A 72,089-nucleotide genomic window follows, 5' to 3' on the forward strand; every position below is an offset into this window, starting at 1 on the left:
TGAAATACATATATACGTAAAGTTTTTTTGCCGTTTATTATCCTTCGCAGTCCAGTTACACTTATGGCAAACTTATAATCCGAGTTCAGCTAATGTCATAGCTCGCAACATGTTTGAGCTCCTGCTACAACTTTTTCTTTACTTTCTTCCCTCACATCTATCAATACAATCCCAGAAGCATAGGACTACGACAATTCTTTTATTATGACTCTCTTGCAACGCAAGTATACTTATCTTCGATTTCCTTGTATCAGCGATCGTTTCGTCAGTCATTAGTCCTTGTTGGCTTTCCGGTATGGCCTTCTTACAATTGTAGTTGGTCATAGCTTCACGTTGACGGTTCATATAATTCCATAGCATACGCTCTTATGTTCAGTATAATTAGTGGCCCACGAACTATTTTCTAATATCCGATGAACTCTTTTATTTCCATTCATAGGAGCAGTGTTCTTTCTTTCCTTCAAAAATTTCCAAACTACCAATCGTTGTTCTATTTATTACAATTGTCATTGTCATCCCAAGCGTTCTTTGGGTTCGTCATCCTCTCTAACACCCTTTGTAAATTTAGCTTGGTGACCTTTCTTGCTCTTTTCATTACCATTTAGGGCATGTCACTGCATACTTAGGTAGGCGCAATTTTTGCCCGATACGAGGGATTCAAATGATGGTCTAAAAATATCGTAGTTTATCTTGGCGTAAAGTGCTCTCTCGAGTTATCTTCCATACTTTCTCCCTATGTCTGCCTTTTGGTACACTTATTGTCAATTCATTTCTACTTCGTTTCGTTACCTTCCCGATATGCCAATACGCCTCGAACTCTGGCCCTAAGCTAATAAATCTCCTTTTATGGAGCTTGAAACGTCATAGTTCCTTTCAAGTCCAGTATGTTCTTCCCCCCTTATTAAGGAGGTCCTTATATTCCCATAGCCTTCGAGTAACCATCGTCTTCGATAATTATCTGCCGCCCTTCACAGTCTTCTTAGGGCCGGGGTTCCGTCATCGTATGGTCTGACTTGTCGATCTTTTTGCTAGTTACCGTCTTGTATCCAATTGGAATACTTATCAGGGTTAGATCCAATTACGATGCCTTCTTTCCATTTTTTTTACACCTCTGTCTTTTATGACTAACGGTTTTCCGGACCCGCAAGGTAATGGGGACATCAAGATTTACCACATCCTTTATGAAGTCTTCGGTTATACTTTACTCCTTATTTTTCTTCCCGACTTTGCTTATAACATATCTAAAACTTCTTTCCTTGAGTTCTTCTTCCATTTATGTCGACATCATCATTTTCTTTCAACATTTCCATACCCTTCCATCCACTACTAGTCCTTTCGCCCGCTTAGCTCACTTACTCATAATCCTTCTTAACTACGTGTTTGTGTTGCAGCTGTGCATCCAATTTTTTCCGAGTCCCCTATCATGGTTATGCTCAGAAATTGATAGGATGGCTTGGTGATGTGACTCTTCAGCATGTTCCTAGGAGGGAAAATAAGAAAGCTGATGCTTTAGCTGCTCTAGCTTCAACACTAACTCTGCCAGATCAAACTCAAGTGACTATCTGCCAAAAATGGGTAGTACCTCCACCAAATGAGGACGAAGGCGCGGAAAGTGAGCTTGAGCATCTCGTAGCTGTTTCTGAAGCTGCAAACGAAGACTGGCGACAACCCATCATTGATTACCTAAATTATGGGATACTGCCATAAGACTCAAAAAGAAGAACTGAGATTCGTCGTCGTGCACCTCGATTCCTTTACTACAAGGATACCTAATATAGAAGATCTTTTGAGGGGATACTCTTGCGATGTTTGGGGGAGGATGAAGCAGTCCAAGCTTTGCAGGAAGCACATTCAAGAGTATGTGGATCACATCAATCTGGACCAAAGCTCCACTTCCACATAAAAAGGATGGGATATTATTGGCCAACGATGGTGAAAGATTGCTTGGACTATGCTCGAAGATGCAAGGCTTGTCAGTTTCATGCGAATTTTATACATCAGCCGCCCGAAGCATTACACCCGACCGTCGCATCTTGGCCATTTGACGCTTGGGGGTTGGATGTCGTTGGTCCGTTGCCGAAATCTTCTAGTGGACACTTGTACATCTTGGCTGCAGCTGATTACTTCTCAAAATGGGCCGAAGCTGTCGCTCTTAAAGAAGTGAAGAAAGAGAATGTTGCGAACTTCAGCCGAGTAAACATCATCTACCGCTTCGGCATTCTTCGTTACATAATAACGGACAATGGCAAGCCATTTGATAACAAATTAATGAACAAGATTTGTGATCTCTTCGGCTTCAAGTAGCGTAAATCTTCTATGTATCATGCTACCGCTAATGGTCTAGCTGAAGCGTTCAATAAGACTTTGTGTAACTTGTTGAAGAAGGTTGTCTCCAAGTCCAAAAGGGATTGGCATGAACAAATGGAAGAAGCCTTGTGGGCATATAGGACAACTTACCGCACACCAATGCAAGCAACCCCATACTCGCTTGCTTATGGAGTTGAAGCAGTCCTACCACTTGAGCGCCAAATACCTTCTTTACGACTTGCTATTCAGGAAGGGCTCACCGAAGAGGAAAATGCTCGATTGCGTCTTGCAGAGTTAGAAGCACTTGATGAGAAAAGGCTGGAGGCTCAACAAAATCTTGAATGTTATCAAGCCCGTCTATCTCGTGCTTTCAACAAAATGGTTCGCTTGAGGTCCTTCCAAGTGGGAGATCAAGTCCTTGCAGTAAGAAGACCCATCATCGTTTCCCATAAGTCTGGGGGCAAATTCACCTCAAAATGGGATGGACCATATGTCATGCAAGAAGCATATTCAAGTGGCGCTTACAAACTTGTTGATGCGGATGGCTTGAGGATCGGTCCTATCAATGCGAAGTTCTTGAAAAAATACTATCCTTGAAGCAAGATGACGCTCCTTAAGGCACGAGCATAAACTGCATGCAACTCCTGGCCCGCAAGAGTATAAACTGTGCACGGCCCCAAAAAAAAAAATGTCCACTAGGTTGAAAATCTCACAAGAGGCGGCCTAGGCAAAAGTTAGGACACCAAAAAAACAAAAGAAAACAAAACTCATTTTTCTGAACTACGGTATGACTTGATCCTCTTCACCGAGGTACGTAGGCGCTTAGAGTTTTATTCTAAGTTCAGTCGCATGAGTTAAAAAAAAACGCATCCCCCTATGCGTTGTTCAAAATGAAGTTCGCCTGACTAGGTGCATGGAGATCGTACATACAAGCATCCTTTTGCTTCAATTTGGACTTTCACTAAATATTAGTGGTCCAACGAAGGCAAATCTCCATGATAAATGGGTTTCCCCAATGGAATGACTGTAATCTCTTAGCAAGTGGTTAAATCAAGGAGTTAAAGTCAGCAAGACCATTGGTCTCCAAATTGAAGGCCTCAAATCCGGCAACTCTTTGAGTTGAAGTCCAAAGCCATCGCAACTCCAAGGCGAAGCCTTCAAATATGTTAGTCTTCAAGCTAAAGTTTTAAATTCACCACGTCTGCAAGTTGAAGTCTTAAAATCCAGCAAGCCTTCAAGTTCAATCCTTCAAATCCGTCAAGTTTTCAAGTTGGGATAAAAAAATCTAAGGTGGATATCCCGAATTTATCTGGGATGGTCCAAAGGGTTTCCAACTTTGATTTTTGGATACATATTATATTAGTAAGTCTAGTTTCCTAATAATTTGGCGGCTCATGATTTTGATGTTCCTACATCGAGATATGAATTTTCTCGATGAAACTGCACAAATCTGAAACTATCGACGTTTTAGCATGTATTGTCAACTTCTTGAATTTATCTGGAACTATTCAGATTGTTGTTGGCTTTGATTTTTTTATACATGCTATATTTATGAGTCTAGTGTCTTGGGAATTTTTCGGCTTGTGATTTCAACGCTCCTACGTCGAGATATGAATTTTTTAGCGAGACTGCTCGAATCTGAGAAGTATTGGTGTTTCAGCATGTAGAGCCAAATTCTTGGATTTATCTGGGATGATATATATGTTTGTTGACATTGATTTTTGAATTCCTTCTAGATTTATGAGTCTAGTTTCTTGGGAATTTTGCGGCTCATGATTTCAACGCCCCTACGTCGAGATATGAATTTTTTGGCGAGACTGCTCGAATCTGAGAAATATTGGCGTTTCAGCATGTAGAACAAAATTCTTGGATTTATCTGGGATGATCGATATGTTTGTTGACATTAATTTTTGGATACATGCTATATTTATGAGTCTAGTTTCTTGGGAATTTTGCGGCTCCTGATTTCAACGCCCCTACGTCGAGATATGAATTTTGTTGGCGAGACTGCTTGAATCTGAGAAATATTGGCGTTTCAGCATGTAGAACCAAATTTTTGGATTTATTTGGGATGATCTATATGGGATTATACGACGAGCTAAGTATGGTAGCGCGGACGCAATATTGGCATGACAATGGTTTGGTGCTTGGAGTGACCACATCTTGGATGATCGATTAGAATTTTGGGTTTTCTCCGATGTCCAATATGCCATGTGAAGCGGATTCCTCAAAGAAGGCCACAGACTCGCATATCGCCAGCTAGTATGATATGAATCAAGAATCTAGTTTGGTCCGCGCCATCTTCAGTCTCAACTACGAGATACCTTAGTTTGGTTGATGGGGAAGTGTAGTGTCTGAAGTAAACCATCTTTTCAAGTTGCAAAGGACAAGAGAAGTTATTAGTAGCAGACTTGGACGTATATCCATAGGTACAAAGACCTTGACAAATGAACTCCCTAAATTCTTAAGGCGGGGACGAGTGTCCATCCCTTTGCGCCGTAAGATTACCTTACCATTCTTAGGGCGGGGACGAGTGTCCATCCCTTTGCGCCGTAAGATTACCTTACCGTTCTTAGGGCGGGGACGAGTATCCATCCCTTTGCGCCGTAAGATTACCTTACCGTTCTTAGGGAGCAACCGTAAGATTACCTTACCGTTCTTAGGGCGGGGACGAGTATCCATCCCTTTGCGCCGTAAGATTACCTTACTGTTCTTAGGGCGGGGACGAGTAACCATCCCTTTGCGCCGTAAGATTATCTTACCGTTCTTAAGGCGGGGACGAGAATCCATCCCTTTGCGCCTCAATATTACCTTCTTCATGCATGGGTCATTCTCTTGAACAAGAACTCATCATTGTCGTTTGGACAAAAAAAAAGGGGAGAAACAATGCAATAAAAGGAAACGCTGAAAAAAATATACTACCTGTCGGACGACGCAATTGAAGCAAAATAATGGAGAACATGCTCTTATTTATAGATGGGCAACGTCGGTCACTGTAGTACCACTCCTAATCCAATATTAATTGGATATGGAGTCCTAGTTGGTTGGAAAGACAATACTTTATTTCAATTAAGGAAAGGAAAGGGGTTACGTCGGTGCTGCACCAGACGTCAAATATTTTCCATAAAAAATCGGATCTTTCTTTAATTAAAGGAAAGTGGAACCCTTGGTCTAATACGGGGTTCGTATGCCAAGAATTGCATATGTACGTGGTTTACAATTGTTAGACCTAGCATATGTACAAAAATTCATTGGCATTAAATTCTCAAACAGTCTGATGGACCTTCTCTTGACCCGAATTTTGAATTACGCTTCAATAATACTTCAAGACTGATCTTTTGAGGGTCAGCACGTCTATATCTCGATAAGTCTTGAAGTAGGGGGCATTTGTAGACAACGGAATTTAAATTCGTAGGAAATTTGGATTATATTAAATTCAAGATATATTAGTCAAAATAAATTATGGGCTAATGTAATTGGATTAATTGTTTAAGTCCAATAAATATGGATTTAATTAAAAAGGTCCACATGCATTGGGCTATCCAATTAATTGGGCTGTAAATGATGAGCCCACTTTGCTAAGCCCAAGATGTCATCTTCCATGAGGCCCACTTTGGTGCCACGTGTCAAATGATGTGGCACGTCAAGTCAAATAAAGAAGCCTGTAGGGTCATGACACGTGTCAAAATGATGCAGCATGCCTAGACAAGTCAAAAGCCAATGAAGATGTGCTACGTGTACAAGTGACATGTTCCGGCCAATCATATATCGGCATGTCAGCTTAAATCTGATTGGTCGAAAGAAGTTTGTCCTTATCACAACTCCTCCGTCCTACAACTATAAATAGGGGTCTCATAATTCAGAAAAAGGGACAGAAATTCTAACAAGAAGCAAGAGAGAGCTCGCGGATCAAACGCTGCAGATTTCTCTACAAGCTAAAAGCATTCAAGCATTCAAGTATTTCTCTAGAAGTTCTAGAGATCCAGACGAAGATTCAAGATCAAGCTTCAAGCCCTTGAATCCAAGTACAAGTTCAAGATCAAGACCACCAGATTCAAGATCAAGCTCAAAAGCCCTTGAATTCAAGTACAAGTCAAGATCAAATCCATCAAGTTCAAGATCAAGCTCAAAAGCCCTTGAATTTATTGTTGAAAAGACGAATCAGAGGAATCATAGAGATTGTAACACTCATATTCTGAAATCAAATACAAAGATTGTTGCAATATTTCCCTGTCTTGATTATTATTTTCTCGGCACGAATTTTATTGTCTACAGGGATAACACAAAATCTTAAAGTTGGACAAGTCAACAACACATGTCACTTTTTAAAATAATTCTAGGAAATTGACAAAAATGACCTTGTGAGCACTACAAAAACTCCTCATTCTTGCTTATATATTGTAGTAATATTAAGGTTTGGATGTGACCCTCATTGAAGATACGTCAAAGGAACATGAAACACAAGTGGGAAATCAAGAGAATAAGAAAAAAAATTGTATGTGGTGGAAGTTGGATTAATGTGTTGTGTCTCCAGCATGACTGAAAGCCCCACGCGAAAAAATGCAAAAACCATTGTTTGGGAATTGCGCCCCATGTCGTATGTAATAGGCCAGATTATGCTTGTAGCCTAGGGGTGTTCATGATTTGGTTAAAAATCGATCCAAATCGAGAATTGAATAAAAATTGATTAAATAAATCGATTTTTTTTTGGGTTTGGTTGGTTTGATTTTAAAATTTTAAAAACCAATAATATTTGGTTTGATTTTGATTTTATTAAAAAATATCAAAGAAAAATCCGAACCAAACTGACAAATTATATGCTGATGAGAAATAAGCTAGGAGGCATGAGCTATGTTACATATAGAGTTTTGATGATTAACAGACATAACAAACATTATGCAAGAACTAGATGCTAAACATGGCTCAAATAAGGACTGGTAGTGTTTATGACAAAGAATTACAAAAGAACCAGTTCCTTAACATGTCTACTGTAAGAGCTGATTATAAAAGTGTCATACCCCAAATGTGGGGAGGCCACGTGCCTTACTTGTCCCCTAGCATACCACTCTGCAACCAAAAATTCTTAAGGTAATCCTCAACTTAGGCCGACAAGACCTACCTGCAAGCAGACAATACAACTCTAGGCCAATAAGGTCGTATTCTAAATCATCTGTGAATGACATCTATCTTATCTGAAGGGTAGACACACCCAAAACATATATACATAACTGTGCAGGCCGATGAGGCCGCCATGAACGTCTAGAAACAGTAATACAAAAATGAATGTATACAAGGGCCGGCAAAGCCGCTACATTGACATACAGGACTCGTCTACAAGCCTCTAAAGATAATAGAATTGTACTGTGGTCGGGACAACACCACGGCATACCTATCAAGGCTAAATGCATAAAAGAACTCCCAAAAGCTGGACCTGGTAACTCTGGATAAAATGGAGCTTACTAATCAAGCTGATCCTCAACTCTGTCTACTGGGGAGGTCTATCTAACTGTCTATCAGAACCTGCAGGCATGAAATGCAGCAACCCCGGCAAAAGGGACATTAGTACAAAATAATGTACCAAGTATGTAAGGCAACTGAATAACTGTAAGCTGAAACGAAACTACGATACATAATATACTGAAAGTCAAGGATACTCTGTGACGCACTTACCTGTTCTGACACAACACATAAGGACATAAATATAATATAGCTAGACAGCCACATATAAGGCTCAGTGTATCTCTCACCGGCTAATAAGTCGGGCATCAATATCTCTCACTAGCCAGTAGGCCGTGCATCAATATCTCTCACTAGCCATTAAGCCGGACATCAATATCTCTCACCAGCCATATCAGACATATAATGTCTCTGTATAGCTCTGTATCTCATGTATATCATGTATATAGTAAAAATGTACAATAGTATACATATGGTCTCTCCATCCCTCTATCAACATGGAATAGGTATAAAGAAAGTATGAACTCTCTCAACAAGACTAAATAGAACACACATGAAGTGAGACAGTTATGAACATAAGGACTTTACGATATACACTTCTCTTATACGATTGTTCTACTCGCTCTCGTTATGGATTCATGCCAATGAAAAAAAGGGGATAGCCTTTACATACCTCTTGTCATCTATTCAAATACAATAACAAACTCGAATTGCAGCTCGTCAATCTACAACAAAATACCAATAGAGTCCTAATCAACATAAAGAAAACTAGAAGATGGTATATCGAGCGACAAGCTCATTTCTGTAATGATTCAGGCAGCATTTTCCTATCTCTTGGGTATCCCGAAACTCAATCAACGAAGGAAACAACAGCAAACACAACATAATCAAACCATCCCTCATGATTTTCCAGCCACACAACTACTCAAAATAAGTACCAAAATACTTCAAGGAACTAGTTCTTATTTATAAAAGAACTCAATCCTAATTAGAAGGAACTAAGAAAGGAAATTGAAGGAGAAGAAAGATTTGTTCTGTAGAGAATAATGAAAGAATGTGGACCTTACACATCTCACTGAAGAGATATTTTTTAAAAGAGCATACAGGAGAATTTTCTTGAAGAAGACATAATGAACTTGATTAGGTTCTACAAACCTAATCGACTATAGGGTTGCAAAGAGTGTGTTACACCTTGGAAATTTCATGTCGTCGCGTAGTGAATGAACCAATGCAAGCTTAAGGGTAACAGGAAGTTCTTAAGACTATAAGAGGGATATTTAGTAGTCCTAGAATGCATACGTTAAGATTTTGAAGCCATATGAATTGATGAAATAAGGAATGATAAGGACAAGTGGAGTATAAGTGGGGTTTAGGAAAGGTTTCGTAAATTATTGCGTTAAGAATTGTTTGGTAAGGCCTTGAGAGCGAGTTATAGGGATGTTTAGATCATTGATGAAGTACTAAACAAGTGTTAAGAAGGTTGTGTAAGGATTGGAGATCAAAAGAAACGATGAGGACACCTTCGAAAAAACTATGAGTTACACGACCACCTTATACGGACCGTGGAACTTTATACGGAACGTATAAGGGTCCATATAACCCAACAACAAGAATGTTTTCCAAGGTGGTGAACCACGGACACTTATACGGGCCGTACAATGTTATACAGACCGTATAAGTGGTCCGTATAATGCCCGACGGACTGATTAAGTTGCAACTATAAATACATGTTCCCACTTTTATTTTCTCATTCTTTCCACTTCTCCACTTCTCTCTGAACTTCTAGACTATTCCATACACTTCTTCAACAAAAAATCAAGGGGAACCAAATATCAAACACTAATATTCAAGGGGAATCAAGCATATGGAAGCTTGCTAGGGTTATGGAAGTTAGAAATTTCCTTTGGAATTGAAGCAAGGGTTTTCTCCAAGTGAAGCAACCCCAACCAAAACCCGTTCCTACACATTCAAAGGTGAGTTTTATGATTATTCCATGTTGTTTAAGGTATTGAAAAGTTGAAACACTTGGATTATGGAAGAAGATGGAAAATGGGTTACAAAATATGAGATTAGTGGCAATTGTGAGTAGTAGATTAATATGAATCATGATTCTTGATACGTTGTGATTGTAATTACGTTATGAATGATGTTAGGAGCTTGAGAGAAACATTAGATGAGAATGAATGTAACGTTGTATTATGATTATGATTATGGATGACCTTGAGAGGAAATTATGGGGATTGGATAATGATGAATTTGACTAAAGTCATTGATGATGATATTATGAATATTATTATTGACGTTTGCGAGTTGATATATGATATGGAGAAAGTAGTAGAAACAAGGGAGATGCTGCTCAATTTTCTATAGCTTTAGTTCAAACACGCTTATGTTATCAATTATCTAATATGGGTATGAACTCTCTTGGAGGTAGAAATGTGAATATTGGAGAGGAACGTTCAAGCGATAGAGTAGCTAAACGAAAAGGTATGTCAGGCTAGTCCCTTCTTTCTAAGGCATGATTCTTATGACACGATATTCCCTATCTCTTCATGACTTTCCTACAACCCGAAAATTATGAGTCAATCTTAGTAAAGAGCTTCACATGAGATAAGATAAGAGATATGTTACGAGCATGATAATGATGATGATGAGTCTATGTCTAAAGAGTCTAAGGACATGATATTATGTTTCTACAAGTTAATGATTCTTATTATGATCCATTGATGTTGTGCATCGTATACACTCACCTTATATGCTAATTCCTTCAAGGTGAAGCAGAATGCTTATGAATACTCCATAATGAAATCGGGGGTTCACGACCTTACGTCACCCCGATTGATGTATAGTCTGTCTTAAGTTTTATGCATGATTCATGATAAGTATATAATGATGATATTACACCGTGCCTACATGGCCGGGCAGACACCGCTAAGGCAGGCAACGTATTACACCATGTCTAGATGGCATGGGCAGACACCACTAGTGGGCGACATGAGATGGTGCCCCAGACGCGGGAGGCCTGGACGCGGGCTAATGATTATCACACCGTACCTATATGATCGAGTAGCTTATACATATATGCATACATGATATGATGATGATTATGAAGTAAGTTAGCATGCATTATTTCAGTTTTAAGTGACAGTCAATTACAGATCGCTCTTCACCCGATGTCTCCGTATTTCATTGATATATCATTATTATTTATGCCTTACATACTCAGTACAATATTCGTACTGACGTCTTTTGTTCTTGGACGCTGTGTTCATGCCCACAGGTAGACAGGGAGACGGTGCAGATCCATAGGAGCTACCAGCAGATTTACAGGAGCACTCTATTATTCCGGAGGTGCTATTTGATTATTTATTTTCTGTACATATTTGGGCACGGCGGGGTCCTGTCCCATCCCTATGTGTAGCACTCTAGTAAAGGCTCGTAGATACGTATGTGTAGGTAGTATGGTCTCAAGATATCTTTATTATATATATATATATATATATATATATATATATATATATATATATATATATTATTTTGATAGCCGAAGGGCTTATGTATTTAAAAGTAATTATGTTTCCAAATGAAATAAATGGTTGACCTATGATTATGAGCACACGAATAGGAACGAAGTGTATAATAAGTATAATGAGTAACAGAATGAGTGGTGCTCGGTGGATAGCCCCGGGTACCCGTCACGGCCCTTAGTCGGGTCGTGATAGAGTGGAAGGTAAGTCCCTAAGCAAGATTAAGCAGGCTATCAAAACTTGCTTAGTCGTGCATGTAACACCTCATGCCGTCGGGCTAAGGTTTGACTCGTAAAATGATGATACAATAGAAATAAGTTGGGAAGTGTAGAAAGTGTTTTGAAAACTAATCAAGTTTGTTACATCCCGTATCTTAGAAAAAAGATTAGACTTGTATCATTTGAGTTTAGCGGAGAATTCTCAAGTTTGTACGTTTTGCGAAAATGGTCGACAGGCCTACTTCGGGCCCCCGTAACCCCTTGAGTCTTTGAGAATTTGAGAAAACTTAAAACATGAAAGTTGAAACCCTTTGAAATATATTTTCAACGATATCTTATGGAGCTCAAAAGGAGCTCTGTGATAAGAGTTATGCCTCTTTTACTAATGCAGGTCGGAGTAGAATTTTCAGATTTTGGGTTACGTTTTGAGCCTTTTCCTACTCGAATTGGGTCTGCTTATTTTATTATTTTATGAAGTAAAAAACGTCCCTAAAACTGTTCTAATCACTAAGAGACTATTTATTCTCTCTCTCCCTTTATCTCTATAGAACCTATGCACTCCAATCCTTCAAGAACCGCAAGAAACTAATTCTTGCAATCAAAGAAAAATTAAGAAACCGGCAAGAGCTTGGTTTGGCGATCTAGTTTCCTAAGGTTTCCTCAAAGGTAAATATTTTAATCAAGAACCTTTGTATTCTACAAGATTACATCGTTTCTAAACACTTGAATAAATTCATCCACCCCGGCACCCTATAAAATAAAGAGTCATGAAGAGTTAGAGAAAACCCTAGTATTTTATGTAGACTTTTACTCCGACCAATCATATTCAATTGGTGTTTCCTGGTAATCTAAACGTTGGATTGGGTCTAAATTTTACCTGAGTATTCATAGCATATAAGTCTTAAATATGAACGGTGAAGTTTTGATTTGGAGGTCTGGAGCAGTGCCCTTTGAGCTATGAACAGTAGCTACTAAAATCTGTAATCCTTCTCAATTGATTAAAGCTAGAGTGTTGGGAGTTCTTCGTCAAAAAAGAAAACTAGTTCATTGGATTGAAGCGTTTACAGGTTTGTAGGGCTTCTATCTACGTGTGAAAACATATTTGTTCTTCCCCTCGCCAGGTTCTTCCATGATTATACGAAAGTTCACCAAAAATTAAGGTTTTAGACACGTTCATGATAACCCTAAGTTCATGTACCATGATTTACCATGTTCCTAATCTTCCATTTTGGTTATTGGTAATCTGTCTGTAATCCATGAAAAACCCATACTTTGCATTCCATGTGTTCTTACATGCAAGCTATGAAATATTATGTTTATTTTCATGGAAATCCTACATGTCCTCATGTTTTCATGCAAGTTATATTATGTAATTATATTCATGTTATATTATACTTACAATTTATGCATACAAGTCATGCTTATGAAAAATCATGGGCTCAGATGCCACCTATGTTCATGTTCATATTTTTGGGAGTTGCACAGATTACCGAGAAGGCTCAGATATCCTGAAACTATGTTTGCCACAATAGGCTAAGGATTGCTCCTCCCTGTTAGGACGATTCCTTCATGTTTTCCCCATTGAGGGATTTTTGATCCATTTAGGTCATGTTCATGTCTTGTACCCCGGCAAGGTACAAGATGGCTTAGCTGATCGGGCAGAGATCGGACGCCACGTGTTAACATGGTGGTTACATGTCGGTTATACTAATGCTCTCCCACAAATATTTTTCTCATGTTATATATATATATATATATATATATATATATATATATATATATATATGTTCATGTCAGATACTCATGTTCATGACCAGGTTTCAGTCTCAGTTTTAGCTTTTATCATTGTTATTTCATGTGCCATGCTTATTCTTTCAGTAGCTTTACATACCAGTACAATTCGCATGTGCTGACGTCCCCTTTCTATTGCTCGAGAGCCTGCATTTCACGATGCAGGTACGGATGTACAGGACGATGGATCTGCTCATTAGGACAACATTCGTATCAGCTTTTGGTGAGCCCCATCTTATTTTTGGTGTTATCTATATTTTACTTTCATGTCATGCTAGTTATGCAGTTAAGGTATGCCGGGGCCCTTGTCCCGGTGAACAGTTTAGCAGTCAGATTCATGTCAGAAGTTTCATAGACTAATTAGAACGTCATGTCAGATAATCAGAGTCGTATAGCCATCTTTGCCTCAGTAGTTATGATATTCCGCATTCATGATTTTAAAAAGTATTTTTTTTATTAATATTATGATATCCCATGTTTATCCAGATTTTATCATGTTTTAAGTTATATTCCGCTCATGTTCATGCCCCATGATGATTCAGCAAGCCATGTGATTTGCTCGGTCACATGCAGTCAGGCATCGAGTGTCGTGTTAGGCCCAGTCCATGGTTCGGGGAGTGAAAAAGCTTGGTATCAGAGACTAGGTTTATGTTTCTTAGGGAGTCTATGAAGTCGTGTCCAGTGGGGTCGCTTTTATATGTATGTGCACACTACACATATAAATAGTTGACTACCAAGACACCTAGTATTGTCTCACTTCTTTCTACTCTAGATCATGCCATGATGCTTAGAGCAATAAGTAATCTTCTTTTCCTATCGAATTTTGTATGTAGCAAATACATAAGAGACGAGTAAGGAGTTCAAGGTCCGCGTGAGGATGATTACCCATTGGGCTATGGTTGTGAAGTGTGTGATGGTAACAAATGAGACTTGAGATGATATTAAGAGTGAGATAAAATGCATAGTTACTACATACTAGAGAATAGCCCTTATCAGAATTCAAAAGCAGTTATTATAGTTTTTTGCCATTAGTTTATCTCAGGTATCAGTTATGCAAGCCTTTAGTTAGCAGAGTTATGGTTGTTAAGCTCGTCAGTACTCAATTATTTAGTAACTAGATTTCCAATTTTCAGTGTATCCAGATTCTTGTGACTTGTGAGTATACAATGATACCTATGGGTGCTAAAAGAAAGTGTAAGTAATGATTACTATAGCAAGATCTTCGTATGTTCTAAGTTTGAGTTAGGACCCAAGACTTGCCGAATGGCGCGGTTAGTGATTTATCAGACGATAGTATACTCTGAAGTACAAGTTTGTGCATGATAGTATATCCATATGTGCTTTACATTGCATAATAAATTTTTTATTTCATTTTTGAGAATGGAGCCGTATGTAGGATGATGATAGCTCATGTCAGACCCCACAGTGTAACAGGTTAAGAATTTAGCCGCAATGAGTATAGAATCAATCATATAATTCTAAACAGAAAAGAGCCTATGGGAAAAATACCTAGGAGTCAGAAAAGTTAGACATAACCAAAGATGTGTTTTTCCGTACGACTCATGCACATGACTAAGAAGATATGATATTCAGAGTGAGAACCAGGAGCAAACAATTTTAAATTTCTAGAAATGGTTTTAGTTTATTTAAGTTTAGTTATATCAGAACTAGAGATTACGACATTAGTAAAGTTACTATAAGAAGTAGATATTATTATGAGATAAGAAGAGGGGACAGTTCCCTTTTAGATTATGTGAGTAAGTGTTTACCCGTGATGTGGATAGTCGTATATGATTCTGAAGTGTATAGAAATTTCGAGGTTAGGTATTCCAATTTAATTTAAGACAGATGAAATTTCCCTATGTGTGACCCATGTCTACAGTTCAAAAAAGATAGTATGCGACTGTAGAGAAGGTAGGTAAGGGAATGAAAAGGTAAGTCTCACTGCGATAGTCTTAGAGTAAGAACCAGAAGAATGATCATGATAGCGACTTATTGCTAGACTTAAAGAATCCTCAGGCTTACAATGTCTGCTTTTGAACTAAGGGGGAAATGATATGACAAGGTACCAAGGTATATCATGTGTTCCTTATATTGATAAGTATCGAGAAAGAAAAGTTCGGAGTAAAGTTACATTTCCAATTCTGGAGTAATTCACGTGCTAGGTGGTACTTATGCCTAGAAGTACTCTACTCATACCTTACATACTATTTCGTGCTCATGTTAGCGCTTTACACTCCATGTTTATGATTCAACAATGAAGACTCCATACGATAGTAAGCTATGCAAAATAAATGTTGTTTCATGTTTTGCAAATTGGGTTGTGCTCATGTCTAAAGATAAAACCATATTCATGTCACACGTATCTATCGTGCTTTTATACATCCATGTTCTAGCTTCTAAGTGATTTTCTAATATGATGATGATTTTGATAAGGATCAGGGAGAAGGTAATATCAACGTTTAAAGACAAAAAGTCCTATGCGATCTACACCTATCCCTTGAATAAGAGGAGAATGCCTAAGGTAAATGTCTTAATTTGACCCCAATGATTATGCTATCCGCGTTGCCACGTACTCGTACCCCAATTCGTCTCTTCATGCATCCCACTTGTAGCGGTATCATACCAATGATTGTGATAGGTAATGATGAAAGTATATCAAGATGGATGACCTACCCAGGATTCGATGTAATTCATGCTTATGTTCCTCTGGCTAATGTTTTAAACCATCTCGTAGCTTGGCACAATGGATGCCCTTCTCTTTTCCGAAGTACCTATGCCTTGTTATGTTCAAGGTGACTGCTCACGTCTTAGGTGCTTGATGAACGATGTATCATGCCTATGATCCCTCTCTCCATGAGCCTTATTTTTTTAACGAGGAAGTCGAGTCAGAGTGATAAGAGTAAACTATGTTGAACCATGTCCCATTTTGTAAGTAAATCTAAGTTCCAAAAGTGATACCTTATCCATGCCCTATGTCTCTAAGTACTTAAGAGTGAAGCCTACAAATTGTACTCCGTGCAAGTCACACTTATGTCTTATTCTCACTTCAATATTCATGACCTAATGTCCAAACGCCAGGGTATGTAGCTTCAAAGTACTCATGTAAACGCCATGTTTCTCATGCCCCCATGCCCCATGCCATGCTACTCATGTATTAATGTTTTATGCCATATTAAACCCGTTTCAATGTATGTATGTTCCATGTTACGTCCTTCAGTTTGATGTACCTATGCCACGTCTATGTTCTCAGATGAAGTGTCTCATATGATTCGTATGAGTGATTTCTTCCTCTCAATCCTTTATAACGCTCACGATATTAAGCAAGGTAAGCCAAGGTATTCATATCTATGTTTCAGAGCGAACAAGGTAAGGTTCGAAGTAAGGTATGTTCCATGTTCGAAGTAAGATCTTTTCAGGTATTCTGTGGTACTTATCTCAGAAGTATTCTACTGAGATTCGACATATTTATGTCATGCCTACACTATAGCTTTATGAATACCTATGTTAAGATCATATTCCTGTTATATGACTCAAGTCTATCTCATTTGCACCGAGTTGCGCTTACATTCAAAGCCTAAGTCGTACTCGTATCTCATTTGTCTATCGTGGTGATATACGAACATCTATGATCAAGCCTCTAAAGGCTCGTTTGGTATGATGGATAAGCAAAAATAGTCCTGGGATAAAAATTTAGTGCCGCCTTATCCCACGTTTTGTTGGAATAAAAACTCAGGATAACTAATCCCGGGATTATAGTGTTTTCTTATCCCACATTGAGGGTGGAATAACAATCTCGGGATAACTTGTTTTCTAACCAAATGAGCCTTAAGTGTTCAGATCCCATCTCTGCTCAGCATACAGATCTTTTATTGTAACATTTATGTTTTCAACATTTAGATTTCATGTTATGATATCCATGTTTTCACGTATTCAGGTCTCACGTCAGTTCAACACTCATATATCCACGTCGGCCAATATTCATGTATTCATGTTCAATGTCATGCTCCTCACGTCCATGCAATCATGTCATCTTTATGCTAGTGTTCTAGTACTAATGCCATTCGTGCCTATGAATTCTTCTCAAATCCCGTGTATAGTATTCATGCACTCATTCAGTTCAATAGCTATTTGTTCATGTCAGTCCTGTATTCATGAAAGTTAATATTCATGCGTTCATGTCAGTTCAATATTCATGTTACTCACGTTCATGTTTCAGTTACCCTATTATGTCATGTCACACGTATTATGATTCCCTGTGAGGTTTGTGTTGTGCTTTGGTTAGCTGACAGGTGTTTGAGGAATGTTGGGATAGTCCTATCTACAAAGGAAACTTTGTCAAATTTCTGTATAATTCCATAGTTAGTCCAACTTCTTGCCACGACCATCATTCGAGGACAAATGATCCATGACTCATGACTCATGTTCATGTATTCACTACTCATGCCTCATGTCCCCATGTTCATGTTTTCATGTAATAATTTCATTTCAGTCCCCATGTTCTATGTCATGTTTCCTCACATTCATGTATTCAAGCCATGTCCAGTTGTGATCCTAACCATGACCCATCATTCGAGGATGAATGATCCCAAGGGGGAGATATTGTAACACCTGGTGCCGTCGGGCTAATGTTTGACTCATTATTTTCCTACTCGAATTGGGACTCCTTATTTTATTATTTTATGAAGTAAAAAATGTCTCTAACACTATTCTAAATCCTAAGAGCCTATTTATTCTCTCTCTACCTCCATCCTTAAAGAACCTATGCACTCCAATCCTTCAAGAACTGCAAGAAACTCATTCTTGCAATCAAGAAAAATCAAGAAACCGGCAAGAGTTTGGTTTGGCGATCTAGTTTCCTAAGGTTTCCTCGAAGTTAAATATTTTAATCAAGAACCTTTGTATTCTACAAGATTACATCGTTTATAAACACTTGAATAATTTCATCCACCCCGGCACCCTATAAAATCAAGAGTCATGAAGTTAGAGAAAACCCTAGTATTTTATGTAGGCTTTTACTCAGACAAGTCATATTCAATTGGTATTTTCTGGTAATCTAACTGTTGGATCGAGTCCAAATTTTACCTAATTATTCATAAAATATAAGTATTAAATATGAATGGTGGAGATTTGATTTTGAGATCTAGAGCAGTGCCCTTTGAGTTACGAACAGTAGCTACGAAAATCGGTAATCCTTCTCAATTGATTCAAGCTAGAGTTTTGGGTGTTCTTCATCAAAAAAGGAAACTAGTTTGTTGGATTGGAGCATTTATAGGTATGTAGGGCTTCTATCTACGTGTGGAAACATCATTGTTCTTCCCCACGTCATGTTCTTATATGATTATACGAAAGTTCACCAAAAACTAGGGTTTTAGAGACGTTCATGATAACCCTAAGTTCATGTACCATGATTTACCTGGTTTGAATTATAAATTCGTTATTGTATTCCTAATCTTCCATTTTGGTTATTGGGAATCCATCTGTAATCCATGAAAACCCATACTTTGCATTCCCTGGGTTCTTACATGCATGTTGTGAAATATTATATTTATTTTCATAGAAATCCTACATGTCCCCATGTTTTCATGAAAGTTATATCATGTAATTATATTCATGTTATACTATACTTAAAATCCACGTTTACTTGTCATGTTTATGAAAACCATAGGCTCAGATAGCACCTATATTCATGTTCATGTTTTTGGGAGCTGCACAGACTGCCGAGAAGGCTCAGATAGCCTAAAATTACGTTTGCCATCGTAGGATAAGGATCGTTCCGCCCGTTAGGAAAATTCCTTCATGTTTTTTCCATTGAGGGATTTTGGATCCATTTATGTCATGTTCATGTCTTGTACCCCGTCACGGTACAAGATCGCTTAGCTGATCGGGCAGAGATCAGACGCCACGTGTTAACATGGTGGTTACATGTCGGTTATACTAATGCTCTCCCACAAATATTTTTACACACACACACAGATACTTATGCTCATGACCAGGTTTTAGTTTCAGTCAGATACTTATGCTCATGACCAGGTTTTAGTTTCAGTTTAAGCTTTTATCATTGTTATTTCATGTGCCATGCGTATTCTTTCAGTTTCTTTACATACCAGTACAATTCAAATATGCTAACGTCCCTTTCTATTGCTCGGGGGCCTGCTTTTCAAGATGCAGGTACGGTTATATAGGACAACGGATCTGCTCATTAGGACTACACTCGTATCAGCTTTTGGTGAGCCCCATCTTATTCGGGGTGTTATCTATATTTTACTTTCATGTCATGTTAGTTATGCAGTTAAGTTATGCCGGGGGACTTGTCCCGGTGAACAATTTGGCAGTCAGATTCATATCAGAGGTTTCATAGACTAGTCAATATGGCATGTCAGATATTCAGAGTCGTATAGGTATCTTTGGCTCAGTAGTTATGATATTCCGCATTCATGATTTAAATAAGTATGTTTTTATTAATATTATGATATCCTATGTTTATCCAGATTTCTTCATGTTTTAAGTTATATTCCGCTCATGTTCATGCCCCATGATGATTCACCAAGCCATGTGGTTCGCTCGATCATATACAGTCAGGTACGGAGTGCCGTGTTATGCCAAGACCATGGTTCGGGGTGTGATAGTGCAACCTAGCCATCTTATAGGATGCTATGAATGGAAGGTTAAGTCCTAGAATCCAAGTTAGTAAGGTTACAAACCTCGCTGAGCTCGAGGGTGAGGTACTGCAAGCTTACAAACCTTGAGTAGTGAGCATTAGTTGTATCAACACGAACTTGTAGTGTTATAACAACAATGGAGCTAGTTCTAAGGAAGAAGATTGTCAACATAGGAGCTGAGCCTAAGATGATAGATTTGATCAAGAGCTGAAGAAGATTGAAGAAGCTGATCAAAGGCAATGAAAACATATGAAGTTGTCATGTGTTTTTCATTATCAAAATAGGGGAAATTATTGAGTAGCATAATTGATGAGCTTAAAATGGAGTTTGATGGTTTGACAGCTAATGTATACAAAGACAATCAAGTACAAGGGAGTTATAAGGAAGACATTGCAGAACCAGAAGTCCAAATAGATCTCCAAAGGATTCAGTGACGCAATCACAACAGGAGAGGAACTGGTCCTTATCGAGGAATACTGGAGATTGTCATAGAGTTATTTTATCCCAACTGGAGAATTGGAATATTTATTCATTCCTATTCAATGAAAGGTTGGATTTCAATTTATGAAAATATTACCATAAAGTCAATGCATTGAATTAGCATTGAAGTTGAAAGAGGAGAAGTCGAATAGGGATTAAATTTTTAATACAATTATGAAAACAACACATGGTTGGATTCAAACAAGCCAAGGTGGAAAGTACTTCTATATAAACCAGTACAAATGAGATTTGGAACTTAACCACAACCACAAACATATACAACGAGAGGCATCAAGAGTGGGCGGAGTCAATACCTGAGTCACTAGAGAGTCAACTACTTGCCAACAAAGAAATTGACCTTATCAAGATTTATCTTTCAGTTCATGTGTTGTAATAGTTTGGTTCTAGTTGTGGTTCCATCTTTTTACCTTTTGTTTTATTATGTAGTAAGGGATTTTCTTGACTGGGTAGAGTCATTGAAGTGGAGCTAGTAGCTTGGAATTTTTAAGCGCTAAGAGGGTAGAGGCGAGACTATTTGGAACAGTTCTGCCACGCCCCAAACTTAGGGAGGCGTGGCCGGCAGTCAGTGCCTTACCTGACCCCGAGCGTACCACTATGTAACTTGTGAAACCTGAATTATAATCAAATGATCTAGGCTAAAAAGGCCAATCTATAAAGCAAACAATACCAATCAAGGCCGACAAGGCCATACTCAGAATCATCTGTAGGTTGCCACTATCTTATCTGAAATAGAATCACCCCGAGACATATATATTGTAATATCCCGTACGTTTACATTAAAAGGCGTCATGATTTGATCAATATGGATTCAGAGGATTATCGTCATACATGAGGTTATAGATGTAAGATCTCATAAGTTTGATGAATTTCGAAGCTATTTTATATAGCCTTGATCTCGTACTTTCATTTAAGTGAAACCTTTTTGTGAATAATTGATAAATATGATTTTATATAGAAATAATTGCTACTACTTTTTGGATACGGTTTAAATCATATACATTGTCACGACCCAACCCCGTGGGCCATGACTAGTGCCCGAGCTGGACACTCATATACGTACCTGTTAGATATAGCCAAATTGAAACTATGAACAATATGGAAACTTGCAAAAGAACTCCAAAGGTTCATAACGTCATCATATATATATGTCCAGATAACTGTCTCCTGAGGAGTCACAACTGATCAAATCATAAAATGATACGCAAGCCGACAAGGCTACCACTACATATTAATATCATGTGCAAGCCAACAAGGCTGCCACTACATACGAACATATCCATAGCACATCGTATAGACACAGCTGAACAAACTTATACACAACCCACACATATGTCTACAGACCTCTAACAGTATCGATAGCGAAATATGACGGGACAGGGCCCCGCCGTACCCCTGGGTAAACATATACGTACATCATAAGATCTGTACCAAAATTCTAGGCTCCGGAACAACAGAGCTCTCCAAGACAGCTGAGTGGAAGTCCTATGCTGAAGGGTCACCAAACCGACTATCTGTACCTGCGGGCATGAAACGCAGCCCCCCGAAGAAAGGGGGTTAGTATGAAATATGTACTGAGTATATAAAGCATGAAATACAATAAAGAGGATCATAACTGAAATAGAGATTACCAGAAACAAGTATGACTTTTAAAATATCAATACACTTGCCTTTTGAAACATAAATCATGCATGTCAATATCATATATCATACCCGGCCCATTATGGGACTCGGTGAATAAAGTCATCATATACCATCCTGGCCGCCATAAACATATCATCATATCATCATATCATCATATATATATATATATATACCGTACCCGGCCCTCTAGTGAGGGACTCGGTGAACAATGCAGTGAAACTGTGCCGGATAACATACCCGGCCCGGGACTCAGTGAAAGACATATTGAGGCATGCACGAGCAGAGTAGTGAGCAACCATATGCAAGTTAAATCATATCTGAGACTCGATAGAATAATCAAAACGAGCTATCACTCGAAAATCAAGACAATAGTCATATCAAGTACCTTTCGAATGTCACTATGGATTATATCAGAATAGAACTTCTGGAATCATATACACGTATCAAGACATAATGAAATAGCTTCTGGAAATCAAGATCATCGGCCATCCTAGTGGCTCTAAGAATAGGAACTTCTTTGGAATCATATACACGTCGTCTGTTTGTTTCATAAAGATCATGCCAAAAAGAATGAAGGGTTAGCTTTACATACCTGTTATGGGTTAACCGTAACCACGTTCGCTTCGTCGTCCATTTAGTCTATTTAATATAAAAGTAACGCTATCGTTAGTAAACTATACTTTCTAGCTTATAAATCTACAACCAATCACTTATGGCAATCATTGTTTAGTTCATACTTTCTTGATTAGGATTCTGGTTAGTTAAGAACTTAACGGAAATCGGGCAGCATTTCCTCTATATATATTGCCTAGCCCAAACTTATAATTAATCTCCGATTAGCACAACAATACCAACAACAACAATAGCAACCTAATAACCTCTCTTAATTCTTTTTCAACTCACATCATTGACATCTAGGATTATACAATAGGCAGACCATTATACGCTTCGTATACGACACCTTATGCACTTGTTTTCTTCCAAACTTACGAGCCACATTAATAGCAACACAACAACAAAAATCATCCATGTACAAGAAAATTACTTCGATATCCTCTCAATAACGGCTCGAAACAGCCCACCGAGACTACAACATTAAAAATGAAAATTTCGACATTTACTTCGCCAAACTACAAACACACGAGGAAGAGTATAATTTTGTCATGGACAACAACACCTATACATATCTATCACCATATTTCCAGCCCTTCGATCATGAACAAATCACCCTCAATTACCATACAACAATCACAACAACATTAATCAAATTTAATCCACCATTGCTAAATTGAAACAACACCAACACGGTCCAAACAAAACTTTAACGTTAACATATATAATTTTCGACATCCAATTACATATAATACAAATTATTCTCTTCATCACAACATCTTTAATTCCAACTACATTACAAGATGAAGAAATCTTACCTTGAATTAATTAGGACATATCCTATAGTAACTTGCTCAATTCGCACCACTTCATCTCCCGCACTTCGACACCCTTAGGTTGTTTCCTTCTTGACATGTAAAACACCTTAGGAGATTACAATTTTTCTTCTACCATAGCAGCTGGCCGTGAGCTGCTCCAAATCTACCATGGCCGTGAGTTGCCATGGCATGGAAGCTCTCTTCTCTATCAACTTTGTTTATCTCTAATTCAAGTTAAAGTTGGAATGAATTGTGAATGGCAAGGTGATTTATGAGTCATCATAATTCCTTATATAGGCAGCCCCTCCATGGGACACGTGTCCACCCTTTTGACATGTGTCCCAATTAATTAACAACCAATCAAATTCCGTCATGTTTTGTGGGGCCCACTTAGTGGTCTAATTAGCTTAATTAATCCTTAATCCCCACTTAATAATATAATCATGGTTAATTAATCCTTAATCTCCACTAATATTTCCACACCAATTAAATTTACAAGCAATTGTGCACTCATTAAAAATCTGGGATTAAAAGCCCTTGTCTCATATCCCAAAATAATCTCGTCCTTAACTTATGTCGATTAGCTTACGAATAATTTGACGTACAAAAATATGGGGTATAACATCCTTCCCCCCTTTGGAACATTCGTCCTCGAATGTTAAACTAATCCTGCACTCCCAATACTTCCTTAAACGTTCTGTTACTGAATTATACTCTTCACATGACTCTTTCGTTGGTCGATTTCCTTCAATCTATTATAGTGCATTTCAAATTTTTATGTTACCATTTCCGTACTATTTCCTCCCTCTGTTGCTTCTCGAGATAATTATTCCACGTCGTTGTCTTTACTCTCCTCTTTATTTCGCAGTCGGTTGTCAGTTGTATTGCGAGCTCTTCTACTGAAGTGTTACTCTGTCTCTTGTCTGCATATTGTTCAATTGTACTGTCACTGATTGATTCGGACTTGTATGCATGGTGCACTTAGTCTTAACTCGACTCTTTCTTCTTCTATAGTTACTCTTTTAAGATGTATCGTTCACTTCATCTTACCTCTCACGCGTAGACGTCCCTCCTTGATTTATTAGACTTTACAATCTCTGGAGTATTTCATGCCTCTGGTAACCTATAGACCCTTCGCAGACTCTACGAATAAGACGAAATTTCCCTTGGTGTAATATTATTTTGCTTCAATAACCTTACATTGCTCCGTGTTACAGTCCATATTCTGGAATCTTCCGCATCATGTGTCACTTCTCGACTTTCTTTTTAAAAGATTTTAACTTTCACTTTGCTTCTAGCTCTTGATATCAATCTTTAGAATTGGCTATCAAGTAGCGCTGAAGCTTCTCTCATTTTATAACTTCACATAGCCGCTCTGTGATCTGTCTATTATCAACCGGTATAACTGCTTTTTGGCACAAATATCATGTTTTGTGTCGTATTACAACTTCTTCTTATGACTTTTATCGCTTAATTCACGAAGTAACCGTTGTATTTGAACTTATGTCCTTATATTTTATGTGTATAGGTACGATGACGACAAATGATGGGAAATGTGCTTGAAGTGATTGGAATTCGTAGCATATGTCGATTGGCTGAGGTGAAGAGTCGACGAACGAAAACGACGAAATAAAAAGGAGAGTTAATCGACTGCAGATCCTCGCTTTCCTTCCGCATCGCGGAAGGATCGCGAGAAGCTCCAGAAATTCAGGCTATCGACCCGCATCGCGTGAAGAAAGCGGAACAACCAAACTCAGTCATCAGGGTGCGCGATCGACCCGCATCGCGTGAAGAAGGCAAGAAGCTGCAGATCATTGCGCGATCCTTCCGCGATGCGGAAGGAAAGCGGGACTCTGCAGATGTTTTCCCGATTAGACTAGGATTTGGATTCCTTATTTATTATTTTTACCCTAGCCTATATATACACGTTTTTATAGCTGAGAACGGTATTCTGGGATTATTCAAGGATTTGTAAGCCACCGTTCTTCTTTTTATCTCTCTAGGTTATTTTATTTTTCATCGTTTTTAACCCTAGTTTATTCATGGCTTCTTTTGTCTATGATCGAATCATGAGTAGCTAAATCTCTTAGTTCTAGGGTTGTGGCGAAAGACTTGAAAGTTGATTTGATGACAATTATTATCTATTGATTTTCCATATTGTGGGTTGCTTATTTATTCTTGATTTCAATTGTTTGATTATCTGGCCAATAGTTAGACACTATCTGTGGTGCGTGAATTGAACTTGAGAAAGGGAATTCACGTACGTAATAAGAATAAATAGAGTTTGTTCGATTGAATCGTTTAGCTAATGAGGATAGAGATATACCCTTTAGCCCTACTTAGTTGAATACGGAGAAATAAACGCGTTCTTGTTACCTCTGATGACCATAGAGATATAGGCATTACAGTAACATCTACAAGCTTATGAGTAGTTCGAGACAATACCATAAAGCATAATTAACCCGTTAACTAGTAACCCAGGAAATAAAATAGGTGGAATTGTCTGAAGATCAACTGGATTGTCGAAAGCCATAACCCTAGATCTTTCTCTCATCTGAAAATTCTTACAGTCCTTGTCCACAGAGTCCTAGTCCTAAAAACACCCATCACAAATTGTTTACTTTTAAGTTTTAGTTTAGTACCTCAAACAATCTTGATTTTCACTCTCTTGAATAGTTTCATTCGAATTTGAATTAGTTTAATAGTAGAATCTAAGTCTCTGTGGGATCGATATCTGGACTTAACAGTCTATATTACTTGTACGACCATGTATACTTGCGTGTGCGTTTGGGAGCAACAATAACTCCGAAAGAGTTCTTGATTTGACATCTGAATTCACCGTCTTCTAGTAATCAGCTCATTCTGATCGTCTTACTTAAACCATTCACAATTTCCCTTAACCCAACTTGTGACACTTTAGGTATATTACCTCGTGTTGTTTCTTTTATCTTTAGTTCAAACTCTTCTATTGTCTCTTTACTCAGATTTTACTCTTAGTTCTCTTATCACGCGTCAAAATATGTGTAAGTGCTCAAATCAGCCCGAAAAATACCTTAGCGTCGTCCCACTAGTCTTTATGCAGACCTTACATTCTTCTCTTATATCTTTCGATTGATATCGGGCCTCAACTATGGCTTTTGCCCTCAGTACTAATTCTATCTCGGTACTTTGGTCCAAACCATCTTATACCTTTCCCTAATGTATCCAAAATATCATTACCACATTGTTATCACTGAATCCTTACTCTTCCTATCAAGTACTCACTTGGTCTTATTCTTAACATACAAATATGCGTAGACCGCATAACTATTCTTGTATAACTTGTACAAAGTACATCCAATCTTAGTCATAGTCTTTCCTTCTCCTGGTTCATTTTACTTTACATAACTCATCCGTACTAAAAATCGCTCGTAGTCTATCTTGTCATACTCCCTTCCCTTGATTCACCCTTTTGATTTTTCTCATATCCCATTATAGGAGATTTTTTGTCCCTTTTCCTTTACTACTCATAAGTTACAGTATCATTCGCAAACAACCCCATTGCCAACGTCTTAACCTCTAACCCAGTATAGCATTGGTATCCTTCATAATATCTCTTAAATTACTCATTGCCTTTCTCTTATCGTACTCTTTCTTTTCATAAGCACCTACCTTTTAATGTCATATCATTCAAGGTCTTTATAAATAATTTTCAGCACTGTCTCGAATACCATCTTGACCACTATTCGTTTATCGCTGGCTTTCTAATCTTACTAACTTGTTGGATCTCACTTGAAGTTTAAGTATCCACATTAAATGTATTGCAGTGTCAGTTGTTTTCATCTTTCACTTGCATTTCTCTCATCCGCTTCCCCCCTTTTGGGTGTACTTACATCATTATCTATTTGTATTCTCCTCTGTGTCCCCATTTCCAATTTTCAAATTCATATGATTCTTTTTCCAATACATTTGGTATACTGCACCATATCCATGTCTTTTCTTTATCATCTATAACTTAAATTACCCATGTACGAAACCTTAACACAATCACAAGGCGATGAGAACTTTTCTATATACAGTACAAAATCTCATCTAACCATCTATACTCGAGTAATGCAACCCATGTAGGAACTCATCTAAGGCCACATTCCACTTACTCCAATTCGTAATTAATCCGTACCTATAGTCGTTCCAAATGCTCAATTGGTTAGCACTTATATTCCGATGATAAGTGTCTAAAGTTCTCTTGTAGTATTATCTTTATCCCAACGGATATCATCTCTTTCCTCTAATAAATTTACAATACATCGTTTGTTCTTCAAACCTACTGTTCTTGTCCTTTAAGGATTTCACTGTTTTCAAGGTGAAGTCATACACACGCAATACTCCTTTATGCCTTGTGCTCTTTTACGCTTATGGTGTACCCAGTACCGACTTCTCAAAACCATATCGAGTTCATCTTAATGACAGTCTTATCTTGTCACTTGTCATCGTACTACAACTTTAAGTTCAGAGCTATATATTTCCTTTTTGTTCTATACTCGTACTCAATTAGTCACTTCTATCTTAGGTGTTTCCTTTAGAATTCCCTTACCATTCTTCCAGTCTATGTCCATCTTTTATTCTGTGCACGTGGAATCTCATGCTACCTCTGTATTCCTCGGAAAACACTACTTTTACATAACCCCTTTCTCATTCTCAAAACGTATTTTGTTCATCCCTATTTGTTCTTATCATCCCAGTCACTTCTGGCACTCATTCTGCCTCGTTGCTCATCTCTTTATAGTTTAGTCTTTTTCAAGTTATGCCATTTATATTACTCGTGTTCTTGGCTATGTCATAACTTGTTACTACTCTGTTATCTCGTTCGCTTTCTCCTTATTTCCTTCTTATCTTGTACTCGCTTTCATTCTCGTTATCACATAATCTTTATTCTGAACTTTTCCTATAGAAGGACTTTGTAAGTCTTTCTTATTCGTTCTATACGTTGTCTTTCCATTTTGCATTTGCTTTTATACCTCAGTCGCATAGACCACGTCATATCATTTAGTCACTTCCTCACTAGGATTTACTCATTTTCATAATTATCCTTATTGTATTCACATAATATCCTGTTCATAATTAATCCTATAGTGCAACACTTCTTAACCTTTTACCCTTTCTGGTCAATCTTATCCTTAATACCTCACAAGTTGTCTTATCAATACATTCATATTTGTCACAATTCTTCTCCCTCTGTACTCTTGTCTTAATCATACTATTACTTCTTCTAACTATAACTTGTCGTAATTTATCCTTACTTATCAGTTCACTCGATACCTCAATAAAGCGTTCTGTTAAAATTTGACACCTTTTATAAACCATCTCTTAGTGTCTCAAGCCCTTCCAAATTATCCTAGCACCGCATCAACAACACGTGAAACACATGATCTAAGACAGCTCACGAGTTTGAGTTTTCCTTCCATAAATTCCATCTCCAATTAGTTGATTAAAAACTAATAAACTTAAGGACATGATGAAATGTTACCTCAAGAACACAAGAATGCTCCAATTCCAAGATTATGTCACCATGAAGCATTCTCCAACCACCACCAGAAGAAAAACTAGAATCCGACAAGTACCACAGGACTTCTAATGATTGGTTCACATGGTTTACCTCCAGATTTGTTCTTGAATCGTGAACAAATTATTTAGTTCATAAACTACTTGTTGTATGCTTTGTACTCTTCAATAAAAGTGAAACTTAATTGCTGGACATTTTTGCTCTTCAACATGAGCTTTTTCTAAGGTAACATGTAGTTGGAAAGTATTCTGGTTCATTCAAATGAATTCCAAACTTTGCTGCTCATATATGCTTCTTTGAAATAAAATTTCCCAAATAAGAATGATGCCTCTTACAGATGACATGGAGGGTATCTCTTACAGCTTTGATCGAACATGATAAATTTACCCTATCGATGTCGACCTCATAATTACTATTACTATCAACTCAATAGTTAACCTTATTTCTCGAAGTCAGCTACACTCACCACTTAGTCGACTCCTATCATTACTGTTGACATGACCCTTCAAGAATATTATGAATCTATATCTCATTTTCTTTTTATTTCTAGCAAACTTTTGGCAGAGTTTCCTTTATATTTCTTACTATCCCAAAACCTGCACGCGGGAAATACCAACAATGCCACACAGGGCCAACATATATACATATATACCATATTATATCATCGCCACAGAGGGCTCCCAATTTCAAGTAAAAGTATAAAGATGTCGAGACTTACCTCACATATCACTCCCCGGGACGTACCTGATCCTTTAACGATATGTCCTGTTATACCTTCGTATCTACCTTCACTTTCATTTTTCAACTTTACATTTTAATCATAATTCAATATTCGTACCTTATCCAACATGCATCTTTCGCACCGTTGCTTACCTGTGCACTTTGTGACTTCCAATATCATCAGTCACTTTCTTTTGTCGATGCCGTTCTTCCGCTGAAATCAAGGGTTAGTATATAAGGGATATCATTTCCTATCTCTTGGCTCTATCGCATGATCTAGAATAAGAAGGAAAGGTAACATCCTAAATGTCTTGTAGCTTCCTGTTTATAGATGTAGTGCACAACACACCGATAAACAAGACTCTACTAGACACGGTCTGTAGACACTTCGAGGATGAACTGCTCTGATACCACTTTTGTCACGACCCAACCCCGTGGGCCATCACTAGTGCCCGAGCAGGACACTCATATACGTACCTGTTAGATATAGCCAAATTGAAACTATGAACAATATGGAAACTTGCAAAAGAACTCCGAAGGTTCATAACGTCATCATATATATATGTCCAGATAACTGTCTCCTGAGGAGTCACAACTGATCAAATCATAAAATGATACGCAAGCCGACAAGGCTGCCACTACATATCAATATCATGTGCAAGCCAACAAGGCTGCCACTACATACGAACATATCCATAGCACATCGTATAGACACAGCTGAACAAACTTATACACAACCCACACATATGTCTACAGACCTCTAAGAGTATCGATAGCGAAATATGACGGGACAGGGCCCCGCCGTACCCCTGGGTAAACATATACGTACATCATAAGATCTGTACCAAAAGTCTAGGCTCCGGAACAACAGAGCTCTCCAAGACAGCTGAGCGGAAGTCCTATGCTGAAGGGTCACCAAACCGACTATCTGTACCTGCGGGCATGAAACGCAGCCCCCCGAAGAAAGGGGGTTAGTATGAAATATGTACTGAGTATATAAAGCATGAAATACAATAAAGAGGATCATAACTGAAATAGAGATTACCAGAAACAAGTATGACTTTTAAAATATCAATACACTTGCCTTTTGAAACATAAATCATGCATGTCAATATCATATATCATACCCGGTCCATTATGGGACTCGGTGAATAAAGTCATCATATACCATCTTGGCCGCCATAAACATATCATCATATCATCATATCATCATCATATATATATATATATATATATATATATATATATATATATATATACCGTACTCGGCCCTCTAGTGAGGGACTCGGTGAACAATGCAGTGAAACTGTGCCCGATAACATACCCGGCCCGGGACTCGGTAAAAGACATATTGAGGCATGCACGAACAGAGTAGTGAGCAACCATATGCAAGTTAAATCATATCTGAGACTCGATAGAATAATCAAAACGAGCTATCACTCGAAAATCAAGACAATAGTCATATCAAGTACCTTTCGAATGTCACTATGGATTATATCAAAATAGAACTTCTGGAATCATATACCCGTATCAAGACATAATGAAATAGCTTCTGGAAATCAAGAACATCGGCCATCCTAGTGGCTCTAAGAATACGAACTTCTTTGGAATCATATACCCGTCGTCTGTTTGTTTCATAAAGATCATGCCAAAAAGAAAGAAGGGTTAGCTTTACATACCTGTTATGGGTTAACCGTAACCACATTCGCTTTGTCGTCCCTTTAGTCTATTTAATATAAAAGTAACGCTATCGTTAGTAAACTATAATTTCTAGCTTATAAATCTACAACCAATCACTTATGTGAATCATTCTTTAGTTCACACTGTCTTGATTAGGATTCTGGTTAGTTAAGAACTTAACGAAAATCGGGCAGCATTTCCTCTATATATATTGCCTAGCCCGAACTTACAATTAATCTCCGATTAGCACAACAATACCAACAACAACAATAGCAACCTAATAACCTCTCTTAATTCTTTTTCAACTCACATCATTGACATCTTGGATTCTACAATAGGCAGACCATTATACGCTTCGTATACGACACCTTATGCACTTGTTTTCTTCCAAACTTACGAGCCACATTAATAGAAACACAACAACAACAACAATCATCCATGTACAAGAAAATTACTTCGATATCCTCTCAATAACGGCTCGAAACAGCCCACCGAGACTACAACATTAAAAATAAAAATTTTGACATTTACTTCGCCAAACTACAAACACACGAGGAAGAGTATAATTTTGTCATTGACAACAACACCTATACATATCTATCACCATATTTCCAGCCCGTCGATCATGAACAAATCACCCTCAATTACCATACAACAATCACGACAACATTAATCAAATTTAATCCACCATTGCCAAATTGAAACAACACCAACACGGTCCAAACAAAACTTTAACGTTAACATATATAATTTTCGACATCCAATTCCATATAATACAAATTAGTCTCTTCATCACAACATCTTTAATTCCAACTACATTTCAAGATGAAGAAATCATACCTTGAATTAATTAGGACATATCCTATAGCAACTTGCTCAATTCGCACCACTTCATCTCCCGCACTTCGACACTGTCACGACCCAACTAGGGGCCGCGACGGGTACCCGGAGCTAGATACCGAGCACCGCTCACTCTACTACTCATTTTACTCATTTAATGACCTTTTGCCAGTTTTACGCACGAAAGTATAGGAAACATAATTTGTATCAAAACATAAGTACTTTATATACATATGCCTCTCGGCCATTAAAATAATATATACATAATAATAGCATCTTTTGAGACCACCTGACCCACGCTACGTATCTACGAGCCTCTACTGTCACAATGATACATAGACGGAACAAGACTCCGTCGTGCCCAAAATATATATATGCATATATACCAAAGAGAAATCATAAGCACCTCCGAATAATGGAGTGCTCTCCACCGCTGACAGCTCCTAAGTATCTGGATCAAGCTCGCCTCCCTGTCTACCTGTGGGCATGAACACAACATCCAAAGAAGGGACGGCAGTACGAATATTGTACTGAGTATGAGAGGCATGAACAATGACGAAAGGCATCAATAATATAATGAGAGCATCAATATAAAACACATGGATCTGACCGATAATCATAAATGGAATAATGCATGTTGTCTTACTCATACTTATCATCGTAACATGTATGCATCATATGCAAGCTGCCCGCCCATGTCGGAACGGTGTGATAATAAATAATATAAGCCCGCGTCCAGGCCTCCCGCGTCCGGGGAACCATCCTATGCCGCCCACTAGTGGTGTCTGCCCACGCCCGAAGGTCATGGTGTATCCGTATCGCCGCCCGCCGAAGCGGTGTCTGCCCGGCCAACTAGGCCCGGTATGCAATGCTCATGCCATGCTTATCATAAAATAATCCTCATAATGTACTCATCATAAAATACTTATCTTATCATAGCACATGCGTAAGGTTTGAGAACAACTTTACTCTATCGGGGTGACGTAAGGTCGTGACCCCCCGATTGCTTTATGGAGCAATTACAGACATTCTGCCTCACCTTGAAAGGACTAGTACATAAGGTGAGCGTAGGCAAGGACTAACATCATCATCATCCTAGCATCATCATATCGTATAACTTATCTCATATAGGCATTTAACTTTTTGGAATGTAGGAGCTCATGGAAAGATGGTAATTCGGACTATGAGATTCATGCTATTAGAAAGAAAGGACTAGCCTCACATACCTTGCCGTTTAGCTAAGTTGTTGTCCACTTATTCTCCTTCGATACCACGTCGTCACCTTCATGAGAGAATTCGTATTACATTAGTCAATTAACTACAAGGACGAATCGCTAGTTCTAGGAAAATTTGGGCAGTACTTCCTTCGTTTATACTACTTTTCCCATGTTCTATATCTACCCCCCAACATTCACAATGTTATTCGCAATATCGTAATCAAAATCATCATTTATGCACCATTAGCAAAATCCACCATTTTCCTCCAATTTTCCCATATTTCTCCCTATAGCTCACCTTAGTGCCTTCGTGCATTTACTACTTGGTTCACGTTATAAACATCATTTATATCGTATTTGTACTCACAACACTTCAACATTCATGATTCAATTCCACTATCATTCATTTATGTCACTATTCACTCAATAATGACCCATTCCTACGTTCTTCTACATTTTAAGTATCTAAGCCTTCCAATACCTTGAATCACGTGGTATAGTCATGAAACATACCTTAAATGATGATTGAACAGGCCTTGAGTTGAAATACTTTACTTAACCAAAACCCTAGTTCCATCCTTTTAAGGATTTCTTAACTTAGATGATCCTTTGATGTGTTCTTACACTTGTTTTCATGAATTTAGTGGTGTTGATCTTGATGTTCCCTTTGATTCTCTTGAATTCTTATAGAGGAAATATTTGGAGAGTTCTAGAGCATTCTTAAGTTATATGGATGAATAATGAAATGTAATGAAGCCTAAGTCCCTTTTTATAATCACAAAATCTGATCTTTAATGAATTCTTGTCGGGATGAACAGTGGTCGTAAACCACCATTTACGAACCGTATACTGATTTACGGTCCGTCCTCCATGGCCGTATTTAAGCATTTAAGAAACAGAAAGTTTGGCTGAAGAACATGGCAGTTTACGACCTGGGTTTACGGTCCGTAAACCAGTTTACGGGCCCGTATACTGGGTCGTATTTAACCATTTCAACACTTGACAGAAACTTGAAATTTTTGGGAGGCTGGAGGACGATTGCACTATACGGTCCGTAAATCACTTTACGGGTCGTATAGTGCCCTTTACGACCACTGTGCAGAAAATTTTCCGCCACCTTCTTATTTCCAAAAAATTCATAATTAGCCATTCCCGACTTAATAAAACGTCATACACGCAAGCCCTTCATTGTTCTACTCATCACACAAGTACGGAAAAAAAATTTCCGAGGTGTAACAGACACCCTTAGGTTGCTACCTTCTTGACATGTAAAACACCTTAAGAGATTACAATTTTTCTTCTACCATAGCAGCTAGCCGTGAGCTGCTCCAAATCTGCCATGGCCGTGAGTTGCCATGGCATGGAAGCTCTCTTCTCTATCAACTTTGTTTATCTCTAATTCAAGTTAAAGTTGGAATGAATTGTGAATGGCAAGGTGATTTATGAGCCATCATAATTCCTTATATAGGCAGCCCCTCCATGGGACACGTGTCCACCCTTTTGACATGTGTCCCAATTAATTAACAACCAATCAAATTCCGCCATGTGTTGTGGGGCCCACTTAGTGGTCTAATTAGCTTAATTAATCCTTAATCCCCACTTAATAATATAATCATGGTTAATTAATCCTTAATCTCCACTAATATTTTCACACCAATTAAATTTTCAAGCAATCGTGCACTCATTAAAAATCTGGGATTAAACGCCCTTGTCTCATATCCCAAAATAATCTCGTCCTTAACTTATGTCGATTAGCTTACGAATAATTCGACGTACAAAAATACAGGATATAACATACATGATATGAGGTAGTTTAATAAATGGGATTCTCTTTATTATAAAGATAAAAATTATTTTCTCATAAGGAAAGAAAGTTATCTTTTCACCGTTTTGAGAATTAATAGTACAAATATTTTTTTTAGTACAAAACTTTTTACTCTTGATATAAGGTTGGAAAAATTAGAATTTGATAAAATATATTTTTGTAACCATCTTGCTCTTTATGAAATATTAGTATGTATTAATTTTATAATATATATATGATTTAGGAGTATTTTAATAAAAGATATTTACATGTCTATGTACTTAAAGGTATAGATGATATGTTAAATTATTATATTTACTTGTAGTATACCTAGATAAAGTTGCAGGATATATATGATATTTACTAGAGGTCAAAACGTAAATGAGACAAAGTCGTTAATTATGCCAACTTATGGTCACATGTTAATGTCTTCTATATAGGGACATGTATTATTCACTTACTACATTAGTAAGTAATTGATTTGGAAAAGTCTATAGCCTTAGTAGCTAAGTAATTAGATCTATTTACGGATGGAGTTCCAGTTATCCAACATTGAGCTTTAAAAGTGTTTTTAAGGAGGAGCAACTCCCCCACTTCGCCGACTGACACGTTAAATGGAGTTCAAAATCAATAATTCCATGTCTATATTAGTTCCCAATAATCTGTTCCTAGGATCAGTGGAAGCTTTCCAAAATTATCTACTAGTTATAAACTTCGGCAAAACATTTCAAGCCAACGACCATTACAATTGTTTAGGAGAATATTGTTTTGTCATGTTTACTTCCGGGTCATCAAGTCTCAAAGAAAGGACTACTCTCTTTATCCAAGCAGTCTAATATCAAAATCCTTATGCCAAATTTTTGAAATTGAATTCGATATTCGCCTCGAGTTCGGTAAGAACTCACTGGACGGTGATCGGAAGCCTCGAGTTCAAGTCATAGTAGTTGGTAGGTTATGAGTTTTTTTCTATGGTATGGAATCGGTGTGTGTGTGTGTGGGGGGGGGGGGGGGGGTTGATAGTTCGTGTAGAGCTTGTTTGTTGCTAAAAGAAGGTCAGGTGTGGAGTACACTGTATAATGTCTCGGGAGCTCGTCGCTCTCTGATTGCTTGATGATAGTGTTGGTATAGTTGTAGTATGTTGTTGGGATGTTGGTTATGTTAATATTAGCTATCTTAAACAGGTTAAATGTTTATCGAAGGGATTGACTCGTCGTAATCAATCGAAGGTTAAATCAAGGTATGTGAGGCTATTTCTTGTTTCGCCACTATGGCGCGACTTCTTGTTTATTGTTTCGTATGCATAAGTTGTAAAGTTTAAAAACTATAAGATCATTTCAATTCTATGTTATCACTTTCGCAAGTCGAATAAGAGCTATGTCATGTATGTACACAATTTTGGGACAAAGGGAGTACCACATCTTAACAATACTGAAAATTGAGCGAGGTATTTCTCAGTATATACTATGGCATATGCTAGTGTGTTGTTTGTCAGTGATCTTTTCACCATCTTTTCATATTCTTTGGACATCGATAATCTAGCTACCTGAATCCTCATATTGGTGAAGCCATAAAGCAAATCATAAATTTAGCAAATCTGAAGTCGGTATATATATATATATATATATATATATATATATATATATATATATATATATATATATATATATTTATTTTTTTTTTTTTTTTTTTTTTTTTTTATCAAAAGAGAGATTAGAAGGGGTGATGTGGATACTTGAAGTGATAAAGTTGTCCTTATCCACTGTTTAGTTATCACATCTTGGTGTCATTATAGTGTATTTTATATCCTTGATTACGTCCTCTCTAGTTACCACTAAGAAGATTATACTTGCTACTTGTAATATTATCTTTTTGAAATCTTGAAGTTGTGGAGGAAATCTTTAACTTAGTGTTGTCTACTGATACTCATGTGATTATTATGAATCTTGATATTGTTGCACACATACATTCATTTCAACCAATATATATACATATTTGGATCGGGTTGCACACCGCAGCGCGCGCGCACACACACACATATATATATATAGACACACACACACATACGTATTTCGATCGGGTTGCACGCCGCAACATATATATACATATTTGGTGATGGTTGCACGCCGCAACATATCTACACATATTTGGATCAGGTTACACGCCACAACAAGGTATATGGACCTCGCGAATCCCTTATGGGTCACGACTAGAAGGAATGACACTTCCGTGTGTGTACCAAGTTTGACATATGGTTATTGCATCGCATAGTATGCATCCATCATCCTTTACATTTGCTTTCGGGGCTATGCACTGTCTTCAGACCATTCATGTTACCTTCGGGGCTGTGCGTATATCGATAGGTCCTATAGACAGTGTCACGACCCAACTAGGGCCGCGACGGGTACCCGGAGCTAAGCACCGAGCACCCCTCTTTTACCAATTTTATCCTCAAGTTACAAGAAAATCACCTTTCAAGTCAAAACATAATATCTTTATATGCATAAGCCTTTAGGCTATCAAAATAATGGTTTTATACATGTACATCATAGTAACCTTGTGAGACCACATAGCCCGCATCGTGTATCTACGAGTCTCTACTGGAATACAACACACATAGACGGGACAGGACCCCGTTGAGCCCAAAATATACAAATATACACAAAAGAATAATCAAGCACCTCCGGAACAAAGGAGTGCTTTCAATCGGCTATCAGCTCCTACGGGTCTGGCTCAAGCTCGCCTCGCTGTCTACCTATGGGTATGAACACAGCGTCCAAAGAAAACGGACATCAGTACGAACATTGTACTGAGTATGTAAGGCAAGAAGGAGATAAACATAATAGGAAGATCATGAGTCATGAGACAAAGATATAACCGGCACAAGTGTCATAGGCAATCACATTACTTACATATATCACATTTTACATAATCACATAAATCATCTCATCATAGTCCTCGTCGTTAACCCGCGTCCGGGTAACCATCATATGCCGCCCACTAGTGGTGATCATGCCCGGCCCTCTAGGCTCGGTGTAGCATCGCAGCCCGCCTTAGCGGTGACATGCCCGGCCATCTAGGCATGGTGAAATCATATGCAGCCCGCCTTAGCGATGACATGCCCGACCATCGTGGCGCGGTGGAATTTTATCATCACAAAATCAATCATAACACATCACTCTTACACATCTCATTACATAGCATCATCTTATGGACATTTCATACATTAGCATTAAGAGAATACGTTAGGCTTTAAGGGCAATCACACTATATCGGGGTGACATAAGGTCGTAAACCCCCGATTGTATTATGGACATTTTATGAGTATCATGCCTCGCCTTGAAGGAAATAAAGCATAAGGCGAGTGTTAACAATAATAACATCATTAGCATTGTAGGAACATCATGCCACAATTTCTTGAATCTCTATACTCTAGCTCATTGTCATTATTATCATGCTTATAGGTGATTCGTTATATAGAAGGACTCATAAGCTTCATCTTATAGAAGGATTATGGAAAACTTGAAGGATTCGTGCCTTTTGAAAGAAGAGTTAAGCCTCACATACCTTTCTCGTTTAAGCAATCTAGCGTTCGCTTATTCTCCTTCAATGTCACGTCTCTACCTTCAAAAGAGGATTCGTACTAACGTTAGTTAATCAACTATAAGAACGCGTTACTAATTCTAGAGAAATTTGGGCAGCGTTTCCTTTGTTTATACTACTTTTCCCACCTTCTATATCAACTCTCAAAGAGTTCACAACAACATTCACAATATCGCAATCAACAATCGTCATGCATATACATTAACCACAATTCACCATTTCTCTCCAATTTCTCCATATTTATACTTATAACTCATTATCGCTCTTTCGGGTATATAATATTTATTCCATGGTTTAAACATCATTTACAACGTGTTCATAATCTCAACTCATTAACATTCATGATTCAATTGAACTACCATTTACCCATGGCACTATTTACTCATTTATGACCCATTTGCTAGGCTTTTCTAAAATTCGGGTATCTTAACCTTCCAATACCTTAAACAACATGAGATGTTCATGAAACTTACCTTGGATGATGGTTGAACAAGTCTTGAGTGGAGTTTCTCCTCTAACACCAAAACCCTATCTCCTCTCTTTTGGTTTTCTTTGAGGAAGATGAACTTTACTTGGGTTTCATACACTTTGATTCATGGATTTTGTGTTGTTGATCTTGGTTCCCCTTTGATTTCTCTTGTATTTGAAGAGTAGGGAGGGTTCTAGATGTTTCTTGAAGTGTAGAGTGAGAGTAGAATGAAAAATGAAATGAAAAAGGGGTCCTTATACTTAAACTTAAAATCTGCCCGACCATGTTTGTCACGACCCAACCCCGTAGGCCGTGACTAGTGCCCGATCTGGGCACTCAATCACATTCTAGTATAGTAGAAGACGACAAGGCTTTAGTTCCAATTTAGATAATCTCCAGAAAAATTTCGGTAGAGTTTCCTTTGTTTTACGGACTATCCCATATACCCTGCACGCAGAAAATACCAACAAAGGCCACACAGGGCTAACAGAGTAACATTTAAATATATGCGGACCGGCCGCCGCGGCGAATGGGATCGCCCAAACACAACATATACACATAGCTGTACAGAAAGATCCCAACCCACAAACATGTCCACAGACCTCTAACAGACCGACAGAATCATATGACGAGACAGGGCCCCGCCGTACCCATGAACGAGAATATACATATATAGAAGTGACAGACTATACCAAAAGATGGCTCTGAATGAAAGAGCGCTCCAAAAATAGCAGAATGAGATCCTAAGCGGACGGATCAGCAAACCTGTCGTCGGTACCTGCGCGGCATGAAAACGCAGCCCCCGAGGAAAGGGGGTCAGTACGAAATATGTACTGAATATGTAAAGCCTGAGTTGCAGAAACAAAATCATAACTGGTATAGAACGTACAAAAATAAACAGAAAAATCCAAAGTATCAGATACATAATTTCAAAACATGCAGAGTGTGTACAGAAACATATGTCATATCAAATCCGGCCCCTGCCAAGGGACTCGGTAGACAAAACGTGGCCACCCTCCCGACGCTGGTGCCACAACACAGAAGAATCAGAATGGGGCATAACCCCGTCACATATTATATCATATCAGATGGCCATAGCAAATCATATCAGAACAAGCGTACATGGCACAACATACTCCACAAACCCATGTACGCGTATACCTGCCCCCTCACATTGAGGCACGGCGAACAATGCAAAGGATCACGCTTGACAACATATCCTGGCACGGGCTCAGTGTGGGAAACATTGGGGCATCCACGAATGGAGTAGTGAGAGACTAATGCAATTAAAATATCATGAATGTTTCCATAGACTCGATGAGGCATATCAAAGACAAACCGATCCAATGAAGTCGGAAGGAATCATAGTAAATGAGTTTCGAGTATCAAAACAATTTATCAGACTTAATGTAATATTTAAAACAACGTTTGTTAGGTAATTAGAATGGTAGTCAAAACGTTTCTTTTAAGAACTATTCGAAAAGAAGACTTAAGTACATTAAGGGCAAAACCGGGAATAGTGGGCCCACCTCGGGACAAGCAAGGCGATGGGTCCAAATTACGCCCTTTAAGCTTATGGGATCACCTATAAAGGTTCTACGGACATTCTGTAGCTTTCCAAGGAGTGTAGAGAAGGTTTGCATAATTTCCAAGAAAACATACCAAAAGAGTTCAATCTTACTGAAAGAAAAAGTGATATTTTCACTTACGGATTCCGAGGGGCAGAAAGTATTTCGAGGCCCGAATTCGATCCTAATACACTTAGGCATGCCAAAAGAAGGATCGGGGTAGCTTTACATACCTTTTGAGCTTTTTAAGCCTATCCAAGCTCACTCTCCGTTTCGTCGAAAATCTGCAAATGGTCACATTTACCAATTGTAAGCTATAGATGCTACGAATTCAATTCAACTCATATTTGTCTACCGAAATTTCGGTAGCACTTCCCCTATACATATAGCACCCCCGAGAATTCAACTCGGCTCACAATCATCAACAACAACCCAAACAACAACATCAACATCAACAACAAACACTAGAAACACAATATGGCACAACTAGTTCTACTTGCCGACATAATGCCATAACCTTTACTTTAACCTTAACTTTCAAACTAATCTCAACGATTTCACATTCATTATCAATCTAGATCACCACAACATAGTTTAGAAGCATTTCATATCGTTTTACTCAAATTATACACACGATATACATAATATACAAACTTTCCGCCAAAGTCATAATTTATCCAAAACTCCTAATCTTTGGCATACGTATTCATAACATGTTTCCTTCTTCCAAGTTCATCAATACTTGTCATAATTAGCAACCTAATAACTTCATTTTCATAATGTCGTAAAATCGTACTAAAACGACATAAGCTTCAATATTCCATTTCGATACAAACTTATATCATTTTATCTCCATATACATTGCAAGTATCATAATAACACATTAAACAAACTTAATCCATTTCCATTCCACACACTCCAAACCACACGGCCAAACACCCCACTAACCATTTCTATCAATTTCATTCAACTTTCATTCCCAATATGCATTTTACCACAATCACAACTAGAATATGACATAATTTAAACTCACCATAATTATACAACATATATACACACACGGACATATACTATATCTCCTACCCACTTTGCAAACTTCCATATTTCCATACAATCAATTCATTTCTACATACTACAACATAAACATGACTTCATAACACAAGAACAAGGGATAATTTCTTACCTTTTTCCCTAGTCTTCTTCACTTGAATAGGTGATCAAATTGAGGATCCAAGTGCTTCTTCCTCCAAGACAACTACACCAAGTTGAAGAGGGCACTTAGTTTAGTAGGAATTCAACAAAAACAAAATTTTAGAAGCAAGATTTTTGTGAGTCAATTTTCCATGGCCAAACCCGAACCCTCTTCTTTTCTTTGCTCTTGTTTCTCTTTGTTTTCTCTTCTTTTCAATTCTTGAACCTTCTAAAGAATATGACCCTATAATTATTTAACACATGGGGAATTAATGAACCAAGGCTTGGGCCTTGGCATGGCCGGCCACCCCCTATTATTGGGCCCAAATTTTTCTCTTCAATTTTTCTTGGCCCAATGGATTTAAATCCTTGTTTTACAATTCCCGAAACTAATTTCCGAAATTCCAATTTTTGCCCTTAACCTTCGCCAACACTTTCACATTAATATTCTTTCACAAATAACTCATGTGCTAGATGTAATCAATTATGACTTTATTTCATACAAGTCAAGATTATTTCTAATTTTCTAAATGTGCGAAAACACGGGATATAACAATGTTATACGGACCAAACATACGGTCCATACTATTTATACGAACCGTATGTGTGGCCGTATGTTTGGTCCAGTAGCTGGTGGCCTTCTTGGCCAATTATACGGTCCAACATACGGCTAGTATAATTTATACGGTCCGTAGGTTGGACCGCATAATGCCCAGTGATTCCGTTTTCTTTCTCGTCGCCTCGTTTGATCTCCGATCCTTATGGAACCTTCTTGGCACTTTTTTAACATCTCAATATCAATCTTAGGGGCGTTATTACTCTTCTCTAAGACATCATTATGCCATTATAAACTGGATGCTCGAAATCCTTATCCAATACACAATATTGAAGAGGTCTCTCTGGCTGTCTATCAGGACCTATAGGCATGAAATGCAGCGCTCCCGGGAAGAGGTACGTCAGTATGTAATAATGTACCGAGCATGTGAGACAACTGAATAAGTGTAACTGATATAAGCAGCAACAAAGAAACAAGGATACATCGGAAATGTACTTACCTGCTCTGACTCATCTGTTATGTAATATAATAGTATAGCTAGTCAACCACATATAGGGCTCGGTGTGTCTCTGTGCAGCCATATAAAGCTCAGTATATTACTGTATATCTCTATCCAGCCATATAAGGCTTGGTATATCTCTGTATATGTCTGTCCGGCCATATAAGGCTGTTATATCTTTCTGTATAATACTAATTTATACTGTAAATGTGACCTCTACTCCATCTACTAACTTGGAATAGGTATGAAACAACTATGAGTTCCCAAAAAGGAATAACTATGACATGAGTAAGGTGAGACAATAAGAACATAAGAACTCTATAATATACTCTTCTCTTATACGATTATTCGGCTCTTTCTTGTTACGGATTCATGCCAATGAAATAATGGGGTATAGCCTTTACATACCTTCCATCGTTTTACTTCAACAATTCCGAATAAGCTTAACTCATGCAACACCTCTAGTCTACAATAACGATGATAATATCTCGTCAAATTAAGGATATACTAGTATACAATGTACATCGAGCGGCAAGCTTGCTCTATAACAAATTGAATAGCATCTCCCCTATATTTTTCACATCCCACAAATCCAAAACCACAAGAACAACAATAATTACACCAAATCCATCAATTTCCACCCATATGATAGCACAAGAACAATCTCAAAACAGATCAATATACATCAACACCTCAAAAATACTTTCCGACCTTCACTTTGCGGATTTTCGACCAAACAATCCAGCAAGACATATATAAGCTCAAATATATGTAGAAGAGACATAATGTTACGTCAAACAAAAAAGAATGACTCCAAATCTGAGAGTACTTCACCTTGAAGAATTCCACCAATCAACTACAAGAAAAGGAAGGACAATATAACAAGTACCACTGGATTCTCCACGTCTAAATAACGTTGTTTAACTTGGATTGCACTCTTGGATAATGTATAAACATTAGGAGAGGGTTTGGGAGTTTTATGGGGTCTGAAATATGTTGGAAATGAAGTGAATTGAATGAACCACCGATATATACGCTTTTTAAAAATCTACACCACCTCAATATACAGTCTGGGATACGGGCTGTACCTAAAAAAAAATGTCCGTACTTCCCACTATTTTTCCGGTCTGCTCTGCAGCGCTTTGCTAAAACGTACATAAATCTTTGTACACAGCTCTGATTAACAAACGATTTGATGCGTTAGAAACTAGACTCGATGAACTTGAATTTGGATAATGAACCATAAGTTTAATTTGAGGAAAGTGATGTAGTTTCTATTTTATAAGGTGCTTCTGCAGTTGCTTAGCATCAAATTCCTATCGCACCAGGGTAGATTTTTGGGCGTGACAAACTTTAAAAGTGCATTTTTTTAAATTTTCGACCTATCATTCACTTCTTCAAGCCCTAGAACAAGTTTTCTCTCCTCTCCTCATCCTCTCACATTAAGGTAAGTCTATGCTAATAATTTCTAACCATTATATACGGATTATTAACAAGATTTACGCTTCGATCCTAGGTTTTAAAGGAAACCCTTCTCAAAGATTCATGTGAAGGTTTTGATGTTCTTCACCAAAGTTGGCGTTTTTCTATCTTTTGGCTCTATGAAGCTGTGTAAAGTCAACTATATCCATGTGGAAACGTCTAATTTTTCTCCCTATGACACTTTCTTTAATATCTAATGTAATTCTACTCCATGGAGGATGTCACAACCCAAACTGCAGGGTCATAGCGAGTACCCGGGCCTTACTTGCCGAACACCACTAGACATACTTTCCTAACATAATAATAAATGAGGGTGGAACACGAGGGTCATCATATGAAAACCTGCTAACTCATATGGGAAATAAACTAGAAAGAGACAATGCCCAAATTGACATGTATACATAAACATACTGGACATGATAGTACGAGCAGACAAGGCCGCTATGGGCATCTGTACAACCAAATACAGGCTGAGAAGGCCATACAACATCTAACTGTATCACATTTGTCTACAAGCCTCAACTGGAGTGCATGACCTAATAAGGTCAGTACAGGGCCCCGCCATACCTATATGTACAACAAAATACCATACGAAGACACGATAGCAACTCCGAGACAAGTGGAGTGCCCCAATATCAGCTGAATAGGCAACCTACTGATACAGACCATCACCCTGTCTATCTGGACCTGAGGGTATGAAACACAGTGTCCCCCAGGCGAAAGGGGCGTCAGTACGGATAAAGTACGGAGTATGTAAGGCATGAAAGTAACATAAAAAGAGACATAAGAGCAACATAGAATAAGAAGATACAACCTATATATCTTAATTACCTTTGAGGGCCATGATATGTATAAGTACTGTATATATGCATATATAACGCCTGTTCATACATATATATGTGTATATAACAACTGTCCAAGCCTCTACGGGCAATCATCATCATAATATCATATATATATATATATAGAACTGTAAGTATGATAAGATACATTCTGAGTCTGTCGGAGTAACGTAAGGTTGTTACACCTCCAATTAATTTTATGAGACTAACATCGGTATTATTGCATGACTCTATAGGAGTCACAAATCATGAATAACTTTCTGGAGGCAATACTATCTGATCATGAATCAACATTGAAACTTCGAGTTACTAAGAGTGGATTTGTTATAGAGTACCGTTACGTTTACGTTCCGTTCATATAGATCATGCAAGAAAAGGAAGGTTAGCGTTAACATACGTCAAGTCGTCAACACAATCCCACAACGAACTTGTCGTACTAGTTCTCCAATCCTATAACAAAGGAACGCATACTTAGATGGTACTAGTATATCACGCATATCAAATGATAAACCGATTCTGAAATTAAACAGGTAGCATTTGCCCTATTTCTCAATCACCGCAACACATCTAACAGTGATAAGATCCGACTAGTTGAAGACACGGATTCAAACAACAAAAATGCGTAACCTAAAATAACACGAAATTAGGGGTGAGAATTGAAGAAATTGGGATGGGAATAGAGGGATAAAAGCAAGACCCAATTAGGATTGGATTTATGGGAAAACTTGGATATATAAAATTCAAATCCTCCCAATTGAATTCAACTTAATAGAACATATATTATTTGAAATAAAGGCAAGAGAAATTCAATTGGAAACAACAAATGAAGAAATCTTCATGAAATCAATGGACAATTGGTTCATAAGCCAACAATGGAATTACACTCCATCAACTAAGTATAAGCCTAAAGGCTAGTAAGCCAAACAAACTATGATAATCCTATCAACTCTCAATTCATCACAATTCATAAACTAAGTAGAGCATTTATACTACTAGGCTAAAGAAGACTAGACTAACTATTACAAAAATATACTGAACGAAGTAAGGGCCTTGTTTAGTAGTCTTCTCTAGGAATAATGGCTTGAATTGCAAAGATAGCCTCTTGCATAGCTAGCCACCATCCTATCTTTGCTCCACATGACCAAGCAATAATCCATACGTCATATGCTCGATTTGGCTCATGTGTGCTCCTCGGGATCCTATCAATACTCGTTCAAACTTCAATAATAATCTCATAAAAATCAAAAGTCTTACCATTTGATGAAATCCCACTCGCCTCTCTCTTCTTCTTTCCTTTAACTAGTGTCAAAGAGTAGTGATTTTGATGTTAGATTTATGTAGCAATGATGGGAATTGATCAGATACTTACCTTAAATGTTTTGGTAAAGATAGGGTTGTTTCCTCTCAAAAAATTAAGTGGGATAAAAGAGTTAAGAAAAAATCACGTCTTGGGTTTTTTATACCGGCAGGGCCGTTCTGCAGTTGGTATGCGTCGTAGATGGACAAGTGCAAACGCACTTCCAAACGCACATCAAGAATAGAACACCTGAAAAGTTTGGTTGAAATGCGGCCAAGAACTGCGTCCCATAACGGGAAATTCGATCGTATAATGCGATCCGCTACACATATCGGTCCAGCGGACTACTCTGCGACCTTTAAGTAAAAAAATCAGACCTTTTAACTCACAGCTCCGTTTGACCTCCACCTTATATCGTTGGAAAGATATTTCAAAGATCTACAATTCTTATGTTTTAAGTTATCTCAAGTCCTTAATCGATCTCCACGTAATTGGCCTATAAGTCAGACATACCAAAACTTAGACGAGTTTAAGAACTCTTACGAACTTCACTATTTAGTTTGACTTCAAACCGACTATCTTGCACCCAATTTGATACAATAACGGATACGCAGAAGCAATAAAATGACAAGGAAAGTAAATGATAGATAGATTGACACAAGAAAATGGAATTAAAAGCAACCTAAAGGTGTATCAAACCTAAAGACCTCAATTAATCAACATTAACAAGCACCAACCTCTTAGGATGACCTCAAGGGAATTGAATTCCCAAGCAACCAATCCTCTCACAATCAAAGGTTCAACAAGAGCCATCCATGGTCTCTCTCACAAGTTTCTCTCTCTAGAGACAACTCTCAAACTCAGTCATCTATTTTCATAATTCATCCAAATGTCAAAAGTCCTCTAATGAAATGAAAGACTAGCTATTTATACTAACTAACTAACAGAAGACACTACATTATTACAATTATACCCTTAATGAAGTAAGGGCCTTGTTTGGCTAGTCTTGTGGAGATGGAAATCTTGAATTGGCTAGCCTCCCTTGCTCGTTGGCCACTTTAATATTCTTCCATCTCCTATCCGTCCTCTCCATGCTATCATCCAAACTTTGGCTCCACGAGACGGTCCTTTAAGTGTCCTTGAGGCAACTCGGCTTGTATCACAAATCCACCCCGAAGGGATTCATGTAGCTAAAATTCCATATTAATACCCATTAAACACATTCACACTCAACCCAGATTCATAGAGTGTTACATTGTCCCCCTTCAGGATCATTCGTCCCCGAATGAAAGTCATGGCCTAAGATCTTTACTAAGCCTTAAATTTCTTAGAATTTCTAGAGTTTTCAAGACAAACTATCCCTTAAAGACCACAAAACTACTCACTCTCGAAGAAATGATGTGATCCTCGCAAGGATTCCCAACAACCATATCATTTGAGCCAGAACACAAAAGAAGGAATTCACACTTTTTAATCTACACCTTCGCAAGGATTTAATAACCGGAAGGTTCAACACATACCTGTAACAGGAAATAGGTGAGGGTATTTTTTCTTCATGTCCTCCTCTGCTTCCCAAGTTTCTTCTTCAGTATTATGATTTCACCATAGGAATTTCACCGAGGCTACATCTTTCCTCCTCAACCTTCTAACTTGTTGATCTATGATCTTAACCAGTTTCTCTTCATAAGACAACCCTAAATTGACTTCAATCTCTTCATGAGTCAAGACATGAGAAGTATCAGGTTCATACAATCTCAACATCGAAATTTAAAAATACAGGATGCACCATGGCCATCTCGGACGACAACCTCAATTCATAATCCACCTTCCCAATTCTCCTAACAATCTCATAAGGGCCAATAAAATGAGGGATAAGATTACCCTTTCTACCAAACTGCATCACTCCCTTTATTGGAGACACTTTCAAGATTGTCACAACCCAAACTGGAGGGCCATGACGAGCAGTTGGCCTTACTTGCTAAATACCACTAGACATACATCTGTAATGTAATCGTAAGCATAGGTGGTCTACTACGGCCGCCATAAGATAATTTTCTAACTCACAGAAGTTATAGACTGAAATAACATAAGTCTGTAAGATATAACTGTATAACAAGCTGGACATACTGGACGAGACGATAAGGCTTTGATATACATCTATGCCATAGCACATAAGACGACAAGTCCACACAACATCTGACTGTACATAACTATTTACAAGCCTCTACTGGAGTACATGACATAACGTGGTCGGGACAAGCCTGTCACGACCCGGCTAGGCGGCCATGGCAGGTACCCGGAGCGGACTACCGAGCACCACTCATTATGCCAACCATCATACTTACTCTGAACACATATAATCTCGAGGACACACATACATATATATAAGCCCTCACGGCTGCCAAAAGGATATACAAATGTAAAATGTAGTCACTATGGAGCATCTACTACCCACACATATGCATCTACGAGCCTCTACTAGAATACTGTGGCATAAGGATGGGACAGGACCCCATCGTGCCAAAATATATACACAAAATAATGTATCAAAGATGGCACCTCCGGAATGATGGAGCGCTCCTGTAGATCTGCTGAGTAGCTCCTAGGGATCTGGGCCACCTCTCTGTCTACCTGTGGGCATGAACACAGCGTCCAAAAAGATAAGGACGTCTGTACGAATATTGTACTGAGTATTTAAGGCATGAACAATAATAACATGTCGAAGAGATAAGGAAACATCAAGTAAGGAAACAACATTTAGCTGAATGTCACTTAGATAGAATTATGCATGCTAACTTACATAATAAACATCATCATATCGTGTATGCATATATAAGCTGCCCGACCATATAGGTATGGTGTGATCATAATTAGCCCGCATCTAGGCCTTTCGCGTTTGGGGTAAACATCTCATGCCACCCACTAGTGGTCTCTGCCCATGCCCTCTAGACATGGTGTATATGTCGCCCGCCTTAGCGATGTCTGCTCAGCCATCTAGGCACGGTGTAATCTCATCATCATGTACTTATCATAATGCATGCATAAGAACTCAAGTATAAGCTAGAATTCTATCGGGGTGACGTAAGGTCGAGAACCCCGATTCCATTATGGAGTAGTCATAATCATCCTGCCTCACCTTGAAGGAACTAGCATCATAAGGTGAGTGTAACAACAATGAATATCATCAAAGAATCATTGAATTCATAAGAATATCATATCATAGGCTTTGGAATCTTTAGACATAGACTCATCATCATCATTATCGTATTTATAACATGTCTCTTATCTTTATCTCATGAGAAGCTCTTTATAAATATAGACTCATAGTTTCCGGAATGTAAGAAAGTCATGGAAAGATAAAGGGAATCATGTCATAGGAATCATGCCTTAAAAAGAAGGGACTAGCCTCACATACCTTTTCGCCTCTCTAACTTGCCGACTATATTCGTGATTCTACATTCTAAGGAATTCGTGCTAAGATTAGATAATCGGAAACATACTTAGGCTTAGGCTAAAGCTAACAAAAATTGGGAAAAATTTCTTGTGTTTCTTAAACTTTCTTCATATGATATAGCAACCTCCAAACATCAATAACAATATTCATAATATCATAATCAGTAACTCCGACACATTCAACATCATCCAATTCCCAAAATTCTCTCTCAAGGTCATTCGTAACCATAGTTATAATATAGCACCACATTCATCCTCATACAATGTTTCTCCCATGTTCTTAATATCATTTATAACATAATTATACTTGTAACATGTCAAGAATCATGATTCATGTGAAGCTACTACTTAAGAACACTACTATTCTCATATTTGTAACCCATCTTCTACTTCTTTCCATAATCTAAGTCTTTCACCCTCTCAATATTCTAAATAACATGAAATGATCATAAGAATCACCTTTTATTGTGTAGGAATGGGTTTTGGATGGAGTTTGCTCAGTTGGAGAAAACCCTAACTTCCACTCAAAGAGATTTCTTGACTTCACGCAACCCTAGAGAGCTTCCTTACACTTGATTTCCCTGAATTGATGATATTGATCTTGGATTTCCCTTGAATTCTTGTATATGAAATGTGTGGAATGTTCTAGATACTTTGAGAGAAGTGGAGAAGTGCAAAGAATGAGAAAATAAAAGAGGGAACACATTTATATTGTTACACCTTGAAAATTTCATGTCGTCGCATAGTGAATGAACCACTACGACCTTAAGGATAACAGGAAGTTCTTAAGACTAAAAGACGGATAATTAGTGGTCTTAGAATGAATACGTTAAGATATTGAAGTCATATGAATTGACAAGAATACGGATTAGAAAGGACAAGTGGAGTATAAGTGGGGTTTAGGAAAGGTTTCGTAAATTATTGCATTAAGAATTGTTTGGCAAGGCCTTGAGGGCGAGTTATAGGGATGTTTAGATCATTAATGAAGTATTAAACAAGTGTTAAGAAGGTTGTATAAGGATTGGAGACCAAACGAAACGACGAGCACAACTTCGAAAAAACTGTGAGTTACACGACCATATTATACGACCCGTGGAATGTTATACGAACCGTATAATGGACCGTATAACCCAACAGCAACGAAGTGTTCCAAGGTGGTGAACCATGACCACTTGTACGGACCGTGCAATGTTCCACGGACCGTACAAGTGTCTGTGGAAGTCCCGACGGGCTGAGTTATTCCAAGTATTTAAATGTGATCCCACTTCATTATATTCATTCTCCTCACTTCTCCACTTCTCTCCAAGATTCTATAGGGTTCCACACACACTTCATATACAAGAATACCAAGGAAAGCAAAGATCAATATAAAGAATTCAAGTGAATCAAGTGCAAGAAGCTCACTAGGGTTCCTCCAAGTCAAGAATTCTCTTGGGAATGAAGCTAGGGTTCTCTCCAAGTGAAGTATTGTCAATCAAAACCCGTTCCTACGCATTCAAAGGTGAGTTTCATGATTATTCCATGTTTTTTAAGGTATGGAAAAGTTGAAGCACTTGGATTATGCAAGAAAATGGAAAGTGGATTACAAAAGATGAGATTAGTGGCAATTATGAATAGTAGATTAATATGAATCATGAATCTTGATATGTTGAGATTGTAATCACATTGTGAACGACGTTAGGAGTATGAGAGAAACTTTAGATGAGAATGAATGTAACGTTGTAGTATGATTATGACTATGGATGTCTGTGAGAGGAAATTGTAGGAATTGGATAATGATGAATTTGACTAAAGTTATTGATGATGAGCAAAAAATTCACTATATATTCAACGTTCTGTCAACTGAACTCATCAATCAACCTTAGTATGAATGTTATTATTGACGTCTGGGAGGTGAAATATGATATGGGGAAAGTAGTATAAACAAAAGAAATGCTGCCCAATTTTCTTTAGCTTTAGTAAGCATGTTTAAGTAATCAATTGGCTAATGTTCATGCGACTTCTCTTGAAGGTAGAAACGTGAGCATCAAAGGAGAACAAGCAAGCGATAGATTAGTTAAACGAAAAAGGTATGTAAGGCTAATCCCTTCCTTCTAAGGCATGAATCTTCTTATTTTTCCATGATCATCCTATACGATGGAGACTATGAGTCCATGAATATAAAAAGCTACATACGCACATAGTTGAGAAAGTAAATACGATACGAGCATGATAATGATGATGATGAATACAAAAATGAGTAATCCTAGTGTAATATAAGATGTCCATGAAATTAATAATTCTAAGGATGGTTTCATCGATGTTTCTCTTTGCGTACACTCACCTTAAATTATTAGTTCCTTCAAGGTAAGATATGATGTTGATGATTACTCCATAATATAATCGGGGGTCACGACCTTATGTCACCCCGACATAGCCATAGTTGCCTTCAAATTCTAGTGTATGTTATTAATGATAAATGTATAATGATGCTAACTCATGATATGTGTATGAGATGATAAATAATGTAAGTTTATAACGTGCCTATTCTGTGTATAAAAATGTTAAGTTATGGATGATTATGTGACGATATGATTCCACCGTGCCTAAATGGTCGGGCATGTCACCGCGAAGGCGGGCCGCATACGATTCGATTGTGCCTAAAATGGATGAGCATGTCACCGCTAAGACGGGCTGCTATGCAAACACCGTGCCTAGAAGGCCGGACATGATCACCACTAGTGGGCGGTATATGATGGTTACCCGGACGCGGGTTAACGATGAGGATTATGATGTGATGATATATGCGCTGTGATGACATATGCACTATGATGATATAAATATACGATATATGTATGAAATGCATTCACCTATGAAACTCATACAGGTCATACTTTCCTTTTATGGCTCATGATCCTTCTATTATGTTTATTCCATTCTTGTCTTACATACTCAGTACAATGTTCGTACTGACGTCCGTTTTCTTTAGACGGTGTGTTCATGGCCACAGGTAGACAGGGAGGTGAGCTTGATCCAGACTCGTAGGAGCTATCAGCTGACTTGAGAGCACTCCATTGTTCCAGAGGTGCTACTTTGTTTATTCTTTTGTGTGTGTGTATATATATATATATATATATATATATATATATATATATATATATATATATATATATATATATATATGTATATATATGTATATATATATATATATATATATGTATATGTATTTTAGGCACGACAGGGTCTTATCCCGTCTATATGTCTAGTAATCTAGTAGAGGCTCGTAGATACGCATGTGTGGGTAGTATGGTCTAACGATGCTATGATTGTATATATATTATTATTTTGATAGCCGTAGGGCTTATGTATATAAAAATTAATTATGTTTTCAAATGAAAAATGGTTGTCTTATGATTATGAGTATATGAATGGAAAAGAACTGTATAATGACTACGATGAGTAAGGAAATGAGTGGTGCTCGGAGGTTACCCCCGGGTACCCGTTACGGTCCCTAGTCGGGTCGTGACAAAAGTAGTATCAGAGTAGTTCAGTCCTAGAAAGTGTCTATGAGCTGTGTCTAGTAGAGTCTTGTTTATGGTGTGGTGCGCGCCACGCTAATAAACAGGAGGGTACAGGGCATTTAGGAAAAATGACCATTTTTCATCTTATGAGATCGTGCAATAGAGCCATGTTATAAGACTTTCTCCTCCCTAATAGTGTGCTATGATTTCAGAAATGCCGCCAAAGGGAAAAGCTACAGCTGCCTAGAAGGTCAAGACTACGACGAAAAGGCAGGTAGAACGAGAGCCGCCAATGAATGTAGAAGAGGGCGAGTCACATAATGAGGCTTCATCTAATACTTCCTCCACCCCACCTAATGTCGAAGAACAAGGAGGAGCTTCAGCGGTTGCTTCGGGTCAACAAGTGACCGAGGTCATTCATCTATTGACACAGTTAGTTGCCGCCCAGGAACAGTGGCAGAATGTGAGTTCAAGTGATCGGGCAGCTAGTACCAGAGCCCGTGATTTTATGAGTTTGAATCCTCCATAGTTTTTCGGGACAAAGCCGGATGAAGACCCGTAAGATTTTATTGATGAGATGCTGAGAACATTGAGGATTATCCATGCCTCCAAGACTGAATCTGTGGAGTTGGCATCCTATAGACTCCGAGATATGGTGGTATTGTGGTACAATAATTGGCAAGCATCAAGAAAAGAAAATGCACCTCCTCCCGTCTGGCAGGAATTTGTAGATGCTTTCATTCGCTACTATTTTCCACCCGAGGTCCGCTGAGCTAGAGCGGATAGGTTCTTAAATCTAAAGCAAGGAAATATGAGTGCCCTGGAATATAGCCTTCAGTTTAACTCATTGGCTAGATATGCCCCGACTATGATGGCCGATATGGGAGATAGGGTACATAGGTTTGGGAGTGTCTTAAGGCCACATTTGTTCAAGGATTGTTTGACGGCTTCGTTACAAGAAGGGATGGACATTTCCCGAATACAAGCCCATGCCCAGAATTTAGAAGGACAACGACATCTGCAAAGGGGTGATCGCGGCATTGATAGAAGGCAAAGCAAGAGGGCCAGATCTATAGGGGCAAGTAGAGATTATAGAGGGGGATCGAGGCAGACTTATTCCCGACATTCAGGCCAGTCGGTGACTAGTGCTGATACAAGAACGGATACGCGGAAACAATAGAAATGAAAAAGATAAACAAAAGGAAAAGAAAAGATAGATAATTTGACACAACTTAAGATTCAATTTAGCAACCAAAGTGATATAAAACTAAGACCTCTAAATTATCACCAAAAGAAACACCAAAATCTTAAGTTGACCTCAAGGGAATTGAATTCCCAAGCAACCAACCTCTCTACAATCAAAGATTCAACTATAGCCATCCATGGCCTCTCTCACAAGTTTCTCTCTCTAGAGACAACTCTCAAAATCACTCATCAATTTATCAATTCATCAAAAGCTCCCTCAATGAAATGAAAGACAAGCTATATATACAAGCTAAGTAAAGAAGACTAATAGGCAATTACAATGCTACCCTTAATGAAGTAAGGGCCTTGTTTGGCTAGTCTTCTTAGTATAGTCTTCAATTCAAGGATTGGCCTTCAATGGCCAAACACGTCCCTCCTTTCATAGATGGCCCTCTAATCAACCTTGCATGCATGGCCTTCTTGCAATCATAACCCTCTTTGCGCAAAGTAGCCACTTGCACAAATAGCCCTTTGCGTAAATAGCCATCTTCCGGCCTTGAATCACACAAGCTTGCAATTGTAGCCACTTTAAGAGGCAAGCCTTGGGCCTTGGACTCTTGACTTCTTCTCCCATGCTATCTCCCATAGCTTGAATGCCCTCCAATGACTCCATTTAAATGCTCCCAAAACTCCATCCTCCATGAATCCGCTTCCAATATAAATCCTTGGAGAAGTTTGAGCAGTTGAGTCATTTGTGCCATTTAGGATTGTATCAAGTGCGCCTCCACGATTTGCAGATAGGAGATTTGATCGCTCATTTCCTTCAGGACAGGGTCAGAGTTCGAGGGCCTCAGGTTCTCAGTTTAGGGGTGATTATAGTCAGAGGAGACCACCAGTTCCACGATGTAGCCAGTGCAGAAAATTACACTCGGGGCCATGTCGCCCAGGGCACAAATGCTTGATATATTTGTGGACAGACTGGGCATTTGATGCGAGATTGTCCCTCGAGGTATGGTAGAGGTGGGGTTCAGCCCACAGGATCAACAGTTGGTTCCTCTTCAGTGCGCCCGATAGGGTAGACTCCCCAGATGTCAGCAGGTCGAGGTAGAGGCAGAGGGGGAGCATCTACTTCAAGTGCCACTCATCCCCGTGTGTATGCTTTAGCCGGACGACAGGATCTGGAGTCCTCCCTAGATGGGGTTACAGGTACATTATCTGTGTTTTCCCATGATGTGTATGCATTGATAGATCCGGGTTCTACTCTATCTTATATTACTCCGTATGTTGCCGGTCGTATTGGGCTGAAACCTGAGCTAATTAAACCTTTTAAGGTATCTACTCCGGTTGGTGATCCCGTGATAGCTAGACAAGTGTATCAAAATTGTGTACTTGTGATATGCAATCGCCAGACCAAAGCTGATTTAATTGAGCTGGAAATGTTAGATTTCGATGTGATTATTGGTATGGACTGGTTGGCTTCATGTTATGCTAATGTGGATTGCCGAATGAAAGTGGTTTGATTTCAATTTCCGGGAGAGCCCGTGCTTGAATGGAAGGGTGATACAACCTTTCCGAAAGGTAGGTTTATTTCCTACCTTAAGGCAAGAAAGATGATAGCTAAAGGATATATTTATCATCTAGTCCGAGTACATGACACCGAAGCAACGTCGCCAACTTTCCAATCCGTTCCGGTAGTGAATGAATTTCCGGATGTATTTCCAGATGAACTTCCTCTTCCTCCAGAAAGAGAGATTGACTTCGCTATTGATGTGTTGCCGGACACCAAGCCTATTTCTATTCCTCCTAATCGAATGGCTCTGGCAGAATTGAAAGAGCTAAAGGCACAGTTGAAATATTTTCTTGAAAAGGGGTTTATTAGACCCAGTTCATCACCGTAGGGACCACCAGTCTTGTTCGTGAAAAAGAAAGACGGTTCCCTATGAATGTGCATCGATTATAGGCAATTGAACAAGGTGACAATAAGGAACAAATATCCTCTCCCAAGGATTGATGATTTATTTGATCAACTACAGGGTGCCAAATGGTTTTCTAAAATAGACTTGAGGTCGGGTTATCATCAAGTGAGGGTTAGAGAAGAACATATTCCCAAAACAGCTTTCAGAACGAGATATGGCCACTATGAGTTCCAAGTGATGTCGTTTGGGTTGACTAATGCTCCGGCAGTGTTCATGAATTTGATGAATAATGTATTCAGGCCACTCTTAGATTTATTCATGATAGTATTCATTGATGATATTCTGGTATACTCTCGCACAGAATCAGAACATGCAGATCATTTACGTATCGTTCTTGGAATTCTTCGAACCCGAGCATTTTATGCAAAATTTTCAAAGTGCGAGTTGATGGCATTCGAGTTGATATTCAAAGTGCGAGTTGATGTCATTCGAGTTGGCTGAATTCTGTAACATTTCTGGGCCATGTTATCTCAGATGATGGCATTCGAGTTGATACTCAGAAAATTGAAGCTGTGAAGACTTGGCCAAGGCCTACAACTCCTACAGAGGTTCGTAGTTTTCTGGGATTGGCAGGTTACTATAGAAGGTTTGTGGAGGGATTTTCCTCTATTTCAGCCCCATTGACAAAGCTAACCCAGAAATCAGTTAAATTTCAGTGGGATGATGCTTGTGAACGCTGCTTCCAAGAGTTGAAGGACAGATTAACCTCAGCTCCAGTCTTAACACTTTCAGAAGGGCCAGATGGCTATGTTGTGTACTGTGATGCTTCCGGCGTTGGGTTAGGATGCGTGTTAATGCAGCACGGTAGAGTTATTTCTTATACTTCGAGACAGCTGCGGAAACATGAAAAGAACTATCCAACTCATGACCTCGAATTAGCTGCAGTTATTCATGTATTAAAGATGTGGAGACATTACTTGTATGCTGTGCATGTTGATATCTATACAGATCACAAGAGTCTTCAGTACATTTTCAAACAGAAGGTGTTAAATCTGCGGAAAAGGCGGTGGTTAGAGTTGTTGAAAGATTACGATGTGAATATTTTGTACCACCCCGGAAAAGCAAATGTAATAGCCGATGCGCTTAGCCGCCGATCAATGGGCAGTGTATGCGAAGTTCCTTCGGAAATGAAAGAATTAGTTCATGAGCCCCATCAACTAGCTAATCTTGGAGTACGTGTAATTGATTCGGGTAATGCAGGAATTGATATAAAGGATCCCACAGTTTCGTCCCTGAATGTAGAAGTGAAAGAGCGTCAGTATGAAGATCCTCACTTGTGCCATTACAGAGACATATCTCATGAAAAAGAGAAGTCCCCATTTGAAGTTTCCATGGATGGAATTCTTAGATACCAAGGCAGACTATGTGTTCCGAATGTCGCAGAATTGCGCCGTCGAATTCTAGAAGAAGCCCATTACTCTTGGTATTCTATTTACCCAGGTGCAACCAAGATGCATCATGATCTCAAATTGATATATTGGTGGGATGGCATGAAGAGAGACATAGAATAATTTGTAGCCCAATGTCCAAATTGCCAACAGGTGAAAATCGAACATCAAATGCTAGGAGGATTATTGCAAGCAATGGAAATTCCTACTTGGAAATGGAAAGTGATCAACATGGATTTTATTATGGGGTTACCTCGTTCTCGAGGAAAATATGATTCTATATGGGTGATTATGGACAGATTAACAAAAGCATCTCATTTTCTTCCAGTCAGAACCACATACTCAGCAGAAGATTATGCGAGGTTGTATGTCAAAGAAATTGTGCGAATCCATGGTGTTCCGCTATCCATTGTCACAGATAGAGGAGCCCAATTTACAGCCATGTTCTGGAAGTCTTTTCAAGAAGGTCTAGGTACTCAAGTGAAGTTTAGCAGGGTATTTCATCCGCAGACCGATGGACAGGCCGAACGTACCATTCAGACTTTGGAAGATATGCTACGGGCATGTGTTTTAGATTTTGGTGGTAGTTGGGATAATCATTTACCTCTGATTGAGTTCGCATACAACAATAGCTATCATTCTAGTATCCAAATGGCTCCGTATGAAGCTTTATATGGTAGGAAGTGTAGATCCCCAATTGGATGGTTTGGAATAGGAGAAGTACAACTAATAGGCCCTGAATTGGTTCAGCAAGCGGTAGAAAAAGTCAAGGTGATCCGAGATCAATTGTTGACGGCCCAAAGTCGCCAAAAGTCTTATGCGGACAACCGCCGACGAGACTTGGAATTTCAAATTGACGATTGGGTATTTTTGAAGGTGTCGCCAATGAAATGGGTGATGACATTTGGCAAGAAAGGGAAGTTAAGTCCTCGATACATTGGACCCTATAAAATTATCCGCAAGGTGGGTCATGTAGCCTACGAATTGGACTTGCCTTTAGAGCTTGAATCAGTTCATCCAGTCTTCCATGTCTCGATGCTTCGCAAGTGTGTTAGGGATCCTACGAAGATTGTTCCGATTGATGATGTTCAAGTGACAGAAAAGCTAGCAAATGAAGAAGTACCTATTGCCATCTTAGACAGGCAAGTACGAAGACTTCGAATTAGGAAGTAGCTTGAGTCAAATTCTTGTGGCGAAATGACAACCAAGAGGAAATGACCTGGGAAACAGAAGAGGGTATGAAGTCCAGGTACCCGTATTTATTCCAACCCCCAGGAGCTATTCAAGATGAAACACCAACATTACGACGTATGATGCTTACTTTTCATGCTTTTGGTCGTGTGTGGCCAATGTATATTTCTATTGTGTTGTGGCCCAGTGAGGCAATGTTATTATGGGTTGTTGTGACAGGACGGTAGTGCCATATTACAGGGGAAACTTTGGCGAAATTTTCGTCGAATTCCCGAGTGTTTAACATTCGAGGATGAATGTTCCAAAAGGGGGGAAGAATGTTACATCGTGGAAATTTCATGTCGTCGCATAGTGAATGAACCACTGTGAGCTTAAGGATAACAGGAAGTTCTTAAGACTATAAGACGGATAATTGGTGGTCTTAGAATTCATACGTTAAGATATTGAAGTCATATGAATTGACAAGAATACGGATTAGTAAGGACAAGTGGAGAATAAGTGGGGTTTAGGAAAGGTTTCGTAAATTATTGCGTTAAGAAATGTTTGTAAAGGCCTTGAGGGAAAGTTATAGGGATTTTTAGATCATTAATGAAGTATTAAACAAGTGTTAAGAAAGTTGTATAAGGATTGGAGACCAAACGAAACGACGAGAACAACTTCGGAAAAACTGTGAGTTACACGACCATATTATACGGCCCGTGGAATGTTATATGGACCGTATAATGGTCCGTATAACCCAACAACAATGAAGTGTTCCAAGGTGGTGAACCATGACCACTTGTACGGACCGTGCAATGTTCCACGGACGGTACAAGTGTCTATGGAAGTCCCGACGGGCTGAGTTATTCCATGTATTTAAATGTGATCCCACTTCATTATATTCATTGTCGTCACTTCACCACTTCTCTCAAAGCTTCTAGAGGGTTCGACACACACTTCATATACAAGAATACCAAGGAAATAAAAGATCAATATCAAGAATTCAAGTGAATCAAGTGCAAGAAGCTCACTAGGGTTCCTCCAAGTCAAGAATTCTCTTGGGAGTGAAGCTCGAGTTCTCTCCAAGTGAAGTATTGTCAACCAAAACCCGTTCCTACGCATTCAAAGGTGAGTTTCATGATTATTCCATGTTTTTTATGGTATGGAAAAGTTGAAGCACCTGGATTATGGAAGAAAATGGAAAGTGGATTACAAAAGATGAGATTAGTGGCAATTGTGAATAGTAGATTAATATGAATCATGAATCTTGATATGTTGAGATTGTCATCACGTTATGAACGACGTTAGGAGTATGAGATAAACTTTAGATGAGAATGAATGTAACGTTGTAGTATGATTATGACTATGGATGTCCGTGAGAGGATATTGTACGAATTGGATAAAGATGAATTTGACTAAAGTTATTGATGATGATAGTATGAATGTTATTATTGACGTCTGGGAGCTGAAATATGATATGGGGAAAGTATTATAAACAAAGGAAATGCTGCCTAATTTTCTTTAGCTTTAGTAACCACGTTTAAGTAATCAATTGGCTAATGTTCATGCGACTTCTCTTGAAGGTAGAAACGTGAGCATCAAAGGAGAACAAGCAAGCGATAGATTAGTTAAACAAAAAAGGTATGTAAGGCTAATCCCTTCCTTCTAAGGCATGAATCTTCTTATTTTTCCATGATCATCCTATACGATGGAGACTATGAGTCCATGAATATACAAAGCTACATACGCACATAATTGAGAAAGCAAATACGATACGAGCATGATAATGATGATGATGAATACAAAAATGAGTAATCCTAGTGTAACATAAGATGTCCATGAAATTAATAATTCTAAGGATGGTTTCATCGATGTTTCTCTTTGCGTACACTCATCTTAAATTATTAGTTCCTTCAAGGTGAGATATGATGTTGATGATTACTCCATAATATAATCGGGGGTCACGACCTTATGTCACACCGACATATCCATAGTTGCCTTCAAATTCTAGTGTATGTTATTAATGATAAATGTATAATGATGCTAACTCATGATATGTGTATGAGATGATAAATAATGTAAGTTTATAACGTGCCTATTCTGTGTATAAAAATGTTAAGTTATGGATGATTATGTGACGATATGATTCCACCGTGCCTAAATGGTCGGGCATGTCAGCGCGAAGGCGGGCCGCATACGATTCCACCCTGCCTAAAATGGATGAGCATGTCACCGCTAAGATGGGCTGCTATGTATACACCGTGCCTAGAAGGTCGGACATGATCACCACTAGTGGGCGGTATATGATGGTTACCCGGACGCGGGTTAACGATGAGGATTATGATGTGATGATATATGCACTGTGATGACATATGCACTATGATGATATAAATATATGATATATGTATGAAATGCATTCACCTATGAAACTCATACAGGTCATACTTTCCTCTTATGGCTCATGATCCTTCTATTATGTTTATTCCGTTCTTGTCTTACATACTCAGTACAATGTTCGTACTGACGTCCGTTTTCTTTGGACGCTGTGTTCATGCCCACAAGTAGACAGGGAGGTGAAGTTGATCCAGACTCGTAGGAGCTGTCAACTGACTTGAGAGCACTCCATTGTTCCGGAGGTGCTACTTGGTCTATGCTTTTGTGTATATAAATATATATATATATATATATATATATATATATATATATATATGTTGGGCACGATGGGGTCTTGTCCCGTCTATATGTCTAGTACTCTAGTAGAGGCTTGTAGATACGCATGTGTGGGTAGTATGGTCTCACAATCCTATGATTGTATATATATTATTATTTTGATAGCTGAAGGGCTTATGTATATAAAAATTAATTTTGTTTTCAAATGAAAAATGGTTGTCTTATGATTATGAGTATATGAATTGTAAAGAAGTGTATAATGAATACGACGATTAAGGAAATGAGTGGTGCTCGGTGGTTAGCCCCGGGTACCCGTCACGGCCCCTAGTCGGGTCGTGACATATGTACCTAAAAATGCTCAGCCCATCGGGACTTATACTGACCCTAATACGGTCCGTATAACATTATACGCCCCGTATAAGTGTCCGTACTTCACCATCAGGGAAAACATGATTTCTGTTGGGTTATACGGACCGTATAAAGTTACACGGACTGTATAAGTGGTCGTATAACTCCACTTTCCTGAAATTGTTTTCGTCATTTCGTTTGATATCCAATCCTTATGGAAGTTTCTCAGCACTTGTTTATCACTTCATTAACAACTTAAGGAGAGTCATAATTTTCCTCAAGATACCATTAGATCAACATTAGCTCGGTACATGCAACCCTTTTCAAAACCCGACTTATACTTAACATTCTTTAACGAACTTTCTTTTCCTGCCTCAAACGTCTTTGGAATCTTAATGAGAACCGTTAAGTAACCTTTCTTACTCATAGGGACATCACATACATCTTACCCGGCTTTATTCTATCCCTCACATGACGACATGAAATATTTCGAGGTGTAACACTCTTCCCCCCTTTAAAAACATTCGTCCTCGAATGTTAAGTTCTTGAGGATTCTACAAAAATTTTACCAGAGTTTCCCCTGTAGTATGGCGCTACCATGCTGTCACAACAACCCACAATAACAACGCCTCACAGGGCTACAACATAATAGCAAGAAATTATGGCCACATACGACCCAAAAGCATAAAAAGAAAGCATACATACCTCATAATATTGATGTCTCATCTTGTTTCTCTTCCGGGGATGGAAAGAAGTGTAGATATTTGGACTTCATGTTTTCTTCTGCTTCCCAAGTCATTTCCTCTCGATTATTATTTCTCCATCAGACTTTGACTGAAGCTATTTTTTTATTTCTAAGTTTCCGCACTTGACTATCTAATATGGCAATAGGCACCTCTTCATATGCCAACTTCTTTGTAATTTGGACATCATCTATCGACATGATTCTAGTTGGATCTCCAACACATTTACGGAGCATTGATACATAGAAGACTGGATGGACCGATTCAAGTTCTGGAGGCAAGTCCAGTTCATAAGCTACTTGGCCTATCTTACGGACAATCTTATAAGGTCCAATGTATCGAGGGCTTAATTTTCCCTTTTTGCCAAATCTCATCTCGCCTTTCATCGGTGATACTTTTAGGAATACCCAATCATCAACTTGGAACTCTAAGTCTCGCCGACGGTTGTCCGCACAAGATTTTTAGCGACTTTGTGCTGTCAACAATCGATCTCAGATAACTTTGATCTTTTCCACCGCTTGTTGGATCAACTCCGAGCCTATTAGTTGTACCTCTCCTACTTCAAACCACCCAATTAAGGATCTACACTTCCTTCCATATAGAGCTTCATACAGAGCCATCTGAATACTGGAATGATAGCTGTTGTTGTACGCAAATTCAATAATAGGTAAGTGGTCATCCCAACTATCCTCGAAATCTAGCACACATGCCCGTAACATATCTTTCAGGGTCTGAATAGTGCATTCGGCTTGCCCATTAGTTTGGGGATGAAACAAAGTCTCATTTGAGTACCCAAACCTGCTTGGAAAGACTTCCAGAATTTAGCTGTAAATTGTGCTCCTCTATCGGTGATAATAGATAACAGGACACCATGAAGTTGCATAATCTCTTTAAGATACAACCTTGCATAATTTTCTGCGGAATATGTTTTTCTGACTGGAAGAAAATGAGCTGATTTTGTGAGTCTGTCCACGATTACCCATATGGAGTAATATTTTCACAGAGAAAGAGGCAAACCTACAACGAAATCCATATTAATCACTTCCTATTTCCAGGCTGGAATTTCCATCGCTTGCATTAATCCTTCTAGCTTTTGATGCTCAATTTTCACTTGTTTGCAATTTGGACATTGAGCTACAAATTTTGCTAATTCTTTCTTCATTTCATCCCACCAATACATTAATTTGAGGTCATGATACATCTTGTCGCTCCTGGGTGGATGGAATACCGAGTGTAATGAGCTTCTTCTAGAATCTGATGACGTAATTCTGCAACATTTGGAACACATAGCCTGTCTCGGTATCTAAGAACTCTATCCGTAGAAGCTTTAAATAGTGACTTCTCTTTCTCAGGAAGTGTATCTCTGCAATGGCTCAACTGGGGATCGTCATATTGGCGCTCTCTCACCTCCATATCTAAGGATGAAATGATATGATTCTTTGAGTTAACGAAGAACCAATCGACCAGGATCTTGTTCTTGAAGCGGTTTGATGGGTAGATTCAAGAAACGGATGTATCTCAAGTTGTAAGCGTAGGATTAAAGTGATTCAAAAACTATGTGAGAGATGACGATTTGTACTATAAAAATAACTATTGAATGGTTTAAATCATGTAAGTATTGAAGTCGGAATGATAGAAAGAAAATTAGGGTTCTAGATATGAACTAGAATGAATTTTAATCAAGAAACGCGTTCTTGAATGATCATGAACAAATAAAGTTCCTAAGTCACCACTTGAAATCAATTAACGTGATAAAGAAACACCACACGCAAGTTTAAAACAAGATAAAGACTATCACCACCTTGCTTGGAACAAAAAACAAGGATAAAGAACAAGAAATAGAGAGAATAACTCTATTGCAAAATTTAGGTTTATGCTAAAAACGTGAATAGTCTATTTACAAGTCATGAGAACCCTTTATATAGGCCTAGGGTCTCTTCTTTTATGACTAAAAATCCCTATTCTACTCTAGAGAGGAAATAGCTAAAAAGAAGGAAAGTAAAATCCCTATTCTACAAGGAAAAGAATAAAGAAAACTGAATCCTACTAGATCTAGGATAAAAGTCCTACTAATGACAGGAAATTAAATCCAACTAAAATATAAATAAAGAAAAAAGAAACCTATATAGAAAAGGATTCAAGAAACAAGAATGGGAAATAATCTTCAGAGTTGAGCTGCTTGGACTTTTCTTTTTCTTGAATTTCAGTCTTGTGTTTCTTGATTTTCATGATCTTCTTCATCTTTCATCATTCTCCCCTTGTTGAGAAAGACTCGTCCTGGAGTCTAAAGGCTCCATAAATGAAAGATTAGCAAAAAAAAAAAAAAAAATTGGGAACAATCCATACTCACCAGGGTCTAAGTTGCATTTTTTTAGCTTGTCATAGACCTTTATCATGTTGTCAACAAGCTTTGCATATGGTCGAACCAAATACCACTTTCTTAGTAGTAACTTTGTTCCATGATTTATCAAATATATCATCTTAAATTTATCTTCAATGTTTAAGCCATGATAAAAACTTATTTCTTTTTTATCTTCATGAATCTTGAAAACTCTCATGCCTATGTGGTGTTTGCATGAAAAATCTGAGATAGTGCCATGAAAACCTTTATATAAATCAAATTCAACTACCTTTGGATCAAGGTTGGAGATAAATCATGTCTTCTTAAGAACTCCTTGACAAATTTGCTACTCCCAGATTTGACATGGTTATAGCCATTAACCTCAATGAAATTGAGAGATCTTAAATTGACACATTCTTGCAAAGGTTCATCCTTTCGAGGAATAATTCTTGCTCGAACTACATCACATATTAAACTCTTATTCATAGACTCTTTTTTCATAAACTCGTCCTTTTTCCCTTTCAAATCTTCATAAACTATTGGTCCTGTGCAATACATTGCTTTGGTTGGTGTGGAGTAAGAAACAAAATCTATATTCTTTTCAAAATCTTTTAATGGTGGAAACTCAATCTCACAAATGGTTGGATGCTCTAATGGATCCTCGTCAAACTTTGGAGGTAAATCCTCAACTTGTGAATCTAATTCATTCTTCTCCTCCGTTTGCTGTTCCACATTGATGGGACCAATGATTTATAAATTGGTCACAAAAGAATCATCAACATACTTGGATTTTTTAGCAATATCTTCTAGATACAAGGGAACCAAATTGATTTTTTGCCCATCCTTTGTGAAAGAATAGGTATTACGGTATGCCTCATATTTAGCACCCCTATCATACACCCATGGTCTTCCAAGTAATAAGTGGCAAGCATCCATCTTTGTTACATCACACCAAACAAGATCTTCATATATTTTGCCAATAGAAAAAGAAACTAGGCATTGACGAGTTACCTCTAAGCCATCACCATTGTCAAATTCTATGCTGTAAAGATATGGATGATGCTGGGTTGACAAGCTAAGTTTAGAAACCATCTCCTCAGAAACAACATTAATATGACTCTCATTATCAATGATCGCCGAACATACCTTACCATGTGAGGTACATCTAGTGCGGAAAAGAGATTCCTTTTTCTTTTCATCTTCTTGAACCCAACGTCCTCTTCTTTCTTGCGTATAATCCATAATATTCCTCAACTGTACTCTGATACCAAATTGATGTGATTCTTCGAGTTAACAAAGAACCAATCGACCAGGATCTTGTTCTTGAAGCGGCTTGATGGGCAGACTCAAGAAACGGATGTATCTCAAGTTGTAGGCATAGGATTAAAGTGATTCAAAAACTATGTGAAAGATAACGATTTGAACTATAAAAATAACTATTGAATGGTTTAAATCAAGTAAGTATTGAAGGCAGAATGATGGAAAGAAAATTAGGGTTCTGGATATGAACTAGAACGAATTTTAATCAAGAAACGCGTTCTTGAATGATCAAGAACAAATAAAGTTCCTAAGTAACCACTTGAAATCAATTAACGTTGTAAAGAAACACCACACGCAAGTTGAAAACAAGATAAAGACTATCACCACCTTGCTTGGAACCAAAAACAAGGATAAAGAACAAGCAATAAAGAGAATAACTCTATTGCAAAATTTAGGTTTATGCTAAAAACGTGAATAGCCTATTTACAAGTCATGAGAACCCTTTATATAGGCCTAGGGTCTCTTCTTTTATGACTAAAAATCCCTATTCTACTCTAGAAAGGAAATAGCTAAAAACAGGGAAAGTAAAAACCCTATTCTACAAGGAAAAGAATAAAGAAAACTGAATCCTACTAGCTCTAGGATAAAAGTCCTACTAATGATAGGAAATTAAATCCTACTAAAATATAAATAAAGAAACAAAAAACCTATATAGAAAAGGATTCAAGAAACAAGAATGGGAAATAATCTTCAAACTTGAACTTCTTGGACTTTTCTTTTTCTTGAATTTCAGTCTTGTGTTTCTTGATTTTCTTGAATTTCTTGATCTTCTTCATCTTTCATCATGAAGCAATTGAGTTATGAATACCAATTACTTCATTGCCTGAATCAATTAGACTAACTCCAAAGCTGGCTAGCTGGTGTAGCTCACGAATTAACTCTTTCTTCACCGAAGGGACCTCACATAGACTTCCCATTGATTTGCGGCTAAGTGCATCAGCTACTACATTTGCCTTCCCGGGGTGGTATAAAATACTCACATCAAAATCCTTTAGCAGTTCAATCCACCGCCTCTGTCGAAAATTTAACTCCCTCTGTTTGAAAATATATTGGAGATTCTTGTGATCGGTATAAATATCAACATGAACGCCATACAAACAGTGGCCCCACATCTTTAGTGCATGAATAAATGCAGCCAATTCGAGGTCATGAGTCGGATAGTTCTTTTCGTGTTTCTGCAACTGCCAGGAAGCATAGGCAATGACTTTACCATGCTGCATCAATACACAGCCTAATTCGACACCGGAGGCATCACAATACACAACATAACCATCTGGCCCTTCTGGAAGTGTCAGGACTGGAGCTGAAGTTAATCTATCCGTCAATTCCTGGAAACTATGTTCACAAGCATCAGTCCGCTGGAATTTTGCTGATTTCTGAGTTAACTTCGTCAATGGTGCTGAATTAGAGGAAACCCTTCCACAAATCTTCTATTGTAACCTGCCAATCCGAGAAAGCTATGGACTTTTGTAGGGTTTGTGGGCCTTGGCCAAGTCTTCACAACCTCAATTTTCTACACATCCACTCGAATGCCATCGGCTGAAATAATATGGCCTAGGAAAGTCACAGAATTTAGCCAGAACTCGCATTTTGAGAATTTTGCATACAACTCTTGAGTCCGAAGAATCCCAAGGACAATACGCAAGTGGTCTGCATGCTCCGCCTCTGTCCGAGAGTATACTAAAATATCATCAATGAACACGATCACGAACAGATCTAAGACAGGCCTGAATACATTATACATCCGATTCATAAACACCGCAGGAGCATTGGTCAACCCAAATGACATCACTCGAAATTCATAGTGGCCATATCTCGTTCTGAAGGCCGTTTTTGGAATATCTTCTTCTATAACTCTCACTTGATGATACCCCGATCTAAGATCAATTTTGGAAAACTATTTGGCACCATGTAACTAGTCGAACAAATCGTCGATCCTTGGAAGCAGATATCTATTCCTTATCATCACCTTTATTCAGCTGCCTATAATCAATGCACATCCATAGGGAACCATCTTTCTTTCTCAAGAATAGGACGGGTGCTCCCCACGGTGATGAACTGGGCCTAATGAATCCCTTCTCAAGCAAATCTTTCAGTTGTGCCTTTAGCACTTTCAATTCTGCAGGAGCCGTTCGGTATGGGGGAATAGATACAGGCTTGGTGTTTGGCAACACATCAATAGCAAAATCAATATATCTTTCTGAAGGAAGGCCTGGCAGTTCATCTGGAAATACATCCAAAAATTTATTCACTACCGGAATGGATTGAGAAGTGTGCGGCTTTGCTTCAGTGTCATGAACTCAGACTAGATGATAAATATAGCCTTTAGCTATCATCTTCCTCGCCTTAAGGTAAGAAATAAACCTACCTCTTGGAGACGCTGTATTACCTTTCCATTCAAGCACTGGTTTTCCTGGGAATTGAAATCGGACTATTTTCATTCTGCAATTGACATTAGCATAACAAGAAGCCAACCAATCCATACCCACAATCTGTTACATCCGACATTTTCGCTTATTCGAAAAATTCAAGATAAATGGACTTGTGATGAATAAGGCCACAATTGGACATTTCTTGGTATTAATGTGTAGGTTATGAATACAATGGTGTGGAATTACGAAAGGAGGCCAAGGGAAAAATTGGAATTTTGGAAATTTGTCCCATGAATTTCAATAATTAGCCAACAATTTTGGGCTAAAAACTTAAGTGAAGTGAGGCCCAACTTTAAGGGGCCCAACCGGCCATAACTCACCCAAGCCCATGGATTAATTAAATTCCATGGGAAATTATTTTATATATGGATAAGTATAAAGAAGGTTCAAGATAAGTCAAGAAGACAAAACAAAAAGAAATCAAGAACAAAGAGAGAGAGAGAATTCGGGTGAAAGAAAGAAAAAGAAAGAAAAGAAGGAAAAAATTATTGGAGCCAAATCTTGGTTCAAAAAATTCTTTTGTTGTGAGATTAGTACTAAGCTCAAAGCCCTCTACAAGTTGATATAAGTATTGTGGCAAGAAAGCAATTTTATCCTCCAAGTGAAGAACTTGAAGAAAGGTAAGGATTTCATGCTTTTGTTATGTTATAAAAGGTATATGTATGTTGTAGTATGTGTGAATGAATGAAAAATATGGAAATTTTGTGTGTTGGAACTAAGTAGGTGTTGGCCGTGGGTATGCATGTATATTGCATGGTTTGGTGACTTGAATTCATGTTAGAATCTAGTATGTTATGGTAAAAATTGTATTAGAAATGAAAGTGGGATGAATTAATGGAAGTTGGAGGATATTGCATGTTGGCCGTGTGGTGCTTATGTGAAAGTGGATGGGTTGAATTGATTTAATGCAATACTTGTGTTGTTATGACTTTGTGGAGTAGATGGAAGGATAATGGTTAAGCTAAAACGAAGAATTTGTTGGTTAAGTTGTTGTCGGAAAGTATGTCGCTTTAGCGTGATTTCCTGAAATTATGATTTATGATAATGAACTTGGAATATGAAAATGTGTTTATGAACTTGTATGTTGAAAGTTAGGAAAAGATTGGAAAAGTAGTGACTTAATGGAAAGTTTGAATGTTTGTGTATCTTATGAATATTATGTGAAAATGGTATGGATGCCTCCGGTGTATGTCGTAATGATTTTGATGGATAATGGATATGAAAATAATAAGTTTGGTTTGGAAATGCAAGTTTGAAACGAAAAATGTTTCGTTATGTCGAAAGATGGATAATGATGCCTTATTGTATGTTTAATGTCCATTGATGTTTTGATGTCATTCCTGGGTTGTTTTGTTGATGAATTGAGCCGAGCTAAGTCTCGGGGATGTCGTATATACAGAGGAAATGCTGCCGAAATTTCGGTAGGCAAGTATGTGTTAAGTTGAATTATTGAAAAGTTTGAAACTAACAAATGGTAAACTTGACCATTTCTAGATTTTGGACGAAATTGAAGTTGACGCCAAGCGAGCGTAAGGCGCTATCGAGGTATGTGAAGCATTCCCCTATGTTCCTAGGCATGTTCTGGATGTGGTAGGCTCGGCCGCGAGCCTTAAGTACGACTCCGTTCCCCGGAATTCGAGACGGAAAACCGCTCCAATTCCTTCAATTCAATTGAAGCTATTTTCTTACAAATTGCCTTTAAAGTGAATTTTTGTACGAAACTTCCCCAAACGGAGTCGGAACACTTCCAAATGACTATGGATGACCTCATAAGGTCTATTAGCAATAATTTACCTATGTAGCCTCGAGTTGGTCCGAGCCGGGCCCACAAGGCCCGATATCTTCTGTAAAATTTTAAATATTTCCGTTTTGCCCGATTTTCTCTAAAAATCTTTGGACTACTATTTTGTGTATGATATAACCATTTTTGTGCGATTAATACGAAATGATTTTTGAACATCTGAGATTCTGATTTTGATAATAATCTGCCGTGCCTTCCCGACTAGGATGTAGGCTCGTACTATGCATACTATCTGGATACTATGATTTGACTCGCCATTTGGCACCCTTCAGGTTGATCGAGTCTGTATGTTGAGTCTGTATGTAAGTAGTTTCTCATTTATCGGTTCGTGTCTGTCTCAATGCATTCTTTCACTACGACCCGGGCCAGGTTCTGTTATCGTGCATATTTCTCTGCATTGTTCACCGCGTCCCTCGGCGTACGGGCCGGGATATGTATGTCTGTATGATATTATGATTTGTGTATGGGGATGGAGGCCAGGATGGCATATGATCTGATCTGATTCTGTCTGTCCACCGCGTCCCGTACTAAGAGGGCCGGGTTCTGTTACCGCGCCCCCAGACAGGGCCGGGATCTGTATGAATGTATGCGTGTGCTATCTATATTTATATAAGCACATGCCTCTGTATGATTCTGTATGACTCTGTACTACTCTGCATGCATAATTCTGTCCGACATACTTCTGTCTGTCCGTCTGAATTACGACTATGTCTGTATGTCCGTATGGATTCTGATTCTGCTCGACTGTCCGTATTGTGATTCCGTCTGTCTGTCCGAACCATAATTCGATTTATTTGTATGGAACACGATTCTGTATGTCTGTCTGGATCATGACTCTGTCCGTCAGTCTGATTTATGGTTCTGTCCGTTATATTTCTGTGACTCCGGTTCGGACTATGCTTATATCTGTTATGTTTCTGC

The sequence above is a fragment of the Lycium barbarum genome, chromosome 3, assembly GCF_019175385.1.
Source record: "Lycium barbarum isolate Lr01 chromosome 3, ASM1917538v2, whole genome shotgun sequence".
Classification (NCBI taxonomy): Eukaryota; Viridiplantae; Streptophyta; class Magnoliopsida; order Solanales; family Solanaceae; genus Lycium; species Lycium barbarum.